The 72,089-nt window shown below is 40.8% G+C and overlaps 1 long non-coding RNA gene across 1 annotated transcript; it reads right to left on the reverse strand.

Moving 5' to 3' along the window:
• Positions 1–367: 367 nt before the first annotated feature.
• On the reverse strand, positions 368–37,297 carry LOC140916512 (uncharacterized). Its single transcript, XR_012160534.1, has 3 exons — positions 37,215–37,297; positions 1,265–1,314; positions 368–434 (listed from the first exon to the last, which is right to left on the reverse strand). It is a non-coding gene; the product is annotated as an uncharacterized lncRNA (long non-coding RNA).
• Between the last annotated feature and the right edge of the window lie 34,792 nt (positions 37,298–72,089).

The following is a 72,089-nucleotide window of genomic DNA, read 5'->3' on the forward strand; positions in this document are numbered from 1 at the left end:
GGCTTATCTACACATAGAGGTGATTTGGAATAGCTTTGTGGATTAAGCTAAATTGGGACAAGATACTTTTTTGGAATAAGAGTGTTCAGACATGGAGTTATTCTGGAATAGTTACTTCGATTTAAAATCTTTTTCCTGTAGCTTGCTCACAAAATCTATGTAGAGAGTTAGGTTTTTGAAGTTTTTTTGTTGAAGAATTGCCACTTTTAGGTCTGTAATCGAGTGACCAAAGAGATTGAAGTGTTCTCCGACTGGTTTTTGAATGTTATAATTCTTGACGTCTTATTTGTGTCCATTTATTCTTTTACGTAGAGACTGTCCAGTTTGGACAATGTACATGGCAGAGGGCCATTGCTGGCACATGATGGCATATATCACATTGGTAGATGTGCGGGTGAACGAGCCTCTGATAGTGTGGCTGATGTGATTAGGCCCTATAACAAAAAAAAAAAAAAAAAAAAAAACCTTCAAAAACAGACTCCAGTGAGAGACTGCTGAATTGGAATTAATTTGCAAACTGGATACAATTAACTTAGGCTTGAATAAAGACTGGGAGTGGATGTGTCATTACACAAAGTAAAACTATTGCCCCATGTTTATTCTTCCCCCCCACTGTTCCTCACACATTCTTGTCAACTGCTGGAAATGGACCACCTTGATTATCACTACAAAAGGTTCCCACCTCCTCCCCCACTCTCCTGCTGGCAACAGCTCACCTTACCTGATCATTCTTGTTACAGTCTGTATGGTAATACCCATTGTTTCATGTTCTCTGTGTATATAAAATCTCCCCGCTGTATTTTCCACTGAATGCATCCGATGAAGTGAGCTGTAGCTCACGAAAGTTTATGTGTTAGTCTCTAAGGTGCCACAAGTACTCCGGTTCTTTTTGCGGATACAGACTAACATGGCTGCTACTCAGAAAAAGTTTAGAATTCCTAAGGTAAAAGCAATAGAAAACCAGTGCAACCTGGAGAGTCATCTGGCTACATGGGCCGATGAGACCATTTTTCGTGACTTATGAGTGTAAATGGGATTCATTATTAAATACCCACCCCAATTGAAACAATGTAAGATAAAACATAAAAGCCTGTTATTTTGTTCTTTTTCTGAGCCCTTGTTAAAAATTAATCTATTTTTTTTAAACAATTAGTTTTTATTGGATTGCCATGCTCTATAATTCTGTTTTGCATACTCGGGGGAGAGGGGGCAGTGTTACTAAATATATTTGCATTTAATTGTACAACCAATAAGGAAATCTTACCTTTTTTGTTAATTAAACTCCAAAGAGCAAGTCATCATTCAGAAGTCATCCTGAAGGGACAGAGATTAGAGTTACAAAAATAAACCTGAAATGTTGTTTTTTAATTTCTCCAGTGTAATATATACATATCTACATCAGGACAATTTTATTAAAGCAACAAGAACATGGTGGGAAATATGCACTCCCCTGTCCTTTTTCTGCTATGCAAAATCTGCCCCAGTGGATGGACAAAGTGGAAGGAATAAAGAGTCCCAAAATACAAACTAATCTTCAAAAAGAGCCCTTGTTACAATTTTGGGGAACTACACCAGTCAGGTCTCAGGCATCACCTCTCTGGGCAGGAATCCTGGTCCTACTCCATTCTGACAGGAGGTTTTAAGGCTGCACATTCTGCTCTCATACACTGTGATATCCCCAGTAAGCCATGGCCAGCAGCTGTAATTTGCTTTATTTCTGAGGGTTATGAACAGCATATTGACAACAGTTACAAGTTACTACATAGCTCTTTCTAAGCAAGCACATTTATTCTGAAAGTAAAAGCACTTCAGAGTAAACATAATAAAAACAATAAAGAGATGTAAACATACCAGGAGCCACCTATCAGTCTTATGGGGCCCTACTAGGCCCATGTCTTTCCAAACTTTCTGCAAAGGTTCTTCTTCTTGGGCAGAAGGTCCTGTCCATTTGCTCCCTGTGTCAGGTCAAACTCAGCCTTTTTTATACCAAAACTCCTTCTTGTGTCTGAGTCTCTGGAAAAGTCTGTTTGAACCATTATATGCCAACATCCCAGCTGATGGTCCCTCTCTAGTTGTTTAGTCTCAATGACTCACCTGCAAACACTGTTTTTAGTTCCTGGAGGAGCTGCAGTAACACTTCTTCATGAAGAACACCACCACACATCAATCATTCATAAAGTTAATATAATGGCACCAAAAGGCACTGCATGGGGTTTCAATATCTGTCACAACACTGTATTTTCTGTAACTGCTCCACCTTGTTTAGCGTAATCTGGGCACCTTAGTATTTGCAACATTCACTTATACTGAATTAAAGATAATTTCTCCTTCTTTAACATGTCAAACTCACTCTGGGCCAGATCCTCAGCTGGTGTAAATCAGTGAAGGTCCACTGTCTACATTAGATGTAACAGTACTGCTAGACCCAGGCATACAAAAATCATGAGTCACACCTCAAAAAAATGATGACTTTTTTTTGAAAAAAATCATAATGCATTTTTAGTTTCTTTTTATTTTACATCTGCTTTCTCAGCCTTTTGAATACTCTTGCATCACATGTCCAAACTTTTCTCTGAAACCATGAGGGATAGAATTGTATTTTTAAAAAATAAAAACTGAGATTCTTATATAATCACATGATTCCAGGAGCTGATGCCTTAAGGCAAACACTATATATGGTGAGACTCATGATAAAAATTACACTAGTTGGCAACACTGAGTTACAGTCAAATCTAAAACAGAGCTAGATTAATTTACAGCAGCAGAGGATCTGGTCTGAAATTCTGCCTCTAATCATTGCTGCAGCATTCTACCAGCCTACATTTGCCTGTTTAATAAAACATTAAGACATTTAAGCTAAAAGTTCAACATTCAAAGCAAAAATATTGCAGAGCTAGGGTTTGATTCAGCCCCAGAGTATAGGCCCCCAGTGTCAGAAAGACCACTCGTGTAGAGGAGATACAGCAGTGTAATGCACCCAGTTTCTACACTCCCTTTAAGATGTCAGAGTTGGCAAACATAGCCCCAAAGATGGTGGTGCTAGCCTGCGATGGGGCATGGCCAAGATGGAGGATGCATATTTCAGTACATCCTTCATATAGCTCCTTCTATGGAGCCTGAACGGATGTTAATATTTCCTTTTCCTGGCCGAACTTCTGGGGGTTAGCAATATTCACATTTTCTTCAAACCCTCCTTTGTAAAAATTCCCATGGGGAGCAGCGTTTCAGCATTTTGGGGTGTACCTGTAGGATGATGGGGCACGCACATGATGTCTGGCTGGAATTGCTTGAATACGTTTCAGGAAGCTAAGAAACCTGGCCTGGGATTTGTTTTTGAATGTGATAGCTGCAAAGTGTTAGCTAATCAAGTCTGCACCAGTGTCAGTCACATTATTCTCCTGAGGTAAAATTCATGAGGTAGCAATCTCCACTGGTGACAATTACAGGTTAACTTCAGAGGAGATTTTTTTCTTCCACTTTCCTCCTCCGCTACCCTCTAGCAGTGCCCTAGGTGTCCAATATAATTATTATTTAAGGATATGAATATCCTGGTGTATAGGGTTGCCCTCTGGGATTTGTGGCCATTATTTTTAAAGATCGGCATTGTCCTTATTGATTGAGGCATGTTAGTGAAGTTCCCTTGCTGGTTTAGTTTTCCCTGAATTACTCCTCCTGCATTCTACTGGCTGAAGATTGCTGTCAGACTGCAGCTGTGAAGTTTCAGCGGTTTAGCTGTTCCTGCATACTGCACTGTGTATTAAGAGCTGAGCTGCTCCTTTGCTTTGTGACTGCTGCTGACTTGTGTAATTCCGTATATTCTGCATCTTCCATTTCCTCTCTATTGTAACTCCTTCTTTCACTGTGATGGCTTCAGCTCCTGTTATCGGTTGTGCAATTGAAACGTTACCCACCGCTATTCTATATAGAATTCTGTTCCCTATTTCTGCCTTAACTGCAGGGCTGTGACTAGGGTTATTTGACTCAAAACAAAGATCCCTGTAGGCCAGGCTGGATTATGCAGACGAACATGCATCTGGAGAGATCAGCCACTAAGCGATATTCTATTCAATTATTTTACTTATCCTTAATGTGTACTAGTGAAATCTGTAAGCCATTTGCTATCTATTCAAGCCACATGGATTTATGGACATTTGCAGCAGTAGTTGTCTCAGGCTTTATGTTTGATGCACTTGTAGGGTAAATCTTTGGGAGGCTGGGGTACCTGCCACTAATCAATGTTTTCATATAATCACACTTCACTAGTTTTCCATGATAATGAAACATTAAATGTAACATTCTGCAGTAAATTTGTATCATTCACCAGATGTGCTCATTAAATCCTGATTGTTTTATTCCTTGAGTTCATTATGCTCTTAAAATGCCATGTGGGTACCTACTATGAAAAGTGACTCTGTAGAAATGGCCTCACAGGGTTTCCATGCTTATCATGTCTCAATGGTTTCTAAGTCAAAGGTGCTCAGTTTACAAGTAAAGATTTTTTTTTTCTAAATTCCAGATCTACAAACTCAGCCTGTGATTTGAAAGTCACACACTGTTCTTCCTGGCTTGTACCTTACCACCATGAGTAATTCTGACCTAGCAGAGATGCATATCAGCTGCCACTAAGGTACGTTTCATGTGTTCACCTTGCAATAAAGATTTTGCAGTTAGAACTTAGTTAGCAGTTCTGCTGATGATGTGTGATGTGCAAATCAAAAGGAAATCCAGCTCACTTTCCCAACCTCTTGTGGATCTACAGAATTAAATTCACCAGTAAAAACTCAGGCCCTAATCCTGCAAAGATTTATGCACATGCTTAACTTTCCACACTGTGAGTACTCCCATGTAGGATTAAGTCACTTATTATAGTCACTAAAATCAGGAGATTCACACTGAGGGTGAAATCCTGGCTTAACTGAAGTTAATGGGAGTTTTGCCATTGACTTAATGAGTCGCAAGGAATACACACAGGGTATAGGATCTGTTAGGTAAGATAGATTTGTAAATATTCACTTTTGTGACCAGAAATGAACTTTCAAAGCCTTTTTGGACACTTTGTGTCCCTTAGAGAGAGAGAATGTTTCACCATAGGGCTATCTGCATATCAACATAGCTTCATCATGAGTTATATTCCAAGTTCTGACTTCAAGGTTTGATTTATTCAGTGAGATACGGTTTACTTTTTATGAGATTTATCACAAAGGCGTTAGCTACAACATAGTCCATTGTTTCCCCACCTTCGATTATGAATTTTCCAGACAATCTCTCTCACACAAACTAGTCCTCTTCAGATTGAATACCTGGAAGAAATCTATCTGACCCTAAGAGATACGGTAATTTCTGGATAGAGCAGTTCTGTCTCTGAAAATATTCTGCATCATTGCTCTTTTTATTAAAATTTTGATTTGGTTGAATTTACCTCTCACTGATTTGAATATCCTCCAAGTCTATAATTGTGGATGGCTGCATGTCGGATGCTGTTCAAAGGTATTCCAGAATCTGATGTGACTCTCAGTGTAGGCTACTGCTGCCAAATCTGCACTCTTTTAGTGCTTTAATTTGTAATTAAAGACCGAAGAACTCATTTTGACAAATTTCAGAACTAGGGCATTTAAATAGGAATAAAATTCAGCAGCAGCGTGAACATTTTAAATTTCATATCCCATTCAAACTGCTGGAATTCTCCTTTCACACTCACTCTATCACTACTCTGAAATATATCACTGTGTTATCTTCACTTCTAGCATCTTCCTCATGCTCTCAGAGGTACCTATACCATTTCTTCAAGCCCCCATCCTGAATTACTAGGAAGAGGGAATTGATCTGGGAATGGGTAGCAGTAGCTGAGTGGTTCACAGAGTGGCTGATTGTGAAGAGGACTGTGTGTGTTGGTTCAATGAGGTCACTGGAGTACTGGATAGAGGGGAAGCAGTAGACATGGTTTATCTTGGTATGACATTCTTATAAGTAAACTAGGGAAATGTGGTCTAGATTAAATTACTAGAAGGTGGGTGCACAACTGGTTGGAAGACCGTACTCAAAGAGTAGTTATAGTGGTTCACTGTCAGACTGGGAAGGCATACCTAGTGGGGCCCCTCAGGAATCAGTCCTGGGTCCAGTACTATTCAACAGTTTCATTAATGACTTGGATACTGGAGTGGAGAGTACACTTATTAAATTTGCAGATGACACCAAGCTTGGAGGTGTTGCAAACACTTGGGAGGACAGGATTAGATTTCAAAAGACCTTAACAAATTGGATAATTAGTCTGAAATCAGCGAGACAAAATTGAATAAAGACAAGTGAAAAGTACTTTATTTTGGAAGGAAAAATCAAATGCACAGTTACAAAATGGGGAGTTACTGGCTAGGTGGTAATACTGCTGAAAAGGATCTGGGGGTTATAGTGGATCACAAATTGTGTACGAGTCAACAATGTAATGCAGTTGTGAAAAAGTCTTATTTCATTCTGGGGTGTATTAACAGGAGTGTCACATTAAAGATGTGGGACGTAATTGTCCCACTCTACTTGGCGCTGGTGTGGCCTCAGCTAGACTAGTGTGTCCAATTCTGGGCATCACACTTTAAGAAAGATGTGCGCAAATTGGAGAGAATCCAGAGGAGAGCAACTAAAATTATATAAAGTTTAGAGAACTTAACCTATGAGGAAAAGTTAAAAAAAACTGGGGATATTTAGTTTTGAGAAAAGAAGAATGAGAGCGGACCCAGTAACATTTTTCAAATAATATGTTAAGGGCTGTTATAAAGAGCAAAGTGGCCAATTGTTCTCGGTATCCACTGAAAGTAGGAAAGAAGTAATGGGCTTAATCTGCAGCAAGGGAGATTCAGATTAAATGTTAGGAAAAGCTTTCTAACTATAAGGATAGTTAAGATCTGGAATAGCATTGCAAAGGAGGTTGTGGAATACCCATGACTAGAGATCTTTAAGAACAGGTTGGACAGACACCTGTCAGGGATGATCTAGGTTTACATAGTCCTGCCTCAGCACAGGGGGCTGGACTTGATGACCTCTTGAGGTTCCTTCCAGCCCTACATTTCTATGATTCTATGAACATTGTGAGAGATTGTGTGGGATAAAGGTTGGAGCCCTAGAAATAGAATAAAGGTTTTTCCCAAGTATCACTTCCTTTCAAATCAAGACTCAGGTTTAAAGATTACTCAAGTTATTTTTTATTAATATTTTGTCATAGTCATGATGACCTTTGGCAGAAGGGTGAAGGGAAAAGCACTGTGAAGGTAGAAATAATGAAAGGGAAAGCTACTGATGAAAGGGTTCAGATGGATTTCAGGAGATAAGAAAAGGTCTCAGAAAAGAAAAAAATTAAGATGCAACAAAGGGACAAAATAAGGATGGGAGGGATGAGGAGCAGTAGATGATGATTTGCCCTCAGTCTGCCTTGGTACTGGGGTAGCCTTAGTATTAATAAGCAAAATATGTATCTGCCCTTACTTCTCCTTGAAGAAGGTGCCATTGCATGGAGAGAACTCAAATAGTCCTCACCTATCCTACTCCCTCCTAACTAAGAATGTTCTTTTCCAGTTTGGCTACTTGCAGTTCAGCAACTTCAGTTCCAGATTAACCCCAGAGTGTTTGGGCCATGTGGCCAGGCTACTCTCTAAAATTTAGTAGCAGCCATCCAAATAATTCTGGGCTGCCTTTTATAAATGAGGGCACAGAGATGCAAGCAGCAGAGCTATGAAAAGTGAGGATCTTTTCTGAGTGGCCTGGGTGGGAAATTCAGCTGAGTGGAGGTGGTAAAAGACAGGAACTGCATTGGAATAAAGAACTAGCTAGACACTAAATTGCTTTTTGGGTTGGGACCAACTCTTTCTGAAAGTTATAAGGTTGCTTCACAAGACCGTGGGAAATACATTAATTTATAAAGCACCCATGTTTGGATATTTTTTCCAGGATTCTAGTCCACCTTATATATAGGAGCCTCGTGTAGGTACTATAATATCATATCATATCACTTTTCATAATCCAGAATTATATCCCTGCTACAACATTCTACAGGATGAATTAAAAACCTATAGAAAGGATATACGACTTTATTTATTTCTATAGGATTTTAGTAGTAACATGTATTGGTTGTATTACAACAGTATCCAGAGGCTCCAAATGAGATCAGGGCCCCATTGTGTTAGGCTCTGTATAAATACATAGTAAAATACAATCCCCCCTACCTTCAAAAAAATCTTATGATCTAAATAGAGCAATTTTAATTTTACAATATGTATCAACCCATTTTAAATGCTTTAGGATGTGTCCATACAAGAAAGCTGAGGAAACTAGACTTTCCTTCAGAAATCTGTCAAAATCAAACAGCTAAAAATGGAATTGCTGGTGAAATAGAGGGATAAACATGGTCAACAATAGAAAGACTGATTTGATAGGAAAGTCATGCACCAAACCTGTCACACTCTGCCTGCATAGTCTCAGAGATTAATTTTCACAAATTATTATCTCTAGCTCTCAGTTTGATCTCTAGATCTCTGTTTGTTCCGTATGGGATTCTTTGACAGTAAAGAATCCAGCAGATGTTATACCAATAAAATAAAAACCAGCAGGATCTTATTAAAGAGGAAAAGGCAAAATACCACATTTATTGTGAATACAGAAAGAATCATAGTAAGCAGTTAGTTATAGCTATAACATTCCATTCAATCTCATATTTATTCACACATTCATTCGCGCGCGCACACACACACGTTCTGCAAGGTTGTTATCCCAGTTACCAGCCTTAGAGTTGCTCATACCAAGCCACTGGCCAGATGGCCTGGACATGAGGAGGGAGCAGGGCCTTGTCAGATGCTCATCTGATGCTCCTGGAAGTTGGTTTGCAGAATCAGACCCCCCCCCCAAAGTTCTCACTTTCTAGAGTCCATTTTTATAGGAATTTCTAATCAGCAGATGGCACATTCGTTTGACGGCACCGTGCTGCTAGATGTTATCTTGTTCTTTGGTTCTCCCATCCTTGAGGCTGTTGGGTGGATTCCAGTCTGCGCTCCGGGGGTCCTCTGGTTATTTCCACTTGACGCCTTCTTCAGCTGATGGACATTGGATTCTTAGGCTGGCACCTCCCTGATCATTCAGTTATTATCCACACCAAGCATCCATCCACATACATCCTCTATCTCTATTTTAATCACAATGGTTAACAAAGTGAGATGAATACAACAAAAGGGTGGGGAGTCTCTGGGTGCTGTTTCTGTTGTTACAGAGTATTGCTTTGAGTCTCTCTGTGTGTGAGTAGTTGTTGTTACAAAGAATTGCTTTGAGAACAGACTCTGACTTAGAATGTACTAACACAATTAGCAGCTTGCAAGTTTCACACAGAGGGAGAGAAACAGTACCAAAAACCAAGAGACCTCTTAATTAGCAATACCCTGGAATTTAAACTATGGGGAATCAAACTCATTTGTGATTTTAATACAGAACTTCTTTAATATGATCCAACACAGTGACAGTGGCTTCTGAAAGTAAATTGTCTGATTTCATCTTATAAGTATTACTCTGCAATCCCTTTACTCACAAAGCTTAGAATGGTCTCATTCAAATTAGATCTGTTCATTCCTTACACTCCATATTCTAACCAGGTGTACTCTTGAGATTTTGAGCTCTATTTAAATCATGGAGCTAGATCAATTATTTGGTAATTCTCCTTTTCTTTAAACCATTTACACCTTAAGGGCTCAAACAAATGGACATTTCAGATCACATCTGAAGGACTCTTTGATTAATCCAGAGCATAGTAACTCCAGGAGTAGTTTGCCTCCTGCTTAATTGCTATGTTACATTTTCAGAAAAATTATGTTTAGTACATTTAAATTGGCAGTTATGCTGTTTAATTCAAGATGATGCAATATTAAGTCTCAGCATTTTATAAACCTGATGCATCATTTTGTTTCTCTACTTTTATTAGCTTAAGTGCAAATGGCAGTGTCAGCTACACACAATTCTTTCCCTGTTCCTGGGGAGGGCATGAAGAAAAAGTAATTTAGGGCCTGATCCAAAGCCCAGTGAAGTCTATGAGAGTCTTTTAATTGATTTCAATGGAATTCGACTAAAGCCATCCATGGAGCCCTTTGCTGGGTACTCTGACTTTCCCACCTTGTATTGGCTTAGCAGGGAACAGAGATGCAAGCAGCAGAGCTATGAAAAGTGATGATCTTTTCTGAGTGGCCTGGGTGGGAAATTCAGCTGAGTGGAGGTGGTAAAAGACAGGAACTGCATTGGAATAAAGAACTAGCTAGACACTAAATTGCTTCTTGGGAAGCAGAGTCAAGACTCTACCTACTTCCAGCTCTTCTCCATCCTACCCTGCATAACTGTAAATCCTGGGCATGCAGCATTTATCCGCTCTGGCACCTGAAGCTGCAATTAGGGGAGTGCTGAAGCGCCACTTAGGAAAGTAATGGGGAGATCTTACTCCTCTTTACTCGACTGTGTAGCCTCACATCAATACTAACTGAGGGCTAGGTTACAAGCAAGCCCTTAGAAGTATTGACACAGCAGACTATATTGTTTTCCCTCTTGTTTTAAGCAAACAGCCTTTCCATTTGTGTTGGAATTATTTATGGCTTAGGCCCACGTTAAACATCATTGGACCCAATCTATCCTTGATGCTGTTCAATGGATATGAAGTTACAACAGGGATCAATTGTGTTTCTAGGTCTTATATACATGGAAAAAGCAGTTTCCAAAAAGATAATGGCTTATGCACCTGCATTACCCGGTGCACTAATGGAATAGCTTTAGTAAATTTAATTAATATACAGCAGGAAATGGCACCATTTCCAGTCTGGTTTCCTCCCATTTATTTATAAAAATATTATTTGGAGTTTTACTGAAATAGTCGTTTTCTAATTGCATTTTGTTTACTTTCCTATTACTTAGTAGCTATTTGAGAGTTAAGATGAAATGGATAGTTGACGACATAAAGTGCACCACCTAAGTAATTGAAATTACATGGTTATTCACTTTATGTTCCAGGAAGCCATTACCAGAAACTATACAGTACTCACCTAATGCTTCTAACACTACCACAGCACTTACAATTGTTTCATGTGACCAGTTTGGAACTAGGTGACTCAGAACATAGGGAAACATCCCAAGCTTGGACAGTAAATATTTCTGGCATAGGTTATTCTGGGCTCTTAAATGTGTATATGAAGATTTTTAAAAATCATCGTTTTGCTTTGGAGAGTCATGGCCAAACTTTGATTTGTGAATGGGGTATGTGTTTGTATTCCAGGCGCACTAATATGACAATTTTTCTACACGCTTCCTCCCTCCAAATCCTTCTGAGATACAACATATACAGAAAGAAACCAAAACAAATGCTTGCACTTCAAATGGTGTTCAGTGCTTTGCATTGCTCAAGTCCCTTTTTACATCCTCTTGGGATAGACAAATTGTCAGTGCTGTTAAGGTACTAAGTAAGCGCTCTGTTGACAAGTATGTTTTCCAGACAAGACTTGATTTAAATCTTTTAGCGCAGAAATAGATTAAGTTGACATCCTTATCTGTAATGATGTGCTCAAGCTTATTTTAAAAAGTTATTTCAAAGGGAAAAATATATGACAGTGCCTAAAAGTCTTTAGAAAGTTGTTATTTCCATATAAATATTTTGATTGGTTGTCAACTGTGTTTTTTAGTTTATCTTCACAGTTTTGTTCTCAAATGCAGCTTTGAATATTCATACTCCAAGAAGAAAAACATGGATAGATTTTTATAAAATCTCTTTACTACAGCTTTCCCATATCACAAAATGTTCGTTTGTTTAATAAAATTCACAAATTTTAAAAGTTAAAGATGTTTAAATAAAAGGTGCAATATTTCTGAGGGCAAGTATAGTGTAATTTGGGGGACATCTATTTTCTTTGTCAGTTTAAAGCACTTCTCTCCTCTAGGTGCATGTACCAATAATAAAATATTATATATATACACCCATCAATTACATACAAAGTAACCATAACCAGCACTCAACACACTCTAAAAGTGGAAAAGGGATAGAGAACTTTTGACTCAGACTGAGAGTTCAAATACAGCCTCAGCTGGTAGTGTATGAAAGTTATTGCCAATTAATGGCTGATCATTGGCCTATGTGAAATGAGCTTGAAGTTGTCACTTGAATTCTATGTGCATTAGTGCCTAGATCATTAAAAAAAACATTGCAATTGGCTTCAACTGACACCTTGTTAGTGAAAGAGTGAGTGAGGAAACTCATTATTCCAGTTGAAGTACTTTGGGGGTGGGCAACAGGGGAAAGTGTGCACTGCTGCTGCATGAGCTGCTGTTCTGTAGATAAATGACCAGATTTCTTCCAAGGCATATGCTAGAATTTGATATAGGTTTACACCAGGTGGTATTAAGTCGGCCAGATCATAGGATAGACATGGTACAAGCCACCTACAACTTCCCCTCCAACTGAGATCCTGCAACAACATATTGCTAAGTACAAGAGGGTGTGTGTAAAACTGTTGGGGTTGTGCAAATTCACTAGGGGACCTGATCCAAAACCTATTGAAGTCAAGAAGAAGCCTCCTACTGATTTCAATAGGTTTGATAACAGACCCAACAGTTTGTGAAGTTCATTAATAAACTTTCCCCACGGATATATAATTGCATATTTGTCCATTATGGAGATTTCACACGTTCTTCTTAAGCAAATGATACCGGCCACTGTTGGAGATTGGTTACCAGACTAAGTGGAGGATTGGTCTGATCCAGAATTGCAGTCCTTGTATTTTTATGTAATAATCTAAATTATTCTTTCATTTATTATCACTGACAACCCAATGGAAGGCTACAGAGAACTTGAAACGGCCTCGTAATGAAATATTTGACAAGAATTTAAAAAATGGCATGTGGATTTTGGGTGGTTCAGATTTTAGATACACAACTTAATACACTTAAAGTGGCCTGATTTGCAGTGAAAGTGCTTTGTGAAAACCAGGCCCCTTTAAGTTGCCTCAAGGTGGGCAACCCAAAAGATCACTAATACACTTTTAATATCTTGGCTATTCACTGTATATTTTTAAAGTATCCATACCAATACCTATTTGTTTTTTAAACTTGCATTTGTTCAACAGGGTATGGCATAAGTGTCATAAGAGTTATCGGTGCTTTATTCATTCAAATCATTTACCCACAACACATCACACTTGGATACTATAAGTGAGAGTTTGTGCTGTGTCATTTTAGGAAAGAGGGAGTAAGGTGTCATCATGTTATTTTTGTGTCCTCCCTAATAGAGCCAGCCAAAAACATCAGTATTCTTTGATGGGGAAAAAGGATATTTTCAAAAGAAGTTAATAAAAAAAATCCTATTTTCCTGCCAGCTCTACTGCCCATACTGATCTACTGCACTTTGTTTAATCTAGGCACTGCCACCCAGAATCATCCTAATAGCTTCCATTTTAGCCCTGACCCCATCCCACCTTTGGCTCACCTCAAACTTGATGGGGGAGCTGTGACTGTCTTATTCAGCTGTTATGCTGGAGAAATTCTTTCCTGGCTCAGTCTGGGTTTTTATGGCCCCTTTATACTGTTGCAGTATAAAGCAGCCATAATGTGCGGTAGAATCCCTTCCCATGTGTGTATCAATATGAGCACTTCATACATATATGTGTGTTACACATATGTCAGGTTTCTCCCTGGAAAACATAATGCATAGTTCACAAGGAACAAGAAATGCATCCCTTCACAAAAAGCGAAGCACATTTGAAACAATGAGAATTTTATTTTATTTTGAAATAAAACTTCCTGGCTATATATTGTCATGATACAAGCAATCTGTTCATTTCTAATTATCAGGTAAATGACAGCTTTAAAAAAAAACCCCACAAAAACTATTGAACAGAAGAAATAGAGCTTTAAAAAGGAGAACTGGAGGCAATTCACAATGAACAGTAGAAACTCCAATTACTTCAAGTAGGCCCCAGGGACAGGGCAATGGGTTTAACAAATTTAGCTAAGACAAAAGATTCTAATAGAAAATAAGCATTGTGTAATTGTTTCATGATGAAGTTGCTAGATATGCAACAGCCCAATTAAATAGAAGCTTTGATGTAACCCTGCAGAAGAAGCGTATGGAATTTATATAATCTAATTGAAGCTGATATCCTAGACCTGGCATAATCTGGATTCAGGCCAGAGCACAGAACTGAAACTGCATTAGTGATAGATGATCTCCTGCTGCCAATGGATGGTGGGCAGATATCCATTCTCATTCTCTTGGGCCTCTCTGCCCCGTATGACACTATCTACCATCAGATATTGCTGTCTCGCCTGAGAGAGATGGCAGGGGTCCAAGGTAACGTGCTAAAATTGTTTCAGTCCCTGGAGGGACGCACTCAATGAGTAGTGGAAACTGTATATCCATCACTAGACCCCCTCACTTGTAGAATCCCAGAAGGATCAGTTCTTTCTGGTACTGGTCAGACAACATAGACGGAAGTGCCAGCAATATGCAAATGACACACACTACTACTTATCCTTTATCACATAGAACTAAACCACTACTACCAAGATGGCCCATTCCTTGGACAAGATCAGCTCATGAATGAAGAACAGCTGGGTGAAGCTGAACCCAAACAAGATGGCGGTGATACTAGTGGGCAGAGGAAAGCATTTTGAAGAGTTTGTGCCACAGTACAGACACCTTTGGTTGAAGACACATACCCAAAATTAATTGAGTCAGTCCATAGTTTAGCAAGCTTCTGGATTCCTCACTGATGCTGAGCTCTCACGTAATAGCATACATGACCAATGTTTTGTAAGATTGCCAGTTGGCTTGAGACTCTGCCCTATACTGGGAAATAATGACATAGCCTCAGTTATTCATACCTTCATCACCTCTAGTTTGAATTGCAGCAATGCAATGTACCTGTAAGTGATGCCTTCAGCCCCAAGGAAACGCCAACTGGTACAGGAAGCTGCAGCACATTTCCTCAGCAACACAAGAACACATTAAACCTGTCTTCTACCTCCTGCACTGGCTTCCCATAGAATATAGAGTCAAGTTCAAAATCTCAGTCCTTATCATCAAGGCACCAAATTGCATAGGCCCAGGATATCTAAAAGATCACCTAAGGGTCCAGGACGAAGACCACCACCAACAACTTCACTCCGCTGTCAAAGCAACTTTCTGTAATAAGGTAAACAGAAGATCTTTCATTTCAGCTGCATTGATAGTCCTCCAAATACTTCTCAACAGTGTGAGAGCATAAGAATAGGAAAGAGCTAATAATGCTTATTCTGATTATATATCATTTGTATTTTATATATCATTTGTATTTTAGTAATGCCTAGAGGACTGGGAGCCACATTGTGTGCAACAATGTAAAAACAAAAAACAAACAAAAAAACCCCACCACAAAGCAGGAGACAGTTTCTCTCCTAAAGAACTTACTCTCAAAATAAGAAAGAAATGGCCATACAGGGTCAGACCAATGGTCCATCTAGCCCACCACCTTGTCTTCTAACAGTGGCCAGTGGCAGATGCTTCAGAGGAAATGAACAGAACAGGGCAATTATTGTGTGATCCATCCCCTGTTGTCCAGTCCCAGCTTCTGGCAGTCAAAGAGTCAGGGACACCCAGAGCATGGGGTTGCTTTTTTGATCATCTTGGCTAATAGCCATTAATGGACCTATCCTCCAAGAGCTTATCTAATTCTTTTTTGAACCCAGTTATACTTTTGGCCTCCACAACATCCCCTGGAAACAAGTCCCACAGGTTAACTGAGCATTGTGTGGAGAAGTCCTTCCTTAGGTTTTTTTTTTAAACTTGCTGCCTCTAATGTCACTTGGTGAACCCTGGCTTTTATGTTATGTGAAGGGGTAAATAACATTTCCCAATTCACTGTCTAAACAAGTCAGGCAAAGAGACAGAAGAGATATGTCAGTAGACAACGTGAACATCGAGGGTTTGCCAGCCTCATGTAAATTCCATGCTTCTCACTCCACTCTTTGGTTGTGAGGTTTTTTTAAATAATATTATTATTAATAAAGTGACACAACCAAAATCCCACTCCAAGTTTTTTTATTATTAATCTACCTATCAGTTTTTGAATTGGACCATGTCTGAGTCACTTGATTTCTGTTATATTAAATGTATTATAGGGCAGGAGTCAAAGAGGGGAGGAAGGAATAGAGAAAGGAGGGATAGAAGGAAGGAAAGGAGTATAAAAGGAAGTTGGAGTGAGACTGAAGAGCAGTGACTGTGAGGGAGGTGACAGAAAGGACTGGGAGCTAGCAGCCAATCAGCAGGAGAGAAAAAGTTCAGAGTAAAACCTGTGGATAGCACACTGATGACATCATCAGCATTCAATGGCCCTGCTAAAGTTGTTTCTTTAGTTGGCTCCTTCTGACTTGAGTTTCATTACCCTCACCCCTGGGGCTGGCTTCACCTTTCTTCCCCAAGCCCACGTGGCTAAAAGCAAGTTGAGGAAGCCCAATGGAGAACAGTGGAGTACCCCCTGTGCAGTTCGGATTCTAAAGGAGGCTGGGAGGTGGAGTGGTAGACCTGGCTGAGCCTGATCTTTCCATCTCTACCCTTGGTGCTACAGTACCTGCCTTGTGGCTGTTTTTTACATCTGTTCCTGCTGGTTTGAGTTTCTCTGGCCCTCAGGACTGGCTCAAAAGTTTCTTTTGATGTTGGTGATATACTGAATAAGAATTCAGGCTAGTGGTTCTGGAACTGGGTTCAGAGCTGGATTATCCTCAAAAGGAGTTACGGGGCTCTTTTCTGAAATAAAAAAATCCTAAAAAAATCTGACTTTAAGAGTACTGTGTGATTAGAATTAGATTAGATTAGGTACACTTGGTCTACCTGGCATATTTTAGATCTTCTGTAGTTTTTTCCTTTGAAATGCTGTTGTAATTTGTGCTGTGATTTATTTAAAGATATGGAAATCATTATTTCATTTACTCTTACATTTACCTGTTTCTTAACAAGTCATTATGGTCATATAGTCATATTCATTATTTTGTCATACTTGATTTATACTTATTGGCAATGCAAACTGGCCTTTAAGGAAAAGATAGGCAGCTGCATGTGAAAAACAGTTCTTGGTAGAGAGCTGAAGACTGCATTCAACAAAAGGAGTGGCTCTGCCTGTAATTCACCATTAAGGCCACAGTTCAGCAAAGCATTCAAGCGTGTGCTTAAATCTCTCCATATTCAGTGAAGTAAGTAAGCTTGTATGTAAATCCCATTGGTTTAAAATGATAGAGGACACAGACACCTATAATTATAGCACTTATAGTTGCCTGACACTTACCATTTTAAGACCCTGTTTTCAACTGCTTATGCCTTTGCCATACTTGAACCATTTAGGCTGAAATTTTCTATGCCAGGTGACTGCCACAGGCTGACTTTTAGGGAAAATTTCAGCAAAAATGGCTCACTGTTTCTGAGAATAAAGTTAGGGTAAAATACATTGTTTTGACCCATGTTAAAAAACATCTCCATGGACATGGAATTTGGTCAGTTTGCCCTGGTATCAGAGATATCTGACTGCCTTTTGTTGTCCCTGTGAAAATCCACCCAAGTTTGTTCAAATTATGGCCCTCTGAAAATCTCAGTTGACTCATGAAACCTTAATTCAACATCCTTGTGTGCATGCATTGTGATACAGTCCTTAAATATATGATGACATACTATTTTGTTCCCCACATGACTCCTACATTCAGTGTAAAGTATGAAGGGTGCTCAGGGAATGAATCAGATTTGTGTAGTGAATGAATATCTATTTACCTATAGGTGAACACCTATACACACACACGATATATATGGAGGGAATATCTGTGTAACAAATGGAGATGATAGCTGTGTAATAGATTACAGACACATGATACATTTACTGTATACATCACAAAAATAAAAAGTCTTAGTCATTTGAGATAAATATGTGAAATTATTTGCTATTACCACTGCGGTTCATTATCACCCTGATCCTGCAAACACTTAATCACCTGAGTAATGTCATTCATGAAAGGACTCTCACTGAAATCTGTGGGACTCCTCTAGATACACAAATGTTTAAGCGTTCATAAGATTGGGCTGTCTGCTCAGAAAAGATGGGGTTTGATTGAAACCACACTTAAATTCTGCTGTTTAGTGGACAAACACAGGATATTGGTTTAATATCTTGAAGGATATCTGCAGGAGGCATGGGACCTTTTAACTGCCTAGAATTGTTCAAGTTTGCCTAATTTTAATTGAATAAAAACTAGGGGGAAAAAGGAAGTTTCTACCTTAAATTATGTCTCTGAAAACCCAATAGATTATTCAGTTACAGAATGTTCTGAAAGTAGAAAATAATATGATTTGTTTGGGATATTTGTCTCTAAACTGTAGGACATTCACTTCACAATTCATCTAGGATATAATCACTGATATATACCGGAGACTTATAGTCTGGACCTAGTATTGCAACTCACACACCCTTTAATACAAATGGAGTCATCATACACATTCACAACAGAAAACCAAAATAGGCGAAGCCTTTCAGCATTATTATTTGTTGTGAGAAGGTACCTGTTTATCAGAACAGTTGATCTGGACTGGAATGGCTGAACTGTTATGTTTATGTGGCTTTGGATAGTATTTGCTTTGCTTTTGGCGCATGTCTCCTCCACCATGTGTGATGTCCTCCATAGCTCTTTGCCTCAGGGATCCTGTGACATCTTGGCATCCCAATATTCACCACTGTCATGTAATTAGGATATGTTTTGTACAAAATATGCCTTGTGAGGTACCATTCGAAAAGTCTTGATCTGCTAGACATTAAAATCTCATTGGATTGTATGTGCTATTGTCATATGTGAAATTATGAAGTTTGGCTATGTATGTGTTACTGAAACATGTTGTGAGGTTGAAAACACCCAGAAGCAGCCTTTCAGGTACAACATTAAAAAGGCCAAACAATGTTAATGGCTTATTGAGGAACTGTGTACTATAGAAACCTCTCAGAGATAGCACTACACAACGGGAACTGTTTGACCCAGCAAAAGAGGACACAGCAAAAGAGCTTTCCAGCAAGTGGGGAGAAGATAATAAAAGGGGAAAAATGACATCATGAGGGGTCCTCACTCTCCCTACAACAACACACTTGGAAATACCTGAGGAACAAGGACTGAACTGTTAGTGAGGGTCCCAGGCTAGAGGGATTTCTAGCCTGTGTATGAAAATCTGAAAAACCCAAGCTGCAGAGCCAAGGCAGCTTGCACCTTAAGAATCTGCCAGCCTGTTTATCACTAAGGGAGAGAGTTTGCTAATTCATATCCTACCTATCTAGTGTGTTAAGCTCAGTTTGAGGTTTTGTTTGCTATCACTTAAAACCTATTCTTTTGTAGTTAATACACTTATTTTATGTTTTAATCTAAACCAGTGAGCGTTCAGTGGAGTGCTTGGGGGAAATCTCAGCTTGGTTACCACATGTGTGCATGGTCCTCTTCACATTGAGGGAGAGGCAGACCAGGTGTTAAACCCATAAACTGGCCAGATTTGAGCAGGGCAGGACGGTACTGCTCTGGGGTCCTAGGCTGGGAAGCTGGGTGTGTCCTTACCTGTGTGAATGCTGGTGAAAGTGAAAGCTTGGAGGGCTTTGCAACTTGTCAGAGCAGCACAGTGTGAGAAGGAGCCCATGCTAGTGGGTCAGAGGGCTCAGAGGCACCCCAGTTCCAGGTAGCACCCCTAGGGGAACCTATCACACATCCATAATACAGATGGGAGAAATGTAATCACTACCTTTTTCCTTTGAACAACCCATATCATTTTACTGGAAAGCACAGAAGACATATGACATTTAAAATACCCTTTTTGTTCACACATGTTGAATACTAGCCAGACTAAATATACTTCTGATTGACAGAAAAAGGCATTTTGCTGTGGTATTCTACTGATCTATTCATCAACTTTTGCTCTGCATATTATTCTATACAATACCTATGTCTGTTGCTGCTGTTTCATCTGTATTCATATAAGCCACACCGTGGAGCCTTTGTTAGAACTCACTTTTTTGAGGCAAATGAGACTACCCTAGTATCAATACGTTTAGAGAAAACTAATCGTTCTGGTATTTGAACATTTCTAGCAAACATGAAATATATTAAAGTAAATGCTAGATTTCAATATTCAATTCAGTAGATAAGGGAATGTCTAGTTTGATTCCCAAAGGGCCTGATGCCGTGAGGTGCTGAATGCTGTCATGATGGAGGATCAGGCAGTAGAAGAGCTAAGTCTGTAACACTCAAAAGTTGAAGCTCACTGCCACACTCTATTTAAGCAAACCATCATGAAGAAGCAGAATAAAGGCAAGAAGTTCTCTGATGGGCTATTTTAAATGAATACATGTAAACTATATGAAACCATGTTATGTCCCTAACTATTGTAAACCTGCTTAAGGAAAAGGTTTTCATTCTTCAGCATGATGGTTTCTCAACTTGTGCAAAGTATTTCTGTGTCTGTCTGGCAGAGGAAAAAGGAAGTTGTGACGGGTTGGATCCCTTAAGGTGCCACCTGATATGCTGACATATCACTGAGCCCACCTATTGATCTGCATTTCCTCTCCAGGGTTAAGCCCATGCGAAGAATCCACCCCTACTCCTGGGATTCCTTTGAGCTGCCCACTCCCATCACTCAGGGTCTGGTGCTTAGCTGTTGGGAGGGGTTTACCTGCCTGGAAAGTGGCTGTCTCCACCCTTTCATCAGGTGGTTTGATAGCAGATTCACTGACACCAGAATGCTTGGAAGAACACCCCTCCCCCCTTAGAGGGACAGAGTTAATTTTCACAAGTACAACAGGAAAAACATTTTGCAACAGTGGGACCTGGATTAGGATACTCTCAGTCTCCTGTCTCTCTGTTCCCCAGAGGTCAGCTGTATCGTTGCTCCCGTAAGGGAGGTCAGTTATACAGTTCCCTCTTAAAACCTGAGCCACAGGTGAGGTGCCTGGGATTACCAATGCAGATCCAGAAAATTTCTCCTGGGCAAACCCTTCCCTGTAATAAGTGGGAAGACACTCCTGTACTCCCCCACATTCCTTCTCAACTTCTTTCTCCGGTCCTCCCCCCCCAAGGCACACACCCCCTGTGTTCTTTAGGGTGGAATCTGCAACAGACCCTTCACTGGTAAGCTTTGTACCCTCCTCCCTCTCTGAATTGGGTTTGCCTCCAGTTACAGGGTCCATGGAATCCTTAACCACCGCAGCGGTTCTCAGGATTGCACCCCGCTTCTCTGGGCTTTCTCCTAGGACACATTTTCCTATGCATTCTAGAGTGAGTTCTGTTTCTTGTTTAACTGCCACTTCCTGGCAGCCAGCAACCAAGAAAGACTCCCTACCATCAGGCAAAATACTCCCCTCCCACCGGGAGAAAAGCCTGTCTGCAGCCTCTGGATAAGAGCTGGCCTCAACCACACCCACCCTGGCCGGTAGACAGTGCTCCACTGCTCTAGAGGAATTACAGACACTCTCCCATTTCCTCAGCAGTTTCTGTAGCTTTGCTCCTTCCCACTGGGGCTTCAGCACAAGATTCCTCCTTGCTGCTGACAGATCTCTGGACAGCCCTAGCCACATTAAAAAAGTCATTTCTTAGAAGAATTTGTGTAGGATTCTGAGGGACCGCAGCAACGGTTAATTCAGCTTGCAAATCCTTAGTTTCCATGTGCACTTTAGCCAAAGGCACAAGGATTTTGTGACCACATACTAACAAAAGCTCTGCCACCTGTCCTGGCAGTATGTCTTTCTCCTGAACCAGGTCCCTCCTGACCACAGAAACTTCTGCACCAGTATCTCTCCATGCAGGGAGTTCTCTGCCATTTACTTGACAGTCTTCAGGTGCTTACTGCCTGGCTGTGAAGTGGCAACCTTTACAAATTCTATGTGATAAGTGGCAACTGCCTGAGGTGCCTCTGTGCAGCAGCATTTCCATGAGTTGCTTGCTGCCTATTCCCACTCAACCCAGGGCATTTATTCTTCAGGTGCTCAGTGGAATTACAATAACAGCACCTTCAGGGCTCTTCTGCTTTTACAGGAGATTTGGGACGAGGACTGGAGGAGTGAAACTGGGGAGGTGAGTGTCCACCCTCCCATCCATCCTCCTTCTTCCCGGGGCAAAACGGGGACCTTGCTTCCCACCAAACTTTAACCCCTCTGCCTGTGATTTATTCCTACTAGGTGCTTGGGATTGCTCAAATTTATCTGCAAAAACTGCAAGTTCATTGACCGTTTCCACCTTTTTATCCCATAAACACTGTTTTACATCATCACTAGACATATTCCGGAATTGTTCCTGAGCAACCAAATCACATTTGAGCAACCTTCAAAGCTTGGAATACCTTTTCCCCGCACCCACTTATCCAGTAAATCTCTCATTTGGGTCACATAAGCCACATTACTTAATACAGCCCCACTCTTAAGGCTTCTAAATTTTACTCTATAAATTTTAGGTGTAATCTGAAACTGTTTCAAAACCAAGTCCTTAAATTTACCATAATTGGAAGCATCACCCATTGGCATCTTATTGAATATGTCCAGAACTCTACCAGTCAATTTTGCAACCAAAGTGGTCATCTTCTGATCCTCAGAAATCGGTTGGAGCATACACAGCCTCTCAAAGGTGATGAAATATTCAACAATGTCACCAGACTGGTTGTATGTATGCTGGACACAACTTCTCCCACAACTGCTCCCACTGATTTTTGGAGAGGTGGAGTCCCCTGGTGGGGGCTTCTGTCTCCTCCACTCCATTACAGACAGTTCATGCTGAATTTCTTTGTCTTTCAACTCCAGGGCTTGGTTCTGGGCCTCAATTTCTTTGTCAGCCTCTAGCTGTCTCAGTTCCAGGGCCTTCTGATATGCAGCCTTCCAGTGGGGAATTGGAGGACAGAAGCCACTGAACAGACTGGAGGTGAAAGATCTCCACCCTAATGAGCAATTCAATGGGTCACTGGCCTCATCTAAAGACAAGTACAGCAGGACAGGGTAAAACCAATAGTAACAATTCTAAAATAAACCAAAAAAGTGGTTGATTGGCCATTGAATACAGTCACAACAACACTAAGGCCATGAGGTTTTCGGCAACCAAAACCCATCCCCAAAAAGAAAGGCCAGGATGGAGCCAGCACATTTCTGTAGGTGGTCCTGCACCTTCTCGCAGCCCCCTTCCAGTTCTTCATCACATATTGTTCGGATCCAAAAGATACCACAGCACTTTAATCCCTGAGCTTCCCCATTGCAATTGCGAGGGCAGTGGTGGGAGACCAGCACTCTGCCAAGAGCTCAGTAAGTAACTACTTTTGGCCCAACTGATACCGGTAGAGAATGCTCATTCATATATTTGCGAACAGGTGCAAACCGCCTACACATCACCCTTGGATGTGATAAAAACTGAGATGGCGTCCACCTAGGCTGACAAACAAATAAGGGAAGTGTCTGACATTCCTAGCAAGGAGAGATTGGTCATTCAGCTTTCTGGGAGGTGTAAGAACGGTTTGAGACTCAGAGCATATAACATCTCAAACTGAAGGCATACCCGACAAACACATCTGCAAGCTGAGACCCATATTAATCTTTACACCATTAACAACATTATGATATGATGGAAACATATATTAAGTAAATGCTATCCCCAATCCCAAAAGCTTTTAACATTTTAAAAGAGTGTCACGGTCACCCCATTATTCTCCTAGTCCACTTAACGAAACCCCACATCCAGATTGAAAAATCCGCTGACAGTAAATACATCACGTGAAAAGTAAATTAACAGTTGCCAGGGATGCAATCTGTCTGATCAAAGTGTATCAAGCACTCCAGATATTTTTTCAGTCCCTTTAATAAGGCTCTAGGTAATATGTTGTAATTATAACAGCAGAAGGAAATAGGTCTGTAGTTCCACATATCACATAGGTCCACTTTCTTGGGCAGCAGGATAATTACTGCCCTGCAATAGGATGAGGGGCATTTCTTTCTCCCTGAGACATTCAGAATGCCACCACCACAAGGAAAAAGTTAGAACCAAAGAGATCCAAGAAATATTTATGTGTTTCGGAGAATGGCTCATAGATAGCTGGGGTTTTTCCAGGAGATTGTTGCTGGAAAGGGAGAGGGGCATCCAGATGCTGCTGCTCCTCACCAGGCAGTCACAGCAAACCTTGATGCAGCTCTGCCATCACCAGCAGATTGCCAGCCTCAGGTGAGTATACAGCAGTGTAGAAAAACAGCTGCTTCTTGGATCTCTAAAGTCAGCTGTCAGATGAGGTGGAAACAGGGAAGCTGTAGAGAGTCCACAGTCTTCTTCTTCAAGTCAAATAACCATCTCATGGGAGCATCAATGTCATGCATCTAGACCAGTGGTTCCCAAACTTGTTCCTCCACTTGTGCAGGGAAAACCCCTGCCCGGCTGGGTCGGTTTTTTATCTGCCGCATCCACAGGTTCGGCCGATCGCAGTTCCCACTGGCTGTGGTTCGCTGCTCCAGGCCAATGGGAGCTGCTGGAAGCGGCGTGGGTCGAGGAACCATGAAGGTCTAAAATGTTCATTTCCAGGGAACCCACATGATGCAAGAAGTGTGTAGCAGCCTGGGTGGTGTACTGATGGTGGAACAGTTGGATCTGGACTTCCTGACAACTCACTGCTGTCGCAGGGATTTGTACAAGAGCTCTGCTTCTGCTGCTCCCAGTGCTCCCAGAACACAGCAAAAGCCTGTGTGAAAGCCAGGTTCTTCAACAATCTGGCATTAAAACACCACTGGGGAGCACAGGTAGGGATAGACAAACTGACAGACATTGTGATGATCAGAGAAGAAAGCAGGGGGACATGGAAGACCAAACAAACATATTCACACTGGACTTCACAGCCTAAAAGCAATCCTGGGAGGTTGTTGGGAGTGGTCTTTGGCTCCTAATGGTACGCCCACCAACCCAAAGATCTGCAATGACAATGCAGCTCCCTGGCTGAAAGAGATTATGGCTCCTCGTGGTTCCTGCCTAAAATATAGTCAATGTACAGTTGAAGTCCTCCCCAGCCTTGTGGTCCATAACACTATCAGGGTCACAGTGAAGCAGGGCCTGGGCAAGCATCTGCAAATACACAACACTGTCCCATCCCAGAGTAGGGGATAGACATTAAAGCAGCTTTAAAAAAACAGCACCAATGTGCCTCTACCTGGAGGAACTGGCCCTGCACAATCTCCTTCACAGAGAGGAGCTGCACGAAACCCAGCTACCCCAGCACCGAGGTAAGAGTTGTGACTCAACTCTACACGTGCTGAACGGTCAGTGCGTGCTTCCTGACCTTGCACAGCAGCTCTTTCTGAGACAGAAATGTTTCCTACAACTGAACAACACATGCCTCAAAACAAGGACATCTAAGTGGACAGAGCACCAAAAACTGGGGAAACAGGCCTCAACTCCCCACTTTCTTGTAGTGCTATTTAAAAAGTTACTGATCTCTGCCTGATTCAAAGGAGAGATTTGTATCCACATCCCCGACCTTCCACGTGACTGCCTTACTCGCCAATCTATAGAGTTGTTCTCTCTCTTTGGCCCAATGCATAATTATTTATACAAAGTAGAACAGCTTCAATATCAGAGACTGAGAGCAATCCACCCCAAAATAGCCTATAGCCTGGTGGTTAGGATACACACCTAGGTTGCTTTTTACCAAAATCAACCAGAATTTGCAAACTGTTTCAGTTGACCCAAATCTGCATTTTTCAGTGAAAAAAGATTTTATGCAAAAGTGTTTGCCCAGCTCTACAGCTGAACTTTCAGCCTCCTAACATGAACACTTGACCTGCGCTCACTTGAAGCTACTTAGCTGTTTCATTCACAGCACATTTTACTTATCCAATTCCCTTTTCAGAAGTCAGCTGCCCCTTTCAATTCTGGCTCACTTGGCAGAGCCTTACTAAGCCACATTTTGGTTCTCTGACTTTTCATCGGCACTCTGCTGTGCACTGATTCTTCTAGAAGTTTCCCTACATTTAACATCAGAGAGAAGTCAATGAGGTCAGTGACTGCAGTGAGCCATGTTCCTGCACAATGAGGCACAACAATATTGTCCTAACTGCCTACAACAGAACTTGTTATCTTAGGCTACAAAGCCCTAACCTCCACCATTTCAGTTAAGTGGGAATCTTTATGATCAATCTGTGTAGCAGTAGTGCTCATATCCTTGACTTACACCTTCATTCAACACAGTGTGGGGCCATTACAAGACTCCTGTATCCTAATAATCCATCCAGTAGAGGACAATGGTCACACAGGCATGTTCACCTGAATGTAAACTGTCCCCATCAATTCCCCTTAATATGCTAATGACCCACAACTAATAACCAACCATAACACAATCCTAAATTATATTCTTACTGTTATTACTCCTGTCCTCCATATATTTGTTGTAATCATTTTGTTTATACTTGGACTGTAGTCTCTTCCCGAGTTAATAGGCATGTGTTTTATTGGTTTGTAAAACATCATTCACACTTATGATGTTATCTAATTGACTGATTAAATAAAAATAAACCAGTATGTCATTACATGTAGCTCTTTCCACAGCAGTCCACAAACAAAATATCTAAGAATAAGAAGTGTTTTAGACTGTAAATAAAAACAAAAAACAAACCCAATTCCCCCCCCCGCCCAAGAAAGAGAGTGAAGGCAGAAATGGACAATATTAATAGTCAGTAGGGTTGCCAACTTTCTAATCACACAAAACCAAACACCTCGCCCCACCCCTTCCCCGAGGCCCTGCCCCTGCTCTCTACATTCCTCCTCCCTCAGTGGCTTGCTCTCCCCCACCCTCACTCAATTCACTGGGCTGGGGCAGGGGTTTGGGGTGCAGGAGGAGGTGAGGACTCTAACTGGGGGTGCGGGCTCTGGGGTGAAGCCAGAAATGAGGGGCTCAGGGTACGGCAGGGGGCTCCAGGCTGGGGCAGGAGTTGGGGTGTGGGCTCTGGGATGGGGCCAAAGAATTTGGATTATGGGAGGGTACTGCGAGTTGAGGCAGGGTGTTGGGGTGCAGGAGGGGATATGGGCTCTGGGCTGGGGGTGCAGGCTCTGGGATGAGGGGTTCAGGGTGTGGGAGGGGGCTCTGGGCTGGGGCAGGGGTTGAGGTGCAGGAGGGGGTATGGACTCTGGGTTGGGTGTGCAGGCTCTGGGGTGGGGCTGGTGATGAGGGGTTTAGGTTACAGGAGAGGACTCTGGGTTGCGGGGCTCAGGACTGGGGGTTGGGGCTGGGGCACGGGCTTACCTTGGGCAGCTCCCAGTCAGCGGCACAGCGGAGCTAAGGCAGGCTCCCTGCCTGTCCTGGCACCACACTGTGCCTGAAAGTAGGTCCAGCTCCTAGGTGGGGCGGGGGGTGGGCAGGGGCAGACTGCACACTGCTTTTGCCCACAGGCACCACCACGTCCAGCTCCCACTGGCTGCAGTTTCCAGCCAATGGGAGTGCAGAGTCGGTGCTTGGGGCAGGGACAGTGAGTGGAGGCCTGTGACCCCCCCACCTTGGAGCCGGACCTGCTGGCTGCATCCAGGGCACAGCCCGGTGCCAGAATAGGTAGGGACTAGCCTGTCTTAGCCCTGCAGCGCTGCCTACCGGGCTTTTAATGGCCTGGTCAGTGATGCTGCCCAGAGCTGCCAGGGTCCCTTTTTGACCAGGCGTTCTGGTCGAAAACCGGACACCTGGCAACCCTAAGAGTCAGGGTTATTTCTCACCATTTAAGGGCTTCAGTGTATTTAGTAGACTGTGGTAAAACACAAACACTTCCCATTTATTGTTTACAAAAAGTGTGCATGATCAATTTGTAATAGCGGCTTTCTGAAGGGAAGATACTAATATCAAGGATTTCGTTTCACCAGTATTAAGTGAATTGATATAAATGATGTCACACATGTTGAGGATCATGTCAAAATCATTCACTGAATCATAAAAGTGTAGGCCTGGAGGGGACTTTGATAGGTCATCTAGTCCAGTCCTTTGCACTCATGGCAGGACTAAGTATTGTCTAGACCACCGGTGGCAGATATTTGTCTAATCTGCTCTTAAAAACCTCCAATGATAGTTTCCACAACCTCACCAGGCAATTTAAAGAGAACAATTTTTCACCCTCCTCCTTGTAACAACCTTTTATGTACTTGAAAACTGTTATCATGTCCCCTCGCAGTCTTCTCTTCTCCAAACTAAACAAACACAGTTTTTTCAATCTTTCCTCATAGGTCATGTTTTCTAGACCCTAAATCATTTTTGTTGCTCTCCTCTGGACTTTCTCCAATTTGTTCACATCTTTCCTGAAATGTGGCACCCACAACTAGACACAATGGATAATAATGTCCATTATCACTCTGAAAAGAGCTAAGTTAGCCACAGTTGCAGAAGCTATAGAGGGTTTAGCTAGTAATGAGTAAATTGATGGGTGAGTTCATAGTTGGCTCATATGTAATCCCAGGGTTTCTGTCTTCTAGACCTAGAATAGCTTTCATGTTCAATCAGGATACTTAATTTTCCATTTGCAAACCCAACTATTGCCACTAGTTGAGGGGGTCAGCACATGGGCAGTTTATTATGGGTGACACCTAAAACAAGAGAAGGATAAGTGAATGCTGCTTACTGTCTTCACAAATGCAGGTGATGATAAAACTGTAACTAGTCCACAAAACAGCCAGCAATGTAGTATCTATTTTACAATGAGGAAAATGAGACACAGAGAGGTTATATGATCTGGCAGGAACCATACAAGTAGTCAGTAAAAGAGCAGCAAATAGAACTCTCATTTTTCTGGATCCCAGATCTGTACTTTGTCCCTTTGACTATGCTTCCTCTCTAGGTACAAGGAATGTAAGGCCCTTCTAGTGAAGAGGGCATAGAATAAGATCCCTTGCCTGGTGGGGACCACTATCTGGCAAGGTAACACAGTTAACTGCCCAAATATTGTAGAAAAAGTTCAGAAATAGTTTCACATTTATGCTGCTGATACCCAAACAAACATCTTACTCTGACATATGACACCCTTAAGCACTTGCAAGCAAGTTGAGAAAACCTTGTTTGTTCACAGTCATGGAAATGATGGAATGTGTCATTGTGAACCTGCTGTCAGAATAGGTCAAGTCAGTGTTGAATACTTTGGTACTTAGCTCTTGGCCTCTTGTAACCCATCATTATTTAGAAAAGCAAAAAAAAAAAAAAAATTAAAATAACCAGCCAACCACCCTTTATGCTGTATTCATCTGAAAAAAGTAAGCTAGGAAAGAAAAACAAAAATAAAGTTCACTTGAAAACTGCTCCTTGGAAATGGGAAATGATTCAAAGTGACACTTTTAATATTTTTCCATTTTATTTTGGGCTCTCTTGTCGGGCTCTGGTAAAATAAATAATATTGGAGAGAAAGGAAACTAGAGAAACCAATAATTAAGAGGGGCATGAAGATGAGAAAGTCACCCATATATTAGGCAAAAAGATACAGAGTAGTAGGGCAACAGGTACATTTTAAATGCTGAGTAATAAACTATGGCATATTACACTCATATGGCAATTTTGTTCAGCAGATCTCAAAGCATTTTATAAAGGAGGGTAAAGGATCATTAACTAGTTTATAGTTGGGAAAACTGAAGCACAGAATTGCCATCTTTCTCAAGAACAGGGACCGGAGAAGATGACATTCTAATGTTGTCGAAGCCAGCCCATGAAGTGTCATAAATAGTTACATCCTTTTGGTTTTATTTGATATTATGTTTGCCTAATGATAATCTAGATGCTGGTATTTGCCAGTGTGGGACCCATGAGACAGGCAGACAGGTGGAAGGTAAGGCCCTGTGAAGACCATGAGGCAGGCAAAACCAGTGAAGCACAGAACTTCCATGGCTGCAAATCAATGGAAGAGCATCTTGTTGGGATGGTGCCAAATTGGTGTGGCCATACTGAATGAATGGTGTGAGCAAAGCTTGATATGACTTAAACATGGCTGAATGACTACAGAGGATCCTAGGAGTAGATTAGATAAAGGACTGGCAAAGTCTTTGTGTATGAACAATATTGAACCTATTGGTCAGCAAATATGGGCCCATGCAAAAGTAAATATCCCATGTATAAAGTTCCAGTATGGAGCACAGGTTGACCTGGTTATAGTGATCTTACAGCAAGGACACCACGCAGAGAGCCAGAGTGAATAATTGATGAGTGAATAAACGTGGGGTAAGCTTCATTCAGTACCACCACCCTCAGCCCCTTCTAAAATACTAATCAGATAAAATTAATAACCACACGCCCACTAGGCATGTTTTTAAGACACGTGACTCCTTTGAGGGAAAAGAGTATAAGAATCAAGCAAGTAAATTACTGTGGTTAGGATTCCTTAATTGATGCTTGAAGAAGCAACACTGCTTGGCAGAGTAGCCAAAACTCTGCTCCGTGGGCTCGAGTAGGACTGTGAACCAGAGAGGTCTCAAGTCAACCAAGGCCTTACCCCGAGGGAATCCAAGACAGACCAGAGGGCTGAGAAGAACAGACCTGGAGGGAAGAAGCCATCTATAAAATTGGTAACCACCTTCTCTGTTTGCCAAGCAGAAACTGCGTGAGGCTAGCGCAGGGCCTGTTTGTATGAGAGAGACTCGTTATGAGACCTGTATAGCTCTTAATGTCTAACATAAGAGTTATGTGCTTGATATAACCCTTTACTACTTGTTAATTCCTTCTCAATAAACTGCTGTGCATTGAAGATAATTACTGTGGACCTTTTTCCCTGGTATGACAGTAATATGCTCCACCGGGAGCCAGGAAAGATCCATTTCAGGGGTAGTAGCACCCTCTGTTGTCAACACACGTCTTCCACATTGCCTGAGGCAGCTCAGCAGGCATCAAGTGAAAAAACTGTTCATTAAGCAGACTTCTTAAGGGAGGGAAATCCTTATTATCAGGGGAGGGAATCTTGGACACAAGAGTCTGAGAGGGCTCAACTTTGATATCCTCTTTAAAGTCAAGGTGAATACTCAAAAGAATAAAAAGGTGGATTAATTCCTCAATGTAAAAGGTGTTTTCATAGAACTCTATGGCATTTGCAATGCTACATCTTCAGCAGAAGAAAGAATTAAACCCTCTAGGAATGCGAAATTGATAGCTCCATTAGTCAAAGAGCTAGCCTTTTAGTTTCTGTATGTTTATTACTTTCATACCTGGTCAAAATGATTTATTATCCAGTCTCCATACTTTATTTTCTCTTACACACCTTTCACTAATATGACTGACCATAATTCCCTGCGGTCATTCTAATAATAAGTCTGTTAATATGATTTTTCCATAGACCATTTAATTGTCATTATACCTGGATAACAAATGATTTGTCACATAAGCAGAAGAAAAACCTGCTCTGTTTATAACCAAAATTTTTAGGTATGGTTCGTGGTGTCTTATTATATCTCTATTACACCAGTTGACCCATTTTGACTTCAGATCTTCTGGCTGAAAATGAGCTTCAAGCCATACCTCAATGCTAGAGCTTTGTACTACATATATAGATCACAATATAGGCTGATCATGACAGGTCACCTTTATAAAGATCAGTTTTAATGATTGCAATATAATAAATATACACATGAAAGTAAATGATTCACAGTGTTGAATATGTAGGGTGAATTCCAGGTCCCACTGAAGTCAATGACAAAACTCCCAAAATTCCTGACTTCAGTGGGACCAGGAATTCACCTGTAGCTTTTAGATTTCAAGATTAGTTTTATACAATGCAAATGAAAATAACTTAAGTTTGCAGATGTACTGTAAAGCTCTAGCAGGGTCTGATCCTGAAACGTTTGTACACTTAGAGCACCTATTCATATCATTGGCTATTAATTTTGCACTCATGGTTGCAACCTCCAGCTGTTATGTCATGTACCAAGTCTTCTAAAGACTTCCTCCAGAAAAAGAGGCGAGTCCAAATCAGTTCTTTCTAATGCTTATAAATGCATGTTTAAAAACTTTTTTGAGGAAATATCTTTTATGAGCCATTGTGCTGGGTTTGGCCCTAAATGGAAGAATTATAGTTTGAAACAGACTCAGGCATCCACCCATGCCACAGCTGGTCAGTTACACAACGAAAACCTTTTTAATGCTACCACAGAAGTGTTGGAAATGGAACAAGGATCTGCCCCATAGAAAACAATTATTATTAATATGCCTATTTTGGACGTACTGCATCCATCTCTTGGTTAATTTTATGTTAACCAGTAAGATATCATACCCTCAGGTGCATAGGACGTCAGTTTCTGCCATTTATTTCAATTTTGCACTAGTCTGTTCAGGCTCCTGGGTGTCACATTGATGAATTTGTTTTCCCCTCCCCTCTATTGTTTTGTATAATGTTTCTCTAGGTCACCCTTTTTCTCTCTTTCCAGGTGGTGTCCATATTATCACCTGCCATGTAAGTCGTGTTGGTGGCATCCTTAAAGCCTGTCCTAAATATGTCCACCATCATCTTCTGACCAAATCTGATGCTTTAGATGGGTTTGCTCTACTTAGAATTTGAGTTGCAAGAATCACTTCTCTTTTTAGCAGATTGCCATGATTCTCTCACATAATGAAGGACGTATATGAGGCCAGTGTTAAAAATTCATATTTTTGTGTCCGTGCCAATTCTGCTACTTTTCCAAATCCTTTCAATTTTATGAAAATTGTTTGCTGCTTTTGATATTCATTGCTTGGCATCTAGCATGGGGTCACCATCATTACACATCTCAGTCCCTCGACAGGTAAAATGACCTATATCTAGTGTTTCTTCATCCCCTTTAATGGTTACTTTGGGACACTGATATATTGTGTTTTCACCTTGTTGAGGAACAAACCAACAATGTTTTGCTATAGCTGTCAAAAGCTGGGTCTTTTCTTCCATTAAGCTATGTATCAAACTAAGCAGGACAACGTCATCAGCAAAAGAGGTCATCCAATTGTGCTCTATCATTTACATATTTTGCTGGAATGGAAAATCTGGATAACGCTCAAGAACTGGATCTTGAAACAAAATAGACTCCAGGAATGTTTTTTTAAATAAAAAATGCCTTTGAAAAAGCCCAGTCGCAAATTCTCAAATTGCTATTCTCTCTGTTTTTTATTTATTCAGTGTATTTGTTGTTTTGGACAAAGCATGATACAACATTGTATGAGCTGCTTGGTTATGCAACCAAAATAAAAGAATGTGAATGATCCAGAAATCATGGAGACCAACTCTTTCCTCATGTGAGCACACTCAGGAGCTGGACCACAGCAATCTATTTCTGAATTTAAAAAAAAGAAAAAATTGCTCTCATACCTTGCGGGCCTTCAAATGCTTCAGTTTCTTTTCCGTTTCAATAAATGCCAGGGCCTAGGCAAACATTTTGCTGGGCCCAGGGCAAACTCATAGCACATACAACCTCCCATCCCACACAGACACATTAATTAATGAAAGAAAAATATATTTTATTTCTGAAATGGCATGGACAGGCCTTATCACTTATAACTTCACATTTCTGGCCTTTTTCATTGCAAAGTCATAAGTGACCTCCCTAAAGTAATATTTTCTTACAGGTTCACACACAGACAAAACAGCAAGATGACTTAAGTGTTTCTGTGCCATAGTAGGTCATTTGCAGTTTTTGATGAGTGTCAATTAGCTGCCACTGCTTTCGGTTTGTGCCACACTCACTAGCAACATGCAAAAAAACCCCTACAGATGTGCACACTTCACTGAAAATTAGTTGTAGTTTTTTGTTGTAAGTCTTCAGAAGCCGGTACACCAGATATTCCAGATTTTGTTTGCCAAAAAATTGTTCTGTGTTTAGTCCACAATCCTGATGCTTAAAAAACATGAATCAGTAAGTAGTGCAGCACTATTCCTGCTTCTTGCAAACCTTCCTCTGTGCCTGGTGGTGACATTACTCAACTATCTGTGGAAGTCATTAGATTGGAATCACATGATTCATCTGGTTGCTTTTCTTCATCTATTTCCACAGTCTCCACCTTCACCTTGCTGTTCATCCAGTTCCCCACTTTGTGCATTGCTTGAACCAGACTGTTGAGAGGCCTGATCTATTTGGAAAAAAGGAAGGCTTAACTAGTGTCCTTTAGCAGCTTTTCTTTCCCTGTCTTTAAGCTCCTGATATTTCTGTCTGCCTGATTTGTATTTATAGATAGACATGGCAGTATGGCACAAATAATAATAATGACCAGTGACATATGACCCACAGGGACCCTGGTAGTACTGTTCCCTGTCCCCGAGATCTGATCTCAGCCTTTCTGAGCACCCTGGAGGACCAATTCATTGATCCCTGTCTTGGAATCTAGTCTCAGCTCTCACCCCTGGAGGACCAGCTCACTGTTCAGACGGTTACTTCTGTTCTAACACTGCTTCTGATCAGCTCAGGTAAATCTCACAAGATCTGGAGGCCATGTAGATGCATTGGTACAAATGTAGGTACCAATGTAGGTACATTGGTACACGCTCACTGAGATTATATAAAAAACATTTACTGAAACTCAAATGTCCAGAATTTAGTCTGAATATTTTTCTTATAGTGATGGGCTTGTGGCCGGGCCTCAGTAAAGCGTACCCATATCCCATCCCTCCCCCCCCCCCACACATTTTACTTGGGGTTTGAGTATAAACACATGCACCTCCCACATTTGTATATAAACTATGCTCATAGGATTTGTATGACTTGCTTCTTTTTGCTTGATATTTTAGGAAGTATTACTTTTTCTTACATGACTTCTTGGAATATTTGTTAAATGGCAACAATAAAAAACAGATATTTGTCTGTCTAGATAGTTACATGGTCCCCCATCACCTGGATTGCCTGATGAGGTAAGCATTACTGTCCCCATTTTACAGATGGGAAGCTGAGGCAGGGAAACTGGACTCTTCAAATTAGCCTAAAGAAGATAAATACCCAAACATGACCGAACTTCCTTTGGCTCCTTTTGAAAATTCCATCCAGAGAAATTAAGTGACTTACCCAATGCCGTATAAGAGAGGTTTAGAAGAGCCAGCAATCAAACCCAGGTCATTTGAATTCCAGTCCAGTGCCTTAACCACAAGACCATCTTGTGAACACACTATAACCCTTCTAATTCACAGTATGTATTATTTGAATTGCTTATGAATCAGCCCTACTTACTCTCACCTGAGATCAGTGCAGGCCAGGATTGTAACCTATGCCACTGCATCAGTAGCAGCACACAGCAGTTATGGCAGTCCCTGACTACGATGGGTTGCATACTAAATGTGTGTTTGGGGACATATTAAATGCGTGTCTGTCTTTGTGATTTCTTAAACGAGAGTATTGAGAAGTTGGGCTGAGGTATGGCGGGGAGGGGAGAAGAAAATAGTAAGGTCAAGCAGTTTCCTTTAACAGATCCTAATGAAAAACCCCACAATCCTATCAATTCTGTGCTGTTAAACCATACTTTGGGTGAAAAGAGTTTTCATTTGCATTAACAATAAAACCATGTAGCATTACATGCTCTTACCTTTCGCAAAGTGTTTGAAAAGACTTTCAAATCACCAAGAGTGGAGTAAAGGCCATTAATAACCCCAATTTCTGGTTTGTAGCAAGTACTGTACTTTTATGAGATTCAACAACCTCCTGCATAAAACAGAACTCTCAATATTTTTGTAGGCTGTAAAATAAATATTCTCGCTGCAGGTGGTAATCCTGTCTTTTCAGACTTTCATTTCACATGCTTGTCCAGGCAACGTGAGCTTTAAACACATCAGTGGCATTTATTTGTGGCTATGGAAACCTTTTGGCTTTCATACGCACAGCTCTCTGCAGCCTTTGAGATAGATGATCAGAAGTGCTGCTGACCTGCTTACAAAACCTATCTAGGCGAGAATGATGTAGCACAATTATGGCTTAAATCATGCCTCTCAAACAAGAGACACAGTTTTGATGGGTAGCTGCTTTTCACATTCAAGGACCTGATCAAAAATCCACCGAAGTCAATGGAGACACTCCCGTTGACTTCAGCAGGCTTTGGATGAGGCCTTAAGAGTCCTTATAACCTGAAAATTTTACAGGGATCAATACTGTACTCTCTTCTCTTCAATATTTGAGATCTTTGAGAAGTTTTGAGCTGACATGGGCTGCATTAGCAACAACGCACTTTCTCAGGTGGAAAGCTGTTCAAGGCAGGGCCTGCATCTTTATGCGTGTACATGTATGTGAAGACTCTACCACACTGTAGGAACCACCACAGTAATAGTAATGATAACAGAAATATACATTTCTATTTCTTTCTCAGAAAATGCAACCATTGCAGTTACTAAAATGTCTACAAGAGATTAGCACCTGGATGAAGAACAACTGGCTTGAACTGAACCCTAGTATGACTGAGATGAGGTAGGTGGAAATGCTTCAAGAAGCTAGCCAAGATATTCAATTCTCCCTTCATTAAAGGCATCTATACTCTAATTGACAATGTAAAAGTCTTGGGGTTTTAGGGGCCCATCACTAGTTCCCGAATACCCAAGTAGCAACAACGGCAGGAATTGCCTTCTGCCACCTTCAGCTTGTCAGGACACTATGCTTTTCATCTCAGATTTCACTGCAGTGATTTATGTGTGTGCTCCTCACCACCAGGCTGAACTACTGTATTTTGCTGTTCATGGAGCTGAAGATATAAGCAACACAGTAAATACAACTGATACAGAATGCTGCAGCCCTTTTCCATTGCAAAGAATACCACCAAGGACACATCATCTCAGTACCCCACTGGCTCCCTATTTGCTTCTGGTGCTTATTTAAGCCTTGATGTTGATCTTTAAGGTCCTCAGTGATTGGGGTCTGGTTACATCTGAGATTGCCCTTCCATTGTGACCCACCAGCCTTGTTCTTCTGGGAAGACTGTGACCAGCATCCACTGTGAAGCTCTCAAAAGCTGGAGATAAGAGATTCTTGATCAAGGACTCTTGACAATGAAGCAACTTACTAGAGAAAACAAAGCTGACCACTTTCAGAGCACATTGCAGACCTATTTTTGTAAAAGCCTTTTTCGCAATAACCAAAAGGCACCAAAACAAAATACTACTGTACATAAAACAGTAAACAAAACATTTCTCCTGGGAAGCCAGGAGAAGGACAAAGGTCACTGTGGAAAACTATGGGATTCTTACCATATTTGGTGCATAGAAATTATGGGGATATATACCCTTGACATAACTTACAGCGATTCCATTACATGGCAGCATCCTGGCAAAGTTTGTGGTCCAGCCAGTGATCTCCTTAGCCTTCCATTCCAGAGAAGCCTGTAGGAAAGACGAAAGGAAAAGTCAGCCATTCTCAGAATCCCGAGGCAAACAATCTGCACCTCTGTGATGAAAATGTCTCCCCGGCTCTAAGGGCAAACATGAGTTTGTATATAATTTCCTATTAAAGCTCCTAGTGGATTACAACAAGCACAGTTATTTATTACCTTCCACTTTTCAAACTAGCTAAGGTGGTAGTACATGACTTTGGACCCAATCTTACATTTTTTTATGCAGGTAAAATTTCCATTGATTACAGATGGAATTTTGCCTGAGCGAAGATGGAAGAGTCAGGTCCTTTCAAAGGAATTTATGTGCTTCAGAGTGAGAAGAGGCTGTGTCTCCGTGTGTCACTCTGGTTCCACACCAAGCTATTTTTTAGTTGCCTTTTTGGACCACTTTTAGTACAACATATTTTTTCCTATATTGGCCTGAGGTGAGTGTCAGGGGTATTGATGCTTTTGTGCTGAGAAGTAAAATAAGGGACTTTTAATAAATTCTTACGACTTCTTCACAGTGGAAAACTCTACAACTAAAAGCTACTCATTGTACAGAGCATAGAACAAACGAGGTCCCTGCACTCAGGGGCTTGCAATCATTGAACCTGACCAATAAAAAGACTCCCATTAAATTTAAAGGGCTTTGGATGAGGTCAGTAGGCCACCACTTCTGCAAATCGATCTGCAAATCTCTGTACTTGTGTGTAAACCTATAGACTCAATAAGGCTCTGAAAAAGCAAAAGGGACCATATGTGAAGAACCAATTGCAGGATCAGGGCCTAAGTATATATGGTTTCCTAACCCATTAGATACCAACCAAATATAAATCATACAGCATTTCAGGAGAACCACAAAATGGAGAAGTACCAAACTTCCAAAGCAATAAATAGAGTTCTTCAAGCCATTATCCAGTTATGAGAAAGTTCTTTTTTTTTTTTAAACCAAAATTCTGTTTGAGACTCTTTGGAAACAGGCTCCCCCTATAGCTCCTGTAAAACCTGGCTGCTAAGCCTTCTCTCTGAACTCAGCATGCACAGTTCAGCAGGAAACCACCACCATGTGTCTTTATTGCTGTTTATGTTCCAGGTACATCACAACATGATATAGAGCTGCCTTCTTGCTCCCTTGCTCAGCCTTTTATACTGCTTGCTTTCTTCTCAGAGCTACCCAGCTGGTCAGTTAATTAGCTCATCAGGTTCCCTACAGGTGCAAGTGCTCCTTTGTACCCTTCCAAACAAACTGGTTAAGTCCCTCCTACTCTAACTACACCCAGTGCTAGCTTCCAAAGGGCTCAGTTCGTAACTGCTAACTGCACCCTATCACATGAATTTGTCAAAACTGGTCACTGTAGCTGGTGGGTTTGGCTCCATTAACTCAGGGTGTTGAGTCTGTTTCAGGGGTTTTCCATGTTCCCATACCTTCCCGCAACAACATGAGTTAAGAATGAGGTATCACTTGCACACAACTCAACATTTTGAACAGTGCACAGACATTTTTTCACACGCTTGACTTGTACATATAATATGCTCAATGCATGTGTGCAAGCAAGGGATATGCAGATACATATACCTCTGTGCACACATAACCCTAACTTGCTTATGCATGCCAGGAAATAGGGCTATAAACCCCACTACATTTATTTAAGTATCTCCTCTAATATCAGTGCTCATTACAAATGTCCCAGCTGGGCTTCTCATAGGCACAGGGATCCACACTCGTGGATCACAGAACAGGATCAAGGCCTAAGGTAGGAAAAGAGTTTTCCCTTCATAACTAGATTGTTCCTCTGCCGCCATTATGGTTTGTGAAACCATAAATGTTGCTTTTATCATAGAGGACTGTGATGCCACAGAGAGTGGGTTTAGCATCAGAGTGTAACTCTAGATGTCAGCGCAGTATACCTTAAAAATCACATCAGCATTATTAACTCTGAGGGTCCAATAGGAGTTGTGTGCAGAAGGCATGAGGTTATGATAGGGTGAACATATTTCCCTATGCTATATATGGGACACCTGGTAAAATTACTCATATTCAAGTGAGTTCAATGGCAATCAATCACAACTATGCTGTCCAAACATTCAAATTAACATCAAGTTGTCTGAGCCCGTTAAAAAGGAATACTGCGAAGTTGGATCCTTTTTATTTACCTTCTTATCTTTAAGGCTTTAAGGTTCACATGGGGCGGGGGAAGGATGACCTGGCCCATGTCTTTGCAGAGCTCATCTCTTCTCTCCCCACCCCTACCCCGCTCCCCTGTGGCTGGAAGCAGTTTGTCCCTTCCTGCCTGCGCAGTGTCAAAAGGCTGCTAACACCTCCAGGCTGATGCTGGCCACCAACATAACCCAGCTGCCTCCTGTCCCCTGGCTACAGCATGGGCAGGAAGGGGTTAAGCCCTAAGGATGCATTGTGCACCAGGGCCCGGGGAACCTGACTGCAGGGGCTTCACTGAACCTAGCCAGAGAGGTGGCTCAGCAGGAGCGGGTGCATAGGGGATGGAGCAACCCCATGCTTGCTGGGGGCAGGATCCAGGGTGGTGGGGATGGGAGAAGAGGGTGCTAAGCTCCTGCCCCGGGGGCTGAGGTGGATTGGGATGTGAACAGGCTGGAAATCGCTTCCTCCCTGCCACTCCAGAGCTTAGCTGAGGGGTGGAGAGGCTTCCCCACACCAGTGCTGTGTGGGGCTTTGGCACTCACAGGGTTTGGTTCCTCCTGGCCAGCGTCCCAAGCCGGAGGGTCTTGGGCTTTCCCGGGGCACCGGCCAAACCAGAAGCAGTGAGGGAGGGAAGAAGCCTGCCGGCCAGGCTGTTCATGAGCTGAGCACTCCAACCAGGGGCTGGTTCTCTGCACAGCACTGGGAGTGGGACGCACCCCGCCGCGGGGATTATGGAGGGGCAGTGGGGCTGAGGGTGTGTGTGAAGGGGCAAAACAGGGAGAGGACAGCAAGAGGGGGAGTATGTAAAGGGCTCATTGGTGGGCAGCAGAGGTGATACGTAACTGGCTGCCACCTGAGGCCTACCTGCACTCACCAGCCACCACAGCTCGCAGTGTGCAGCCAGTGCCGGCTGGAACAGAACGAGGCCCTGCTGGCCGAGAGCTAGCATGCAGCAGGGGCTGCGCTGATGGACTAGCGTGGGAAGTGGCCAGCACCGCGTGCTGCAGCTTTGCCCCGCCACCAGCCTTGAACACCCACCCCCACCGCTGGCTACTGGACACCCCCCACACTCACACTCACCACTGGTGAGCAGGCAGCTGGCAAGCATGGATCTGGCCAGCAGCGGGACCCACAAGTACTGATGCGGGGAGACAGAAAATACAGGATATTTTTAAAGAAAAAGTCAGGACATCTGCAGGGGGGCTTAAATATGGGACTGTCCCTTTAAAAACAGGACATCTGGTCACCCTAGGTTATGATAACATTTGAAAAGGAACAGAAGATTATATGTGGGGATACAAATTGTTACATTCACATAGAGAAATTAGAAGAAACAAAATGATCTCGCTAGAAAGCTGCTACACTGCAGCATAACACACACACAAAAGCAGAGCAAATAGCAAGCTGCTGCCTAAGGCAGAGACACAACTCAACCCACCTTGCTGTGGCTGGCTTTTTGCAGACTGCACACTGAGGACAAGATCACATGACTTCCCTCAAAGTCTACAGACCTATAATTTAAAGGGATAGCTATAATTTTACCACAATTTTCAATACACCACACAAATGTGTAACTAAGTATGTAGATAATTTCACACAACCAACCAACACAAATGTGGCCCGTGATCAGGTGATAAGGCAAATACAACAGCACACAACAAATGTTTTAATAGCCACAATACCAAAAATAGCATTTTAACAAAAGAGAGCTCCCAGTGATACTTTTTAGTTCAAAGTAGAGGTGAAGCCACTTGCCTTCATACAAGTTATTACTCAGAAAAAATATAAAGGAAAATTAGAAAATAAAGATGCAGTTTGCCAAGTCTACAAGGCTTTGTGATTAAATCCAGAATACTGATACACACCTGTCTGGTAGCATTTGTAAGGGGCCCACTAAAAACAAGCAAACAGACAAATGAACATTCTACTCACATCACTGCAGTCTGTAAACTTGCTGCTTTTCTCAACCACACAACACCGAGTGGAAGGAAACTTCCACTTACAAACCAGGAAGTAAGAGAGGGGTGGATTATCCTGGGAACTACAGGCCAGTCAGCCTCACCTCAGTCCCCAGAAAAATCATGGAGCATGTCCTCAAGGAATCAATTCTGAAGCACTTAGATGAGAGGAAAGTGATCAGGAACAGTCAGCATGGATTCACCAAGGGAAAGTCATGCCTGACTAATCTAATTGCCTTCTATGATGAGATAACTGGTTCTGTGGATGAAGGGAAAGCAGTGGACATGTTACTCCTTGACTTTAGCAAAGCTTTTGACATGGTCTCCCACAGTATTCTTGTCAGCAAGTTAAAGTATGAGCTGGATGGATGCACGACAAGGTGGGTAGAAAGTTAGCTAGATTGTCAGGCTCAACGGGTAGTGATCAATGGCTCCATGTCCAGTTGGCAGCTGGTATCTAGCGGAGTGCCCCAAGGGTCGGTCCTGGGGCCGGTTTTGTTCAATATCTTCATTAATGATCTGGAGGATGGTGTGGATTGCACCCTCAGTAAGTTTGCAGATGACACTAAACTGGGAGGAGTGGTAGATACGTTGGAGGGTAGGGATGGGATACAGAGAGACCTAGACAAATTGGAGGATTGGGCCAAAAGAAATCTGATGAGGTTCAACAAGGACAAGTGCAGAGTCCTGCACTTAGGACAGAAGAATCCAATGCACCGCTACAGACTAGGGACCGAATGGCTAGGCAACAGTTCTGCAGAGAAGGACCTAGGGGTGACAGTGGATGAGAAGCTGGCTATGAGTCAACAGTGTGCCCTTGTTGCCAAAAAGGCCATTGGCATTTTGGGGTGTATAAGTAGGGCATTGCCAGCAGATCAAGGGACATGATCGTTCCCCTCTATTCGACATTGGTGAGGCCTCATCTGGAGTACTGTGTCCAGTTTTGGGCCCCACACTACAAGAAGGATGTGGATAAATTGAAGAGAGTCCAGCGAAGAGCAACAAAAATGATTAGGGGTCTGGAACACATGACTTATGAGGAGAGGCTGATGGAACTGGGGTTGTTTAGTCTACGGAAGAGAAGAATGAGGGGGGATTTGATAGTTGCTTTTAACTACCTGAAAGGTGGATCCAAAGAGGATGGATCTAGATTATTCTCAGTGATAGCAGATGGCAGGACAAGGAGTAATGGTCTCAAGTTGCAGTAGGGGAGATTTAGGTTGGATATTAGGAAAAACTTTTTCACTAGAAGGGTGGTGAAACACTGGAATGCGTTACCTAGGGAGGTGGTGGAATCCCCTTCCTTAGAACCTTTTAAGGTCAGGCTTGACAAAGTCCTGGCTGGGATGATTTAGTTGGCGATTCCTCAACTAAATCATCCTGCTCTGGGCAGACGGTTGGACTAGATGACCTCCAGAGGTCCCTTCCAACTCTGATATTCTATGATTCTATGGCTCCAAACCATAATACTCTGGATAATTCAATTAATCCCTTTACTGCAGTAGCTGCCCTGATTTCCCCTACTCTATCGAACTGCTGGTACCCTTTAATGTCTGTAGCAAACGGTATGTTCTAAGTACAGGACTTGGAGCTGTGGATGCCTGGATTCTAATCCTAGCAGTGACTTCCTTTATGCAGTGGGACAAGACACTTAATACTCATTCTGTTTTAGTTTTCCTAGTTGTAAAATGGGAACAGTAAACAGAGCACCCACCTCACAGGACTGAAGATTGTAAAGATTTGTAAAGCACTTTGAAGAACTTCAAAATACTATTAAAGCACTGCTACAATAGAGAACTCCATTTAGCCATTAAGGTCCAGTTCCCCAAAGCAGAGTTTTATGTATTTTGCTTAAAGTATATCCCTTAAGTGCTGAATTTCCTAGCTTTTATAGGTCAAAGTAGACTCATTCTATGAGTTACAAGCAGGGTTGTGGGGTGTTTTGGGGCAGGGTTTAACCGAAATAATAGCGTGCCACCATTATAGAAGGTGGCACGCCATTATAGAAGAGTTTGCATGAAGAGAAACATTCCATTTGTCATGTCAGATTGGTATAACAAGGTACTAAATATGGTGTTTTGTGTTAACTGTATTAGTAGCATGTGATGAACTTTCCAAACCCCTCTGAGCAAGTGCATTTATCAGTGCTGTAGTAAGACCTGTAAAACAAATTGTAAGTAACTCTTATTTTGTACCTATTGGTAGATTACATGATATTGCTGCCAAACAAGCCTCACAAGCTGCCATACCAGCTGGAGAAACTTCTGTTTAGTATAATATAAGTGTGATTCTGAACAGCTTTTATAGTTATGACTAATTCAGTGTAGCTTCATTGTAAATTAAAGCATTGGGACAGCCAATAGTATAGCTATCAAATGAATGAAATGGCTGTGGGACTGTCAACATTTCTCCCTCAACCTGCATTTAAAAGGCCAATCTGAGCTACAGAGGTCTCCGGTCAGAAATAAAGCCAATAATAGATTACATTCAAACATGGCTGCTTTGGTATTCTTGCAGGACGAACCCGAGAAAAACAAACCAGTAAAACCCTCTGAACAAGACATCATGATGTATATTTTAATGTATTTTAAAACACACCATTTGTTACTTCTCTGGGTATTTGTACTATGACTAAAGAAATCAAAATGTAGTTAATTTCAGTTAACTTGACAAAAGAACTAACTCTTCAATTAAATAAAATGCCCCCCATCAAGCCAAAGTCTGTCCAAACAGATGGGCTTTGCAATGAGATTGAAGGTCAGTAGGTTCTGGTGCTGTTTGTACAGATTTTGTCAGTAATTGCCATAGTTTATAACCCTTCTTAGCTACTACTCTGAACAAAGCTGCACATAGCTTATAAGGAATGGAACCTATAGCAGAGTAGCTAGCCAGGAAAGCTGAGAACACTATTAGCTCCTCTTATATAAAAGATCTTGTTGGCCCTCACTGGAATAGGGTTAATAAGAAGGTTTAGCTCACCTGGGGGCTGTTTCAACTTCACTTGCAATTATAAAAACATAATTTAGGATTTTAGGGCAGAGGCATTTTGCAAAGGGTTTATTTTTCCTGTTCTCTTTTTCCTTCTAGAGATTTTGTCCAAGAGGCTGAAAGAAGAGGAGGTATTTCTTTGGGACTTGCTGCCTGTGAGCTGGGGGAATGTGGGAATCGATTTAGACTGGTTAAATCTCCAAGAGAGTTTCCTGTCTGTTTGGAACGCTCTCCTGTTATTTCATTCAATGTTCAAGTATTATTTCGGGTGCAACACTTCTGTGAGCTTTAAAGGCCTATTATGTGTGACATTATTTTGCACAAACACACCCTTCTGTATGGAATACTCTTGGCTTAAGACTGCTTAATAAATACCCAAACCATAGAGCGAAAAAAAGGAAAATCAAATCTGAGCCCTGCTGAAATTCAATGGAAGGGAGGTTGATTTGAATTCCCAAATCTTAATCCCAGGTCAGATCCCATACTGGATAGGGTCTGCTTTCATCTTCTGTTTCAGATGAGGCCTAAAAATGGTTCTTATGAGATTCAGCCAAGATGATGATATCTTGTGAGACTGAGACCCTCAGATCCCTACTTTGTACTGAACATTCTACCCCAAACACAATCTGGATACAAATATCACCGCTCTGATTGATTTCTACTAGCACTATTGAAGGCTTAATTCTGTTCTTTGTTACTGTGGTGTCAATCTCAAATAACTCCATTAAAATCAATGGAGTTACTCCAAATTTAAAACAGCACAACTTCAAAGAGGGTCCTCTGGACAGAGTGTAACTGAGAGCAGAATTTGGCTCTAAATCTGGTATATGCACATTTTCATGTATCCCTTTTAGCAATTGCTGAGCCTTATCTGATTTTTGTTCTTTGCTTATATTTTTCCTAGCTTTTGTTTGTCTCTCTCTCTCCCGGAGTCTTCCAAAGTTTGTGTTTGAATAAGCAGCACCAGTATTTTGATACTTATCCAAGTTACCTGAAAGTCTTGTTTGCAGTGAAATTATGTGATTGCTCTTATTTTGTTCCAGCTAATTCATTTATCTCTGCTTTCAGCCTCCCTTTCTCTCTCTCTCTCTCCTCCACCCCCTTTTTAGAGCCATGTACTCACTGCATACAGAACAAATCCCTAAACCTTTAAAAAATACTCCGCCTTTTCTGATCAATTCATATTAGGTAAGAGAGAAAAATCAAAAGAGATTGTAATCAACTGAGACCACTCTCTTCCAGGGATGTGAAACTCCGTTTATTGATCCAAATCTTTAGTCTGGTCTTCAAAACATGGAAGCAAACAATCCTCAACCAGCTTCCCTTTGACACCTGAAAGAAACCTTCCCTCTACCCAATATTTCCTTTTTAAGCACCCCATCACCAGCTTTGCCACAAGAAACCCAAGGATCTCCCATCCTTAACTTAGATGCCTTTGGAGATGGGAAGGAGTGTAGGGCGCATTAGAGGACAGGCAAGGAACTCAGCAGAGGTGAGAGAAGTTCATCTTCTTGCTAACTGCATGAAGAATCTGTCTCTGTATAGTTATTGTGATAGCTGGGAAATGGTGGGCTTAGGCCCTCCCCCATCAACCACTGAGCCCAGGTTACAAATGATTTCTTGGGACAACAAATGAGAAAAAAGGAATGCAAGTGAGGATCAAAGGTTAAAAATCAGGGATCCAGAAGAGGACACTGAGCAGAGAATCCTGGACAGCACCTGCTGCTCTTCAAAGGTCCTGTTGATGTCTAGAAAACTTTTGAAACCATACATGGAGTTGCTCCCAACTCCAGTTGATTACCCCATGACCTTTTTCTAAAAAGCATTCTGAAATTAAGCTTTAGAGATAAATGTTGTGGAATCTTGCACACCAGCTCTCTACAAATGTACACACAAATCCACTAGAAATCATAACAAGGGCTGATGCTATTTTAGAGAACCATTTTCCCCGGTAGCATCAGTGCAAGTGTGCAATGAAGCAGAGATTCTAGAAAAATGGAAAGCTAGCTGTGCTGCTTTAGCAAAATTAATTGTTTGTGTAGCAACATGCTTTAGCAAATCAGAAACTGGATACACTGAATGTGTTAAGGATTATTGCCTGAAAGGACAGTAAGTCTGCTCTTGCTGGAAACCCTTTCATTTTAAGTCATTGGAGTTTGCAAACCTTGGACATATACTTTACCTTCTCTGAAACTCTTTCCTGGAACCAAGCATTTATTGCTGTGTTGAATGTAGCCTCAATTTCTGTTTGTTGCAAAATTTCCTCCAGTAGAGTTATTATTCAGTTTTCAGTACTTTTTTTTCTTCTAAACCTTTTTGGCCTCCCCCATGGATTGATCACAAATAATTCGATACTTGAATTTGATTCCTGATTCCGAAATTCAAGCAGAATCCTGTTTGACTCATTTAATTGTTTCTGTGATGTGAGGGCTCTGGTGAGGGTCTTAGGGAGACCTACCCCAGCTGTATCACACTGTGTCCAAACCAATATTAAAATATCCCACTTGTAGCTAAGGTGTCAAGCTTGCATTCTGCTAATATTCATGTGCATATAATTCAATCCCCTGAATGATCATGGATGGTGAAAACCAAAGGGGCAAAATTACAAATTAAGTGAATTAATTTTGAGCAAATACTCAATGAAAATTGGTGCTTGTATTCGCCTAGCTGTGTAATAGATTTACTTGATGTGCACCCACAGGCAAGAAACTGTGAAAATATAGCCCTAATTCCTTTAAGTTTAAACATTCTTGCCTTCATTTTGGAAGGGCTAGTAGATTTTTCATTATCAGGAAGACATAAGAAAATGTGCAATTTCTAGCTTCCAGGGATAATATTATTGACTGGAGTGTGTACAGGAATTTGAGACATATTTGTGATGTCTGTTTAAAAATGTGAAATCACTAAATCTCTCTCCTTGTCATCTTGCTGATAAATGACACTATATTTTGTTCAGCTAGGGCTGAAGCTATACCATGTAAGAGTCCATAGGTAATTTTAGGGGGAAAAGCAACTGTGTTTCTATCCTGTTGCCAAGCCTCCAGGATTGCCCTGGAGTCTCCAGGAATTGAAGATCAATCTTTAATTAAAGATTATGTCATGGGATGAAACCTCCAGGAATACATCCAACCAAACTTGGCAACCATAATATCTTGATAAAAGCATCTGGTAGAGAGAATATTCAAGCTTCTCCAGATCTCTGTGTCCCAAACTCTTGAGCAGAAATGCAAATGTCAACATACTCAGCCAATGAAACAAGCTAGAAAGCAATCTATCGTGAACATTCCAAGCAAGATACTGTTTCCTGCAAAATCTGAGAGCTGCAAATATGGATCAGAGTCTTGAAATCCTCCCCTCCCCTGCAAAGTTTGGGTATATTCAGATCTAAGATTTTGTTTCTTGAGGGGAAAATGAGTTCATGTCTATACTTAACGCCTTTACAGATGGCACTTAAACTTCCAGTTTTATAAAAAGATAACAAAATAATCAATTCTCATTCTCTCTTTCCCATCTCCCTCACAAGAAAGTTATTCCTGATTCCAGCAATACTAACAGAGAAGCAAGGGATGTTTTATGCCCGGTTTTGCCAATGAGAATCTTGTTCATTATACTGAAACAGAGCTTGGGAAAACCCATCTGGCAAGCAATCTTGGGAGCCTACAAAGCACTTAATTAAAGTCAATGGAAAGTTCTTTTTAAAAAGGTGGTGTTGAGGGAGTGGAGAATATTAAGGACTTCAAAGTGCTATTTTTGTTCTGGTTTGATATGCAGAATAAAACAACTCAATCTCCAAGTACACACAGACTGGCAGCTTTCAGGCATGCTTTCATCCCAAGCCCATACTGCCATGTGCCAGACATGTGTCTCAAGATCTGTTGCTTATTCAGAGGGACCTGAGAGAGAAAACCTCATGATCTGCAGATCTGCTTCCCAAGTGAACAAAGTTGGGTGCAACCCTGCATTTTATAAAACAAATAATTAAATAAATACCCAAATGGTCCAGAGCTGTTTCTTACTTCTTATGAACGCCTAGACAGCCCATTTCAAACATCAGTGCGTGTACAGACAGCACAACCAAACTAAAACCAGGAGAGGCAGGTTTCCTCTCTAAATCATAACAAACAGTTGGTGGAAAGTTGTGTGATAATTATGAAGAATCAAGTAATGGAATCACATTCTCTGTGTCACTTCACGTGAACAATTTTCAGCCTGCAACAAGTCATTTGAAATGTCTTTACATATGATCCATTTTTATTCTCCCCGGACCTGAATTGGGAGATTATTTCACTCTCTGATGCAAGGATAATTTGTAACACAAAATACAATAATTTTTCACATCATGCCAGCCTTCCCAACTTACACTTTATATTTCACACACCTACTCATGCTGCCCCATCTTTCCAAGCCCCCTCATTTGAGTGAAACACACAGACCCTGAAATCTGTGCCCTAGAAATGTGCACAAGAACATGTTCCTTGGCAGTGTGACTCACTCCAGTGTTTTAGCCTCATTAGTAGGCAAGACAGATGCCCAGCTACCGATGCTGTCTGCAGCATATACATTTTTATATAACACCTCGTTATTTATATATAAAAAGGTTCGCCTTGGGAACAGGGCATTAATTATTGGTTGAACAGTAGTAAGTAAGATTCTCCTGTACTTACAAGTGCCTTGTTTATTTTAAGCTTACTGTATGGTTTTCCTTTTTAATTTTGTCATGAATTATGCTTACTTAGAAGAAAGCAAATCCCCTTTGGGACCTTTTTCCCTGAATGCAGTGCATATTCCAAAATGTCAATGACAGAACCTCTTACAATGTAGCAGATGACAGTTTGCATACTTTAATCAAGCTAGAAAGTTTTAATTATACTGCTGAAGGCATCCCATTAACATTTATTTTCTTTAATAAGGACTTGGTGTGGGAGATAAAATAAAAAAAAAAGGGGTAATGCCTGCAGTTCATAGAAAAGGAAATGGAGGCACTTCTTGGCATCTTAAACACTACCAAATCTGAAAACGATCACTATGAAACAAAGATACAATTTGGTTTCCTAAACGGCAAAGAGAAGAAAATCATGTGCTCGCTAGTGTTAATTATAAATCCGTTTGGACTTTGTAACTGCTCTAACAATATTAGGACCTTTAAATACAGTTCTCCTCCCTATCCATTTCCCCTTCTCTTGCTTGCTGGCATTCAGTAGTGGGATTGGGTAGCCCCATGCAGTTGGGAATAGTGCACCAGTTGTATGAACAGCATGCTTGCTTGGCCTATTTAAGCTCACCTTGAACAATGACAAGGCAGGGGATTTTAGTATGGGAACTGGAGCATCAAATATGAGGCCTCCTCAGATGCTTGCTCTGGGAAAGAAAGAGAACATTACAAAATGATTTCACTTTGTAGTTCCTGTTGGTCTTTGAAACAGATTCAAAAAAAGAGAGCAGAAGGGCTTGCTTGCCATCTGGTTCAGATAGAGATTTTTGCCCCAATTAAAGGGTAGCAAAATTTCTAAAAGAAATTTAATTTAGATTTAAATAAAGTCCTGATGTCACCATTTCACCTGTAACTTCAGATACTTTTGAAATATATTTAATGATATGAAACTATAAAGGCAACTAGTGAGTTTAAATGAGAACTTTTGCAACTGGGGGCCCTGCCCACTTGCGGGCCTTATACTATAGATTGCTTGGTATTTTTTGTAAGAGTAGGCCAGCTAGCCCCAGTGTGCCATATTTCAAATCAGGTACATTCTGCCTCTGTAAAATTTCTCCTGCTGTCTGAGTCAGATACATTATTTTTTACTCTCCAGCTTGAAAGCATTAGTTGTGTAGTGCTACTGAAAAAAGATACCTGTTATCTCTCTGCCCCAGGGGTGGCAAGGGAGAGTGAAACGATTCCTCGACAATCTATAAAGTGTTTTGGGTTCTTGTTGGGTGAAAGGTGCTATATAAATATTGTTAAATGTATATCACAAAGTAAAGTGAATGGTTCGGTTTCATTGCAATATGGACTACAGGAGAGGAAGGATGATCATACTCTTAAGGACTGGGACTCCAGAGATCTGGCTTCGGTTCCCGGATTGGCTCAGCTGCAGCCTCCCTGAGCAACCTTGGGTGACTCACTTGCAGAAAGATTTACAATGGTATTTAAGGCACGAAAAGATGTGGACAGGTGCCTAGTGGGATTTTCAGATGTGCTGGAAATTAGATGCTTAACCTACTTAGGTGCTTTTAAAAATCCCACTAGATATCCATCTTCATCTTTAGTCACCTAAACACCTCTGAAAATCTGGCCCATACAACCTAATGCAAAACCCATTGAAGTCAATGGAGAGACTCAACAGACTTTGAAATCAGGACCTTCGTTTGTCTGTACTTGATCCTCAAAGGTGCTTAGGTACCTAACTGCCTCTTAGGCACCACTGAGAGTCTCAAAATCACCACTCTGCTGCCACCTAAAGTCCCGTAGGTGCCTATCCCTAAGTAGGCATGCACAAAGCCACCAAATCATGGTGCAACCCTACAGCTAATGACCATCTCAGAGCCTTCACCCCACCTAAGGCCAGGCAAGATTCTCAGATGAGGCATTCCCTCATCTACCTCCCTACTATGGCCAGATCCCATAGGCATTCTCAGAGCATGCACTCGGGATCGTGCCTTACGCAAATGACAGCCAGGGGAAGTAGGTTAGAAAAAGCATGTGGTATGTAATATCCAATAGCACAGTGGTTACCACACTCACCTGGGAAGTAGAAGACCCAGATTAAAGTGTCTGCTGTGTCTGAGTTGAACCCAAGTCTATCCCCCTCTAAGGAAAGAGCCCTAGCCATCATGCTATAAGGTATTCTGCAGTGAGGCTTGCTCAATCTTCCCTGTTGGAGCTGTTGAACTTTGTATAAATAATTAAATATTCATGAGGGTGGAGAAAGATTGATTCCATAGCCTAGTGGTTAGGGCACTGATCTGGCATGTGGGAGAGTCAGGTGATAGTCCTGCTCTAATGCTTATTTGAAGTGCTCAGATACTACAGAGAAGAGGGCCATACAAATACCAAGATATGTTTGCTGACCTCTTTAACATTTTAACTGTACAACCTAATACAGGATTTTATGTATTCATTTATTTATTGCATTGAATTAGTTATAACTTTGCTTGATTTATTTTTTAAGAATGAGAGGGAAAAGCTCTTTTTTATTGTTTGATCCAAGACAAATTGTTCTCAGCATTTCAGAATACCAATAAAAACTATTCTCCTAGATCTAATTTTAACCAGAACACCATTTTAGATCTATAGACCCTTGCTGCAGGTCATTGGACAGGTGGGATGAGTCTAATGCCTCATCTTCATGCTTTCCTGCCTGCATCTTTTTGGGTGCTTTGCAATCCCAGGGGCACTACGAAGAAGCATAGTCCATGAGATCACGCATGGCTATTTTGTTTGACTTTTGCAAGGGCTGTGCAAGGCGGGGGCCACTACAATCTAGTTCTTGGCCACTGGAGTTTGATTAGGATCAGATTCCCAGGGAAGTGTTGTTATAGGACTCCCATACCCTGAAAGTCTCAGAGAGTTTTTCATCAAGAAGAATTAAAATTTCTTAGCTATATTCTCCTACTGAGAAAAACAGATCCTGGCAGACAGAAAGCAAATTAGAAAATTGGGTTCAGTTATCTTTTCTCTGTTTATGCTTCTAATATTTTGACCTATATGGTTTAATGCCATGTGGGAGTGATATTTCTATTAAGAGTTTCCTCTTTCTTTTGACTATTCCCTAGATATCCACCTAGCTCCTACTTTCAGTTGTAGTTAACCAACTGTGTGATTAATTTTCTACTTTCCTTTACCATTATTGAATTTTTATCTGTTTCTTGATCTGAAATAATTTTGAAGGTTTTCCCCATTTCATTCTCTCTTATCTTGGTCTCAGGCAATTCTTCAAGAATAATGTTAGAATATATAGTCTACAGAGGTTTGTTAACCTATTTGTATTTATTTTGGTGTGAACTGACATTAGTTAGGCCAGTAAGACTGCAGATGAGTTAGTCATTTCTCTTAACAAGCAAGAGATTAAAAGCAGAAATGTGCAAAAGAAATACTTAGATTTACAAAAATAGTAAGAAGCCCTCGTGTCATCTTAGCTGGATCTTACAAAGCAAACATCAACTGTTCGGCAACTTGACTTATTACCTGCTTAGACTTGGCCCAGATTGCTATTTGCTAATCACTAGAATCATAGAACTGGACGTGACCTTGAGAGGTCCAGTCTCCTGCACTCAAGGCAGGACTAAGTATTATCTAGACCATCCCTGACAGGTGGTTGTCCAACCTACTCTTAAAAATCCCCAATGATGGAGATTCCACCATCTCCCTAGGCAATTTTTACCAGTTCTTAACCACTCTGACAGTTAGGATGTTTTTCCTAATGCCCAACCTAAACCGCCCTTGCTGCAATTTAAGCCCATTGCTTGTTGTCCTATCCTCAGAGGTTAAGAAGAACAATTTTTATCCCTCCTCCCTGTAACAACCTTTTATGTACTTGAAAACTGTTATCACGCCCCCTCTCAGTCTTCTCTCCTCCAGGCTAAACAAACCCAATTTTTTCAAATTTCCCTCATAGGTCATGTTTTCTAGAACTTTAATCATTTTTGTTGCTCTTGTCTGGACTTTCTCCAATTTGTCCACATCTTTTCTGAAATGTGGTGCCCAGAACTGGACACAACACTCTAGCTGAGGTCTAATCAGTGTGGAATAGAGCAGAAAAATTACTTCTCATGTCTTGCTTACAATACTCTTGCTAATACATCCCAGAATGATGTTTGCTTTTTTTGCCAGTGTTACACTGTTGACTCATATTTAGCTTGTGATCCAGTATGTCCCCCAGATCCCTTTCCGCAGTACTCCTTCCTATGCAGTCATTTCCCATTTTGTATGTATGCAACTGATTGTTCTGTCCTAAGTGGAGTACTTTGCATTTGTCCTTATTGAATTTCATCCTATTTCCTTCAGACCTTTTCTCCAGTTTGTCCAGATCATTTTGAAGTTTATTACCTTCCAAAGCACTTGCAACCCCTTTCAGCTTGGTATCGTCTGCAAACTTTATAGGTGTACTCTCTATGCCATTATCTAAATCATTGATGAAGATATTGAACAGAACCAGACCCAGAACTGATCCCTGTGGGAGTCCACACATTATGTCCTTCCAGCATGACTGTGAACCACTAATAACTAGTCTCTGGGAACGATTTTCCAACCAGTTATGCACCCACCTTATAGTAGCTCCATCTAAGTTGTATTTCCCTAGTTTGTTTATGAGAAGGTCATGCGAGATAGTATCAAAAGCCTTATTAAAGTCAAGATATACCACTTCTACCGCTTCCCCCCTATCCACAAGGCTTGTTACCCTGTCAAAGAAAGCTATCAGGTTAGTTTGACACGATTTGTTCTTGACAAATCCATGCTGACTGTTATTTATCACCTTATTATCTTCTAAGTGTTTGAAGGAGAAGAAAGCACAAACATGCTATAAAGAAATAAAAGATAAAAAATACTGTTTAACTATGCTGTGATATCTCTCGTGCTTGTTTTTCAAATGGAGCCACCTTGCAGCTCACCCTTACTCAAGCAACTGGTACAGTCTATGGCATGTATTGTGGCTAGTTAAGCAACAGCATATTTACAGGTGTGCCTATCTAGAGCACAAGTATCCCCCCTGATATTTTCTTGACTAGCCAGCCAGCGTAAAGATTTTTTTGCAGATCATCACACTCATCTTTCGTAGAGATAAGAGTGCCTTCTCACTGCTGCTAATAATAATAATAATTTCCTCCATAACAAGCCAAGCCTTTGGGCCAAAGTGATCAGTTTCTCTTTCCCTCCTTATTCAGAGTTACTGTTATATTGCCCAACCTTCTCTCAGTGATAACTGTCAAATTGTTTAGACTACAATGCGACCAGATAAGGGGGACCCATCTGTTGCAAGTTCTTTGGTGCTTGTAGATTCTCAATATCTCTCACTCTTCAGTTTTTAGCTGTAAAACAGAAGAAAGAAGAACCTTACAAGGTTTCATGCTATCATTAGATAACAGCCAGTATTCATTTGCAACATGGCACTCACATGCAAAAGTTATTTGGGTTAGTAGGTACCTGAAAGATACTGGACACAACAGCAACAACAACATCTAAAGTGATTGCTTGCCCATCTTCATTAACTCTTGTTTGGTGAATGAAAAAGAAGCACTTCCAGAGGTTGGCATATGGTAGAATGGTAGTGGCCAATTTTCCTTTTTTTTAAAAATTGTGCCAGGTTACTTAGAGTTTTGCTAGTCTACATATAGCCTGTATTCAATTAAGTTAAATCCATGCTCCTTCTGCCAAGATGGGAACTACAGAAATAAAAAAATAAATAAATAGGAGAAATGGTAATTGACATGTTAAGTAAAAGCAATGCAGATAATGACACTTTAAAAGTTAGGACCTTCTAAAGATGTCAGATTGAGAGATCTGAAGATTGAAATCTCTGTATACACACACTAGATTAAGCACCAGAAGCCCTAGTGTAGGTTCCTAATTGTTCCACAAGTGTGTGGGTTTTACTCTGAAAATTGATTGTAATATTAGCATTGTGAGGGTGAGTGTTTATTAACTCTCAGTGACTTACAATCCAATGTACTTCCTTTCCAAGTACACAGATATTTATTTCTAATTGCTAACTCTGCCTGGTTGGCCTCAAATCTGAAAGTCATGCTAGATTCTTTCTGCCTTGTGCATTATCAGCAATACAGATGCTGTAATCCAAATTCTGCCCTCATCTATTGTGCAAACCCAATTTTACTTTCAATTACATTTTTGAAATGCAAAACCCAATGAATAACTGGCACAGAGATAACCAAGGAAAGGATTTAGTTTTACAAATGGAACTTAGTTAACAATTCTTTTAATGATGCATGAGCCAGAATAGACTCTACATAATTTTCCTGTTGCTTTATTGGCTTTACACCAGTTGTAGAAGTAAAAGGGAGGAAATGTGGCTCTAAATTCACACAGAGTGAAAGAAGGATCTGTTTCAATAGTAATTTTTCAGAGTAGAACCATACTTTAATAAGACCCACCTCTAGGGGTAAGAGAGTAGTTCACCTACATTCCCTTTCACTCCATAGCCTTTTTTCCTGAGACTACCAAATACGGTAACACTGAGTAACAAATATATTGGTTGTTTTTGGCATTTAGACTTCTGTTCACTGGTAACTGAATGGGACAATCAAATGATTCCACCTGGGCCAACAAACTGCTGGAAAATAATAATTTCTTGCCTCTGATGTGGGATAAAGCAAACCATTAGCCAATATGTTGAAGTCTCTGTAACCTAGTGCCACTCAGTTGAGCCATCTAGTACTTTCCTATTATATAGAAACGTCGAGTCAAATTTTCTACCCATGTTGTTGGGCAACTATGCACTTCATTTGTGCATTTGCAAATGGTTAATTAGGCACATTTGCACACAATTACCAACATATGCAATAATTACACTTGCAAATTAAGGAAACAATTGCACTGTTTGCAAATCCTTGAAACATTTGCTGTTACCACTACTACATTTCTAAGTTTCATTTTTATATCTCCAGACAACATACTAAAATGAAAATAATCATTTATTGCATGGTAATGAAAGGTCACCATACACTTTTCAGAATCTCTATTGTAGATACCAAATGTCAAATTATTAAATTTACCCGCATTTTACGGAACTTTAATCATGGTTCTGAACTTCTTCTAAGATTTAGCATAAGCATAAGCATTCTTAAGAGATTAGGATAACCTTGAGGTAAAACAAAGCAGAAATAATTTATCGCAAGCAATACAACCACAGAGGGGATTATGTTGATAAAGGAATAGCTCTGGAACATGACAAATGCAAAACAAGTCAGGCAGTAATGTACTGCATGTTTAAGAACTGTGTATAAAATAGGTGTGCTTTGGGAAAAATAATTTCACATACAGTATGGCAGTGTTTGATATATTTCATAACAGCAACATGTTGCTCTCCATAAGCAGTGTTGCTTATCAACCTCTGTCCCCCCATCACCCTTTTTAAAGAATTATTAAGAAGGACAATCAAAATCAATTCAAATAAACTATTTTATATATCTAAAACAGTATGTGTATGAAATTAATTTATAGTCAATCAGTTCAAAATACATTTAAGAGTAAGTTATTGCAACCATATTTAAAGCAAGAGAAAACGTTCTCTGGACAATACTTCAAATGGAGGAAAGGTAATTATGACAACAATAAAAGTAACTGAAGGTTAATAGCTGAAAAATATTCTGAAAGAAATAACAATATTTCATCCAGTTGTAGTAAATTCTGACCAAATAATAGAAGATGGACGAGAACAGGATACATGTTTGTGCCCTAATCTGTAGCAGAAGCTTACAAAATTCTACTCCTTTGCTGTAGCCTATGTCTGGAATCAGTTTGGATTCTTCTAGCTTTTTGTTTGACTTTTCTGGAATTTGGCATGGCAATGCACAGATGAGGTGTTAGACTTATCCAAAGTAGAGTTAACTAGGCAGGACTTCACTCAAAACAACCCAATTCTTGCTCATTTTATCATCCCTTTGAATTCCTCCTCAAGGTCCAGAAGAATTTTCAAGCAAGTTCCATTTTTTTTACCTCCATGCACTGTAGACAGCTTTGTTTCCAAAGCTTTTAGTCTAGATACCCTGTGTTTTGTCAATTATTTTCATATTATGACAAAGCAGTGTCAGCTCAAAAGACTAGGAACTATCAGTCATTGCTGCTTTGTTAAAGAATTCCTTCATTGTGCATTCCTACTCAAATCTAGCAAACTTTAGCAGTTATCTTCCTCTCAGGGGCTTGTTTCAGAAAGTATTTGTCTGTGCAGAACATATATATGATACAATTCAACTTTGATTTGTCTTTTGCAGAACTACATCCCCGCCTAATTCTTCACAGGGTTAACTAACTGTGGAGGAAGAGATAAATTAAAAGGTAGATAATGAGGAAAGATACATTTTTCAAATGATATTTGAAAAGTGATGTAAAGTAGACATATACAATAAAGTCCTTTAATTTGTTTTACAGATATATGTACTCCATTTACTAAGAAAAAATGGCAGAAAAGCAAAATCATTCTCTTTACATTATTAAAAGGCTTTTCTATGGCACTCATCATTGTAGTATCTGAGTACCTCACTAACCTCAGTTAATTGAAACTCATAACAGCATCCTGGTGAGGTAAGAAATTAATAATTATAACAGTTTTGCAGATGGGAAAATGAGGCACAATGGCACAGATCCACAAAGGTATTTAGGGTCCTGACTTTCATTAAATTCAATGGAAGTCAGAAGCCCAAATACCTTTGTGGGTCTGGGCCAAGGAGATTATGTTCAGCAATGCTAAGCCCCACAGCTGCAAAATACTTCATTTGGAGCTGTGGTTAGTCAGCTCCTCTGCAAATAGGACCCTAAAGCTCTACAGAAACTCTGTGTAAAAGCCAAAACCAGAAAACAGACTCCAAGTCCAGTGCTTAACCACAAAATCATACTTCCTTGCCAGATATCTGTGGATTACATTTTCTAGTTGCATTTAGGGGGAATGGTTTAGACACCTCGTTCTCAAATAAACAGTTGGCAAGAGGCTTTAGGGAATAGCTACAGCAGTTTGATTTGTAGCACATTTAAGCAGCTACAATTCTATATTGTTCAGAGGATCTTTATATCATCTTCCCTATTTATGAAAATTTGTCCTTGATTCAGGAAAATAATGTAAATATTGCCTTTTTCTGTACTGCACAGTTATTAATTTGTAAACATAAAGTCAAAACTAGAAGGCTCTGAATGGTCACTAATTTGGAATTCTGCTCTGGTTTTAGTGATTTATGAGCAGATTTATTAGAAGCTATTTTTACCTAGCTTTGGAACTTCTTATCCTAATGCCAATTAACACATTATGAATATTTTTCTAAAATTCACACACTGAACCAGAGGAACTGAGAATTGGGGACCTTTTTGGCTTTTACACTACTAGCTAAAGAGAAAAATCTTCATTTGGAGCCATAGAACTTTATAAAGTTCACCTCACACACTTCTCAGTCTCCCTGCAGTTCTACATAAATTATTACTGTTTAACTTTTAGCTAGTTTTGTCTTCTTTTTCCCTAGTTTGTTTTTTTATGAGCTCTGCACCTTACAATTGAAAATGCTAACATCTAATAATTCATCCGTTTAAAGTCCCTTTTGGTGCCTAAGTGAAAGTTAGGGATGGATCTGGCACTTTCTTTAAATAAGCAGAGAGAAATGCAGTACCACAACCAACATTCTTGATCACAGGAAAACAGATTCTATGGTCTGATATCTGTGTTGGGGAACTTGTATTGAGAAAATTGCGGTTACTTCCTAGACAGTCACTGAGTCAGGAGGATCTAGCTCATTATTCAAAATTGCTTTAGAATACCTTGAGCATGAAAGGTGGAATTACAGTGCCAAATTCTACTCTTGGCTGTATTTCAGATTCTTGATTAAAACAGTGCATGGGCCAGTAGGGTTCCCATTATTATCTCACCTATATACTTTATCCTTCTATTTCTTTCTAAATGAATTTTACAGCTAAGAACACTTCTTCTAAATGTTTTTTGTTATTATTATAATGTTAGATTGTAAAGTTAACATTATATAACATTCCATTCAACCCTCTGTTGTGGACAGTAGCTACTTGCAAAAATGTCTGGGCTGAATGAGCTGTGTCATAATCTTATTTTGTATCATCATAACTGTATGCTCATTGAGGTAACCTAGATGAGCAATAGACAGTAGAGCCTGCTGATATTGTAAAAACTTGTTTATAGCAACCAAAAGTCCTAAATGCTTCAATTGCATTGCAGTGTAAACTAACATTTCAGTTACAGTCAGCCTCCGTTTAGAATGAAATTATTCTGTGAAATGAATGTCTTCTCTGTGAGATAGTTCCACGGTACCATTTTTGTTTTGTTTTGTTTTTTTACAAACAGTATGCATCTCTAATTGTACTAGTATGGACAGAAAGCATTATCTTATAGTTAGAGGGCAGGTCTGGGTGTCAGGATTTCTAATCTAGATCTATGACTGAGGCTATGTCTACACTACCGCGGTAAGTCGACCTACACTATGCAACTCCAGCTACGTGAATAACATAGCTGAAGTCGATGTACCTTAAGTCGAGTTACTGTGGGGTCTACACAGTGGCGGGTCGGAGGGAGAAATCTCCTTTCGACTTACCTTACTCTTCTCATCGGGGGTTGAGTACAGGGGTCGACTGAAGAGCGATCTGCAGTCGATTTGGCGGATCTTTACTAGACCCGCTAAATCAACCACTGGTGGATCCAGAACATCGATCCCTGCTGTAGTGTAGACCTGCCCTGACTCATGTGATCTTGAGCAAGTCACTTAACTTCACTGTACCTCTGTATATTCAACTGCAGCTAATAATCATTTTAGTAGCTCTTATACATAATGAAGGGTATACATTATAGCATTCAGAGATCTTCAGATGAAAAGCATGCTACAAGTCCAAAATATGAATTATTATTGATATTAAATCATGAGAACATTTGACCTAGCATTGCGGCAGGTCTTACAGGCCATTCACTGATCCCAGGTAGGATCCTGCAACCCTACTGCCCTCCCCTAGGACGTGCGCTAGTAAGCTGGCTGTAAGGCCTGCAGCAGGTTTCCCCCACCCCAATTACAGTCCAGCATGGTTTTCAAGAGTGGTTTACCTGAGATTTGGTAAACTGAAGCAACTGAAGCAAATTATGTACAGAGCCTTAAAAAGTGCCTGTGCTACTCTCTTGTGAGGGAAAGACAAGACTTTACTGAGTAGAAGCCCAAAGTTGGAGTTCTGGGGACATAAGGGCCTGTTTATGCTTTATTGTTGTTTGTTCGTTTTCATTGTTTTGTGTAGGTCACAAATTGTTGAACAACATGAAGGGAATGTGGCCAGAGGCTGCATTAATTTGTGTCTGTTTGGTTGAAAAAAATCTATGTAAATACACTGGAAGCCCCAGTGGTATTTTTCTTTTTTGCCCACTTTGGGTGTCCTGTAAACTCTGGGTGGGGTTTTCAAACTTGGTCAGCATTGGCCTGACATTTCCATGGACTGAAATTCCAGATTTGCTGGAGGGTAGGGATAGGGTCCAAAGTGACCTAGACAAATTGGAGGATTGGGCCAAAAGAAATCTGATGAGGTTCATCAAGGACAAGTGCAGAGTCCTGTACTTAGGATGGAAGAATCCCATGCACTGCTACTGGGGACCGACTGGCTAAGCGGCAGTTCTGAAAAGGATCTGGGGATTACAGTGGACAAGAAGCTGGATATGAGTCAACAGTGTGCCCTTGTTGCCAAGAAGGCTAACGGCATATTGGACTGCATTAGTAGGAGCATTGCCAGCAGATCGAGGGAAGTGATTATTCCCCTCTATTTGGCACTGGTGAAGCCACATCTGGAATATTGTGTCCAGTTTTGGGCCCCCCACAACAGAAAGGATGTGGACAAATTGGAGAGAGTCCAGCAGAGGGCAATGAAAATGATTAGGGAGATGGGGCACATGACTTATGAGGAGATGCTGAGAGAACTGGGCTTATTAAGTCTGCGAAAAAGAAGAGTGAGGGGGGATTTGATAGCAGCCTTCAACTACCTGAAGGGGTGTTCCAAAGAGGATGGAGCTAGGCTGTTCTCAGTGGTGGCAGATGACAAGGAGCAATGGTCTCAAGTTGCAGTGGGGGAGGTCTAGGTTGGATATTAGGAAAAGCTTTTTCACTAGGAGGGTGGTGAAGCACTGGAATGGGTTGCCTTGGGAGGTGGTGGAATCTCCATCCTTAGAGGTTTTTGAGGCTCGGCTTGACAAAGCCCTGGCTGAGATGATTTAGTTGGGGTTGGTCCTGCTTTGAGCAGGGGGTTGGACTAGATGACCTCCTGAGGTCTCTTCCAACCCTAATCTTCTATGATTCTAAGTGTAGACATAGCCTTAGTTCTTACTGTTAAAATAAATAATGCTTTGTTTTTAAAAAGACCGTTGTGTCACTGTATTCACCACTTGTCACAGGCTCCCAAAGAAAAGAACCACAAATGCCAAAACTCAATCAGACCTGTTGGATAAGCATGGTTGATGCTCAGGGTCCTGTAGTACAGTCTAAGATTTCCACACCAGGATAGGTAAAGTCACAAGGCCCGACTCCTGAGGGGGTGCCCTCAGAGAGACCAGAGAGGTGACAGAGATGCAGCTGGTCCTGGACCTGTCACACCCACATTTCCACAAATGGTATTTCATTTAATAATAATTTAAGTTATCCAGAAAAACCATTGCTTCCAGCCATAAATAAGAAATGAAATCAATCAGTTAGAAATAGAATTTTGATTTTAAAAATTCAAAATGGCTGTTTTGTTACTCATGTTCTCTACTAGGATAAAATAAAAAGCCTGAAGTCATGGATTTCACTGATAATAATAAAGCAACTGCTGTCTTATTTTAACAGTCATTTGGGCCTTCCTCTTTTATAGCTCTTGAAATGTCTGCACAGAATAAAACTGAATGAAGAGTTTATTTTGTTTTCTCACAATGCTCTCTTCATTCTGAATATAGCATCTCAGCTGGTACAGATGGGCATAGCTTGCTCATAGTCAATGGAGTTGCACAACTATTCAACCTCTGAGGGTATCATCTTCTTTATTTTTCCTTACCTCCAAAGATAGTTTACTGACCACAAATATACATCTTCCTATGCCTTTGTCTACAGATTTTATTGTTGCTTCATTCTCTTAGTGACTTCCCCAGGCTAATTGGAGTATTTTATTGCTGGCAGTATATACAGTAAGTTTGATGATTTTTGAAAAAAAAACAAGGTTAAATCTATGTTGAGTAGTGAGCTGTAGCTCACGAAAGCTTATGCTCTAATAAATTGGTTAGTCTCTAAGGTGCCACAAGTACTCCTTTTCTTTTTGCGAATACAGACTAACACGGCTGTTACTCTGAAACCAGTCAAAATAATGTCTTCATGCCAAAAACAGATCACAAAAAGCAGAACGTTGTTTGAAATAGACTCTGTTCTTGCTATCCTACCGTCTGGATTTTTTAAAATTTCCTGATAGCATTGAGTCTTTCAAAGCTTCTTCAATGAGGACTCAGTCCTGAAAGGTGCTGAATACATACAACTCCTGTTGAGTTCAGTGGGATCACCTCTCAGGATCAGACCCAAAGAGTCTATCTAGAGTTATGTTTAGGAAATGAGTTAGTGAACACATATTAATTAACATGCTTTGAAACACCACCTATTACCACATTTAGACAAAGACAGTACTTTTTAAAAATATGTTAAGTTGTCATGGTCAAGCAACATGATAAGGAACACATATTGGCTAAAATGTTTGTAAACACACTTCATTTTTCCAATCTAGACAAGACCTATGCCTTAATTCTTCTCTTCACTTTATAGCTTTAGATTTGAATAACATGTATCATTTGTCTCAATCTGACAAGTCTGTAACAAATTCTAATTCTTTTCTATGCATTTCAGTTATTTTTTTATTTCATAATTGTATTAAATGAGACCATGGTCTTCTACATATTCATCCTGAGTCTATCTTTGTGGGAACCTTCCAAATAATTTCTGAAAGCTCTTTTAGAAATTTCAGCAAAGGCAACCATGTCATCAGGAAATCATAGATCATTCAGGAAATTCTTGTCAATGACCTTTTCTTCCCATGCAAGGTTTTTGAAGATTTTCAGACAAGAGGTGAAACACTGGTTGAGATTTTGTCTCCTTATCTAACAGTCACTTCAGCCTGCTATCTTCACTCGACTTGTCAAGTTTTAAAAGTTGCTACACTGTTCATGTAAATTCAGCTGAATTCAATTTAGTTTTATCTTGTCTTTTTCATACAAAGGATTTTAAAAAGGCTTTACAGTGAATGATGAGAAATAAGAATGGATTACTTTACTAAATTGGGTACAGTTGCTCTCATACAAACAAAGAAACAAAATGATTTCTGGAGATTGGCTGAAGTAGCAATTTAAAAATAAGTAATAATGTAAATAATCATACCGGTACACTTGCACAGAGGGGAAACAAGATATAGAAATGTGGGGTATATTTTCCAGAATTGCATGATAAATTGTGGGTGCACTTATGCATTTGTCCAATTTCCCAACCCAAAAAGGTATTTTCACAAACTTTGATTTGTTCTTGCATATTGGTATGTGCAATTTGTGCTACTCAAGCACAGGGTCTGTGTATACACACAAGTACTTGTGCAAGCATTTGGAAGACAAGTGAAGGTATAGGGCAAAATCCTACCCTTAGTTCACCCCTGCTAACCCAGTGCAGTAAGTAAGAGAATTTGGAAACAGCACTTTCAGTCAAGAAGAAAGGGATGGATTCAGTTGCTATCTGAGAGGAAGTGAGAGAATTCCACAGATGGGGACCCCAAATTTACAGGGTAAAAGAGAGAGGCTACAATTGGTCTTGGGAAGAAATATGCAATGGGGCAAGCCTCTGGAAAGTGAAGGAGCAACTTTGATTTGGGAATAGATGGGAAAATTAATGAAGAATTATAAAGAAATGTGGTGTTTTGGAATGGCCATAATAGAAATAAACTGTAATCAGCAAGACAGGCTGCGGGAAAAGACAAGAATAGCTTGTAGAGGTCCCCATTCTCTAGAATTTAATTCACTCTCTACAGGTGATTCAAGTTTGAGAAATTACCTCTGAATCTTTCCAGGGACTATTAAAGCCCTGAAGTAGTTTTATGAGCTTTTTGCTTAACACTGATAATAGGCTGATTTTTCTATAGTAGTTGAAGTCCTTAATAATTCCTTTCTTATAATGTAGTATCAAGAGGTTGGTAGAAATGTATGAGCCAAAACTGACCAAGAGTGCCATGACTTGACCATTTATTTTTCAGGATACAACTCTTTGTAAAGAAGAGTCTGAATCAAAAGTCCTCGCCCTTAATTCCCCCAAAATTTTGGTATGTTTGGGTTCAAATATGAATATTAACTTTATTGCTTGGGCCCATTTATAACTATTTGTAAGTCTTCATATATTTTCTGGTACTTAGTTGGAATTCTAAGCAGGTTTCTTCCCCACTTCATAACTTCAGTTCATTTAAAAAGAATCCAGGAAGAAATGTAGAGGACAGACGAGAAGAGGTACACATGGGAATTTCCAGCTTGTGACTGTCCCATTACCTTTATCTATTTAATCAAATGTATTTATTTTATGTATGGCTAAGGTGCCTATCACCTTGTTATTTTATCTAAACTTTGGTTGAAAGTGTTTGGGCCTTTAATTTGGAGTAAGGAAAGAAGTTCTGTGTCTTATTTCTGGCAACTTTTATATCTTCATTACACTAAGGGCAGCAAATTGAAAAGATAGGTATGAAATATAATACAGACAGTTTTAAGACTCAGCATAAGGAATGAAATATAGGCAAGCATTCTAGAAGACTCTCTGAAGGGAAGGCAGAGTTAACAAATGTGCCTTTTGAGGAGAAGGTGTCATCCACATTCCTAATGGTAATATTAAGAGCAGGGGTTAGCAGGATAACTTGACAGGAAACTTTATCATCACAAAATGAGTGAAGCGAAACTGAGCTTGAAGTTAAAGCTTATCATTTAAACTTCAGGACTAAAATCACTCTGACAGGAAGTTACAGGCTGAGGCAGTTGCTGTTGCCAGAAGGAGTTTGTATTATTTCTTGGATCCTAGAGATAAAAGCTCTATTCATAAATAATTATTTGAACAATTTTGGAGCATGAACTTTGTGTGGATTAATTTGTTACACAGAAAACACATGGAACAAGCCAGCTGCTACCAATAAAAAAACCTGAGTTTGCACTATGTGAAGGCAGGGTTCTCCTTCCACGCACTTAGACACAGAGGGGCATTTTTCTGTTACATATTCTAGAGTGCATGTAAAAGAACCAATCCAAGGCAACAGAAGTATGCAAAGTGAAGGCATCATCCCTACCTCAAGCTCGACCTTGAATCTGTAAATGACTTCTAATTTTACATCAATACTGTGTTTGTTGTGACTAAAATGTAAACGTTTCTATTAACAACAACACGGGAACAATAATGTGGACTGAAACAACATTGTTAAAGGAAATATGTGCTGAACTGTTTTCTAAAGGCCAAATTATACCTGGAATAAGCATAGTTCCCTTTGGCTTCAAAGAACATGGATCAACAAACAGTTTTTGTTAAAATCAGAGCCTAACATAGCACTCAGCCTTTCCCTGAACCACACCTAATTTAAGGTTAGAAAACATTCATATAAAGAGTCTTTTTTTTTTTTTTTTTTTTTTGTCCTGAGAGCCAGACTTCAACCAGTCCTTGAACAGGAACATTTTCCTCTTGAAGACTTCCAAGATCCCAAGTCTTTTCCTCATTCTCCATAATACCTCCCACTTCCCTTGGCTTTCCTACAAATGATAAGCCTAGAGTTCTCCCTCTGTAACCACAAAGATGAGTATCTGCTCCCCAACACAGTCACTCTCAATTTCTCACATCACTGTCCAATGTTACAGTACTGCCAACCACAACTGAAAACTTATTATTTAATTTAGTATCATTCAGCTTGTTAGGCCCAGAATTTAATAATCTCGTATGTTTTTTCCTATATCTTTTTATAAATTCCATGCAATTATTTTTATTTGATGTTTTAAAACAAAAACTACCTTTAATAAAGTTTTTTTTTTTGTATTAGTCAGCTGCCCACTGAATGGTAGAGCTGGGAAAATTCCAAAAAAACCCTAGTTTGAATAAAAACTGTGAATTCTACTAAATAATCCATAAAAGGGGTTGGAAATGCTTTCTGTGAACATGAACATTTTTCTTCACATGAATATTTGTGCAAAAAGGGCTGGTCTAAGGAACAGGTGATCAGAGCAATCACCCTGGCCACAAACTTCTGGGGAGTGCCACTCACCCAGCCGCTCAACTCTGTACTTGGAAGTGTAAATATTTGTGCAAATGTGTGTTTGCACCACAAGTGGCTTATTCAAACACCCCTCTGGTCTATGATTCATTGACCCAATCAGGGAGAAGAAACACTATCATGTGACTCCAGAGCTCAATCATTCATCCAATAATTTTGAACACACACATTTGTATAAATTACAGTCTATTTGCAGGTGGTCTAAAAGCAGAAAAAGGTTTAAATTGGTTGAGTAAATTGTTTACTACTCATGAGCAACACTAAATCAGAGCACAGATCTGGGCAAATAACTGATGTTTTGGTTTACTGGCACTTCCGACATTTTGGGGTTTTTTTCTGGGGGGGGGGGGAGGGGGGTTGGTTTTTTTGGCTTAGGTCAAACCAAATCCAAAAATTGCAAAAAATGTTGGTGAATTGAAAAAAAAAATCAATGTTTAAATGGCTATTCATCATCATCCATAGTGGCAGTTCATTGTCATTCAGAGTGGAAATAAGGCGTAAAATTTTGACAGTGAAGGTAATCATTGGAACAATTTGCCATGGGTAGTGATGGATTCTCCATCATTGACCATTTTTAAATCAAGATTGGATATTTTTCTAAAAGGTGTGCTCTAGAACTTTTTTGGGGGCCATTCTATGGCCTGTGTTACACAGGAGGTCAGACTAGGTGATCACAACGATACCTTCTGGCCTTGCAATCTATGAATTTATGTAATGACAATGAATAGTCATTGGCCCAGGGCAAAAGAGTGAGAGACTCTGTAGCCTGATAGATAGGGCCCTCATCTAAGCTGCGGGAGACTTGATTAGCACACACAAGTGAATGAGGACAGACACAGGGATGAATTTTAAGTGGCAAAATGCAACTTTATTAAAATTTTACATTTATGGGTCATCTATCCTATACCCCATAACTCAGGTAAACTCTCTACTGTCTACCCCAAAGACATATGGAATCAAAGAGGGACCCTGTTCTGCAAGGACATTAGGTCTTCCTTTTGCCCATAGACCTGGAGTCCACAAGTAAAATCCCATGTCTCTTATTTTCTGGTTACTGGCCCTTTGGCCTTTCATGCGCTCTGGACACAAATTACAACAAACTAACAATCACACAATTCCTAACATTAATTTTCTAAATCCTCTACCTATTTAACCTGTGTCTCCATGCTGATATGAGGAAGGCCAAAAAACCCAGTGTAGCCCCAAAGGGAAAAATTGCTTCCTGACCCCTTAAGCAAGTGATCAGTCAGACCAACAGCAACCTAAAAACACAGTTCCTATACCATATAACTATAAGAGGAAGGGTGGATTCAGCTAAAAATGGGGCAAGAGGCCTGAGAAACCCTAAGCCGGTGTTTAAATGATTGTGGGAAGCAAAAACTAGTTGGCTTGCACCTTTCTGGCTGTTCAATGGGCAACCGGGGGAGGATGGGCCTATCCCTGCATACACTCCCCTTTTTGTTTTAAAGCTGTCCAGCACCTAGCAGATCCAATCAAGTTACCCAGCCATTAAATCGGTGAGAGGCAAAGTTCAAGTCCCCGCTCCAGGGACTATTTAATTGTTTATACACAAGGGAACAGCTTCAAAAAGAGAGACTGATGCCAGAATATCCCATAGCCCAGGCACTTGTCCTGCAATGTGGGAGACCAAAATTCAAATCCACATGATGCAGAGCGGGGAATTGAACCAATGTTTCCCACATCCCAGGTGAGTCCTTTAACCCCCAGGCTAAAAGCAGGGTATGGGCCCAGAGACATTTCATTTGTTGGAAAATAAGCTGTTGTCCTGAAAAGTTTCACCCCGCTCCATTAGTATGCGCTGGTAACAAAAGGCGTTGCCTATTCAAGGAAAAATTTTCCTTTTGGAACTCCATGATAGTTCTCCACTCTCTGCATGTGCACACCTTGATGTTGAATCGGAACGTCAAAGATATTGTCCACCACTCAGATTCGCGAAGAGAATTTTGCACTTATTTAGGAAGCAGAAATCTTTGCCGTCTTTTAAATGCTACTATAATAAGTAAACCAAAGGCTGTGAAAAATACCTTGATGCTGCTTTTAAAATAGGGCCTGACAGTGAATTTCAGACAGTTATTGCAAAATTTTCCAGGAGACGTTAGCGGCCCAGGAATTTTTTACCTGAGTAGTTATAAGTCTGATCACCTTTATGACATGTTTTAAAAACTGATAGAAAATCTGCGGTTACGACAGATAGCTTTTTGTGAATGTGCACGGCTACCTTTTGAATAGATTGGTGATGTACTGAAAATCCTCACTGGACATGTGAATGTGACAATACATAGCAACTGCTTTTGTTGTCTCCATGGTTAATAAACATTTTTCTCTCTTCTCTATTTAAAAAAATACGCAGATGAGCATATAAATGGGACAAGCTCCTCAGCAGGTATAAATCAGAGTAGCTTCACAGTTGGCAGTGAAGAGACATCAATTTACATCGGTAGCTGGGCAAAATTTTTCAGTCAAAACTTGTTTGGGGGGGGGACGGGATGGTGGAGACACAGTCAGAAATGCAGATTTGGTGTTGCCAAAACATTTCATGCATTTGTGTCAATTTCACCAAATTGTTTTGGTTGGGGAAAAAAAATCTTAAAAAAAAAATCAGAAAAAATTGAAATGTTTTATTTCGACATTTTTAAAAGACACTTTTCCATTTTTTGATGCCAGATGACTTTTTGTTTTTAAATTGCCTTTAATCCGATTAAAAATGCTGAGCATTAAAATTAAATGTTTTAATAAAGGTCAAGTGAAAATGTTTGTTGTTTGACCCAATTTTTGTTCAATTTTTCTGAATTGCCAACAAACCAAAAAAAAAAAAATCTATTCTGTGCCCAGCTCTGTTTACACCAGCCAAGGTTCTGGCCAACAGTATCTGTGAAAGCTTCAGAAAGTATTGAAAAGCTCATACCACACAACTTTCAATACTCATGAGTTTTTCTTACCTTATCTTACAACAAACAGATGATATATTGAGGATTCCAGTAAGTGACTCTAATAAAATATCTTCCCCAGCAGAAATTGCAATCTCTTGTGTGGCACAAGAAATGCCACAAAAATATTTGTGATTGTGTTAAAAAAGTTAAAAACATATTAGCAGTTTTTCTTCCTTGCTTCAAAGACAAGTTTTACCTTCAAGTATTGAAAATCTTTGAATATCAATTTATTAGGATTTTTTCCAGCTTCACTGAAATAATAAAAGCAAGATAATTCATCCATATCTGTACTAGTTTTACTATTCTAAGCAAAATTGCAAAAAAGGAAAGGATTTTACATATAAATACATCATCAACAGTGTTCCTTCCAGCACCTCATCATTTAGATATAAAATTGACTTAATGGATTGGATGAAAGATGGTGTTTCAGTTGTGGAAGAAAGGCTTCACTGAAAAGAGTATTAGTGAATTAACCCCTTGTGCAATAATGGCATTCAGCAAACAATATTAAATTTTCAAATCCTGTTTGAAACAAATGAAGCAGATGTACATAAAAATATGGGCTGACATGCATATAGATGCTGAAAAGCATTTGGGCAGAAGTGCATTTCATCTATTTGGCCAGTTGATGCAGTCAAAAGAAAACAAAGGAGGAACCCAGCACTAGCTCCAATGCTGAGGCACTGTGCTTTGATTCCATACTGCAATTCCCACCAACATCAGCAGAGAAATATGCAGATGTGTTTAAAGAATTAAGAAAACTACCAGCAGCATATATAACCTTAAAAAAAAAGGTTAAAATCTTGAACCCATCGTGGTGAATGAGATTTTGGCCATAGACTTCAGTGGATCTATGATTTCATCCAGAAAGTCCATCATATATGCTACCAAGAACATTGCTAAGTCCCAGAGGGACAGATTAGAAATTCAATACCTCATCTCAGAAGTCGTTACAGAAAAAGTGAAGAAAGCTACAGAATAGGCGCATTTTCATACATGCTTGTGTCATATGCCAAACCTATGGACTATACCTTAGTGTTATTATTTGCATAGCAGTAGATCCTAGTGTCTCCAACTGAGATCAGGATTCCCTGTCCCAAAAAACTTACAGTCTAAATAGGCAAGACAGACAGGGGGAGAAAATACAGGCACTGAAAATAGAAGAAGGGACATTGCTGGAGTGGACATTTCCACTCTGGAGGACAGAATTGATCTTAACATTTGTAGCTATCCTTTTCTCTGATGTTGACAATGTCTTTGGTAATAGCGGTTTTAAGACCTTCACAGAATACTATAGATTTGAACACATTACCTTCATTCCTAAATATCCATGGATTGTAGAGGTAAAATTGTTAAGGAATTATATTAAAGGATTAGACCAGTGGTGAGCTGGAGCCAGTTCGCACCGGTTCACTAGAACCGGTTGTTAAATTTAGAAGCCCTTTTAGAACTGGTTGTCCCGCAAGGAACAACTGTTTCTAAAAGGGCTTCTAAATTTAACAACCGGCCAAAAGTGGCGCCTTAGGCGCCCACTATGTGGGTGCTCTGGGGCTGGAGCACCCACGGGGAAAATTTCTTGGGTGCAGAGCACCCACCGGCAGCTCCCCGCCCCGCGCCCAGCCCCAGCTCACCTCTGCTCTGCCTCCACCTCCTCCCCTAAACACGCGGCCCCACTCTGCTTCTCCATCCACCCAGCTTCCCAAGAATCAGCTGTTTGTGTGGGAAGCCTGGGAGGGCTGAGAAGCAAGCGGCAGCTTTGTGCTCAGGCCCAGGGAGGCAGAGCGGAGGTGAGCTGTGGCGGGGGGGCACGAGGAGGGCCGCCTGTGCTGCAGCAGGTAACCGGGGGGGCACAGGGGAACTTCTCCCAGCCCCAGCTCGCCTCGGCCTCTGCCTCCCTGGGCCTGAGGGTAAAGCCACCGCTTGCTTTTCAGCCCTCCCAGGATTCCTGCGCAAACAGCTGATTCACGGGAAGCCAGGGGCGGAGAAGCAGAGTGGGGTGATGCGTTCAGGGGAGGAAGCAGAGCGGAGGTGAGTTGGAGTCGGGCACAAGGTGGGGTAGGGAGCTGCCGGTGGGTGCTCTGCACCCACCAAATTTTCCCCGTGGGTGCTCCAGCCCTGGAGCACCCACGGAGTTGGTGGCTAAGGCGCCACTTTTGATGTGATCAGTGGGGGGAGCGGCCACTTCCCCTGATCCTCCCTAGCTATGCTCCCCCACCCCTAGCAGCCAGAGGGACCTGCTGGATGTTTCCTGGGAGCTGCCCCAGGAAAGCAATGCCAGGACTCTCCACCTCGCCCCCCGGCAGGTTCCTCTGGCTCTTAGGGGTAGGGTGGGCACCCAGTACAGTGGCCCATGAGACCCTCCTGCCCTGTTCTGGGGGCAGTCAGGGGACAGGGGAGGGGTATGGATGGAGCAGAGGTTCTGGGGGGGAAGACGTCAAGGAACGCGGGGGGTTGGATGGGGCAGGAGTCCCAGGGGGCGGCGGTGGGCCACGACCCCCTCATGGGGTGAGGAGGGAACCGGTTGTTAACATTTTGGCAGCTCATCACTGGACTAGACATTAAACAGAAAAAATTCTGCTTTGCTTAACTACATCTCAACACTTTTAAGTATCATTGAGCAACCTGTTATTCTGCTGGGACATCAGACTAGGACCAGACTTCCCCTTCTTCAGACTGCACAGGATAAGACTCAAAGATGGTCTCAACCTAGTGCAGGAGGAAAAATAAAGAAAATAAAAGGTTTCACTATGACAAAATT

The sequence above is a fragment of the Lepidochelys kempii genome, chromosome 8 (assembly GCF_965140265.1).
Source record: "Lepidochelys kempii isolate rLepKem1 chromosome 8, rLepKem1.hap2, whole genome shotgun sequence".
In the NCBI taxonomy this organism is placed as follows: domain Eukaryota; kingdom Metazoa; phylum Chordata; order Testudines; family Cheloniidae; genus Lepidochelys; species Lepidochelys kempii.